At 48.4% G+C, this 69,867-nt stretch overlaps 5 protein-coding genes and 1 long non-coding RNA gene across 6 annotated transcripts; all 6 read left to right on the top strand.

Moving 5' to 3' along the window:
- Nucleotides 1-12,581: 12,581 nt before the first annotated feature.
- On the top strand, nucleotides 12,582-26,028 carry LOC311350992 (granulocyte colony-stimulating factor receptor-like; the record flags this gene model as incomplete). The annotated part of the gene is made up of 18 exons (XM_084471080.1): nucleotides 12,582-12,617; nucleotides 13,151-13,566; nucleotides 13,820-13,992; nucleotides 14,805-14,949; nucleotides 15,792-16,127; nucleotides 16,418-16,550; nucleotides 16,852-17,018; nucleotides 17,197-17,375; nucleotides 18,360-18,486; nucleotides 19,844-19,929; nucleotides 21,509-21,704; nucleotides 21,904-22,143; nucleotides 22,400-22,501; nucleotides 23,103-23,249; nucleotides 23,747-23,887; nucleotides 24,091-24,187; nucleotides 24,793-24,871; nucleotides 25,297-26,028. The coding sequence occupies exons 4-18, from the start codon at nucleotides 14,886-14,888 to the stop codon at nucleotides 26,026-26,028; spliced, it is 2,826 nt and encodes a 941-aa protein (XP_084327206.1). The 5' UTR covers nucleotides 12,582-12,617; nucleotides 13,151-13,566; nucleotides 13,820-13,992; nucleotides 14,805-14,885.
- A 2,784-nt stretch (nucleotides 26,029-28,812) lies between these two features.
- Nucleotides 28,813-29,695, top strand: LOC311351645. The gene is made up of 3 exons (XR_014636753.1): nucleotides 28,813-28,944; nucleotides 29,089-29,154; nucleotides 29,546-29,695. It is a non-coding gene; the product is annotated as an uncharacterized lncRNA (long non-coding RNA).
- A 7,143-nt stretch (nucleotides 29,696-36,838) lies between these two features.
- mrps15 (mitochondrial ribosomal protein S15) lies at nucleotides 36,839-43,312 on the top strand. Its single transcript, XM_084471672.1, has 8 exons — nucleotides 36,839-37,067; nucleotides 38,398-38,451; nucleotides 39,033-39,108; nucleotides 39,974-40,022; nucleotides 40,127-40,211; nucleotides 40,293-40,351; nucleotides 42,400-42,591; nucleotides 43,007-43,312. The coding sequence occupies exons 1-8, from the start codon at nucleotides 36,947-36,949 to the stop codon at nucleotides 43,100-43,102; spliced, it is 732 nt and encodes a 243-aa protein (XP_084327798.1). The 5' UTR covers nucleotides 36,839-36,946; the 3' UTR covers nucleotides 43,103-43,312.
- A 206-nt stretch (nucleotides 43,313-43,518) lies between these two features.
- Nucleotides 43,519-46,427, top strand: LOC311351073 (cornifelin homolog). The gene is made up of 4 exons (XM_084471155.1): nucleotides 43,519-43,672; nucleotides 45,066-45,183; nucleotides 45,393-45,529; nucleotides 46,068-46,427. Exons 2-4 carry the CDS (start codon nucleotides 45,072-45,074, stop codon nucleotides 46,164-46,166), a joined length of 348 nt encoding a protein of 115 aa, XP_084327281.1. The 5' UTR covers nucleotides 43,519-43,672; nucleotides 45,066-45,071; the 3' UTR covers nucleotides 46,167-46,427.
- A 167-nt stretch (nucleotides 46,428-46,594) lies between these two features.
- oscp1b (organic solute carrier partner 1b) lies at nucleotides 46,595-53,682 on the top strand. Its single transcript, XM_084472317.1, has 10 exons — nucleotides 46,595-46,849; nucleotides 48,640-48,794; nucleotides 49,742-49,909; nucleotides 50,338-50,418; nucleotides 50,518-50,621; nucleotides 50,852-50,980; nucleotides 51,552-51,621; nucleotides 52,311-52,450; nucleotides 52,547-52,610; nucleotides 52,821-53,682. Exons 1-10 carry the CDS (start codon nucleotides 46,738-46,740, stop codon nucleotides 52,938-52,940), a joined length of 1,143 nt encoding a protein of 380 aa, XP_084328443.1. The 5' UTR covers nucleotides 46,595-46,737; the 3' UTR covers nucleotides 52,941-53,682.
- Nucleotides 53,683-55,945: 2,263 nt separating this feature from the next.
- On the top strand, nucleotides 55,946-68,669 carry stk40 (serine/threonine kinase 40). The gene is made up of 11 exons (XM_084471462.1): nucleotides 55,946-56,115; nucleotides 57,557-57,686; nucleotides 58,853-58,938; nucleotides 59,795-59,938; nucleotides 60,695-60,919; nucleotides 61,392-61,444; nucleotides 61,747-61,862; nucleotides 64,543-64,687; nucleotides 65,209-65,328; nucleotides 65,781-65,865; nucleotides 66,006-68,669. The coding sequence occupies exons 2-11, from the start codon at nucleotides 57,566-57,568 to the stop codon at nucleotides 66,222-66,224; spliced, it is 1,314 nt and encodes a 437-aa protein (XP_084327588.1). The 5' UTR covers nucleotides 55,946-56,115; nucleotides 57,557-57,565; the 3' UTR covers nucleotides 66,225-68,669.
- Nucleotides 68,670-69,867: the final 1,198 nt, after the last annotated feature.

Genomic DNA, 69,867 nt, shown 5'->3' with positions numbered 1-69,867 from the left:
GGAGGGGGAGACGGTGACAGGGGGAGGGTGGGAGAGTGTACGAGGAAAGCAGGGTCAAAGGGTAAGAGGTGAGGAGGTGAGGTGGGAAAAGAGCAGTAACCAGTAAAGGACCCTAACCCTAACCAGTATGGGACCCTAACCCTAACCCTAACCAGTACAGGATCCTAACCCTAACCAGTACAGGACCCTAACCCTAACCAGTACTGGACTCTAACCCTAACCAGTACTGGACTCTAACCCTAACCAGTACTGGACTCTAACCATAACCAGTACTGGCAGTAACTAACACTGACAGGTTAGGTCTCGTTTTTTGTGATATACTTTTAATTATAAAATAATTTCTTTTTTTTTTAATAACTATAAAATAAATAACTTAAATAACTATTTAATAACTATAACTATAACTATAAGTATTTGATCTGGATAAGTGATTTTTTCAATGAGTTGTTCCTTTTTTCCACACTGGAAAGACCCGACATACACACACACACACACACACACACACACACACACACACACACACACACACACACACACACAAGCACACACACACAAGCACACACACACATACAGCCGTAAAGGAATATAAAGAGTAAAATGTGTCATTTCTGACTGTTTCCCTGCCAAACAAACGTCTCCTCATTTTGTTTTTGCTAACTCTTAAAAATAAGTTTTTATATTTTAATTCGACACGCTGAAAATAAGGAACATTGGTTGAACCAAATGATTTGGATAATTAGTTTCCAGCTCTTCCTTTTTTTTTGCTCTCCTATGCAGACAACGCTAGGACGGGATTAAAGGCAAATAAACAACCTGGTTCAGAGGAATGATTCTGTAAAACCATAATGACATCAATACATATTTTTAACATTTTGACAGGGGAACAAATATCCATTGCAATCACTATCATAGTAAAGATATATATTTTTTTTAATTTGAAGTAAAAGCAGTAATTATTATTTTAGTAAGTAGTAATTATATTAGTAAGCATTAGCCTACTAGCAGGAGTGTTAGAAGCATTAGGATCATTATGAAGAGCCGTCCAGAAGCAGTGCTTTTTGCGTAGCAGCATTACTGGGAGCAGTAGACACTAGGAGGTACTATTGACGCAGGATGAGTCCTCACGGTCTGACAGCTCGCAGGCAGATCATTCAGGCTTCCTCCAGATGCTAGCGCTAGCAGCGTCTTCTCCGTGTTCGTTAGATGTTTACAAAATGACTACACCGACTTGACAATGTATACATCTCTTGCGAGGGTTAGGAAAAGGCCTTGAGTCAAATCAGCACTTTTTGTGATTCCCGTCGTTAGCACTGATTGGTGCATTCAAGACACACATTTGTGAATGGATAAATAGAAACTCTCTGGCCAATGATATGTTGGTCATTATGCTTGGTTTGTGTGTTCAGTTGACTTTATTCTGGTCATTAATATAAAGGATTTGGCCGGTTGCTTAAGGGCCTATGTGAGATGCTGACATTGTCTATGTCCAGATTTATATCAGCCATCATTGTTATTGTCTCTCCTCATCTCATGGTTTAGACTCGCTCCAAAATCAGGCAGCTGACTTTGACGGCCATGATATTCCAGATGAGTTCTGTCCAACCCAGCACACACAAACTGCCTTGGCTAGGTCCTTTTCTCCAATAACGGCAACACTAATGGAGATAGTTATATTCTGTTCTACTAGTGTTTGCACGCCACTGTGCTGCTCACAGTGGCTCGCTACCGCCCCCTGCTGGTCTCAAGCTGTACTGCAAGAGGGGCACAGATTCCCACCTGAGTGGACCAGGCCGACTACAATGGAGACCCCACCAGAACGACTGTAGGCTCCTACTGTACATCATCGGGGGCCCAGGCTCCTGCAGAAGAAGCTCTTTGGTTTTTTGGGTGTCCTTTAATTTATCCAGTAATTGGCAGACCACGGCAGCCCTCCCCCCCTATACATAGAGACAGATATCCTTTATATATATACAGATATATAACACATATCTGTGTATATATTAATTATATCTGTCTCCTCATACATAAAGACAGATATCATCTATATTTATACAGATATAAAACACATATCTGTGTATATATTAATTATATCTGTCTCCTCATACATAAAGACAGATATCATCTATATTTATACAGATATAAAACACATATCTGTATATATAAATTATATCAGTCTCTATGTATGAGGAGACATATATAATTTATATTCATAGAGATTTATAGCTAGCGTTCTCCATACAGTAGATATTACAGCTTATCTTACTGCATTACAATGCTTTAAATTGTTGTTTTATATTGTAACAAATTTTTACCTTATTTTTTTGTGTGTGTGTGCGACGCAGTGCGCAAAAGGGCTATAAAAATAAAACGTTACTTCCTTACATCTGATTGGGTTCCAGAGTGCAGGAAATTCAAATACAAACATTAATTTGTTCCCTTGTCCATATCACTGCTGAATCGGCACAGGAAGGCAAAGAAGTGACTTTTTAACCCCGTATTATTTATGGCCACTCTTGCAGGGCTGGACCCCCCCCCCCCCAACATATTTATTATTCACTGTTGTTTATGTTTTTAATGTTGTATAATTGTTGGGAGCTTGTACTGCAAGAAAAAATTCTGTGCAAACCGACAATAAAGTATTATCTTATCTTATCTTATCTTATTGAACTACCTGCTAAACCAGACGGTAGGTTTAGACTAAACCTCATCCTACTACCTGCTGAACCTTCCTCACTCATCCCTAGACCAGACCATACATCATATACATCATACCACTCATAGCACTGTCTCATCTCCATATACATCATATACATCATACCACCAGTTACCCTCATAGCACTGTCTCATCTCCATATACGTCATATACATCATACCACCAGTTACCCTCATAGCACTGTCTCATCTCCATATACATCATATACATCATACCACCAGTTACCCTCATAGCACTGTCTCATCTCCATATACATCATACCACCAGTTACCCTCATAGCACTGTCTCATCTCCATATACATCATGCCACCAGTTACCCTCGGAAACTAACGTCTTATATGGTTCCACTCGTATGTGTAAACTAGCATCTCCAGTGTTTGTCGGTTTATTCTGGGCCCTAATGTGAGTTAATCAAGGCGAGCAGCATTAATTGTTCCTGCTATGCTACTCACTCATAAGGGAAGTCATTTCCTCTCTGATTGCTAACTGCCTCGGCATCTGATTAGCTTCTTACTTTGCATTCAATCACTTGAAAGGGTTGCTCCGAGTGGCGGGTGTGTTTATCATCCTCCAGGCGAGCTCCTTCAGGTCCTCACCCTCCGCAAGGTGTGTGACTGACAGCTCAAAGCAACGACAAGAACGCTTTATTCTGTAGAACTTGTTAAAGTTGATTCAGTATTCTGTGCCTGGGTGTTAGAACATTGTTCACGTCGTTTCAGGGATTTCAATGAACAGATGATCTTAAGTGTTGTGAGCGAGGTAGAGGATGCTGTCTAGAGGTCAGGGGTCATCAGCGAGGAGGAGGGGTCATATCCACAGTCAGTGAGAATAACCCTCCTATTGATATCTGACCACGGATAAATAATACAGCAGAGAGTTCATGAATGGACTCGACCGGTCCTCGGATCAATACTTCCCCCAGCATGCACCTTGATGTGGGAGTGCAGGCGGGGCGGTTGGGAGTCAGAGCACGCGGACGGCGGCGTGGATCAGGAGGGGAGACGGGGAGCCGAGCTCTCCGGCGCTAACTCCTGTTGAAGCCAATGTCACCGCCGCCGCAGCCACCGCGCATGCTAATGTTTTTATGCTAATGTTTGTATGCTAAACAGCGGTCCTTTGAAGAAACCTCCAGACAAATACCTCCACCGCTGTTTGTTTCACTGTCGCTTGTCCTCTAATGAAACACAGAGTCTGCGCGGTGGGGGGGCGGGGCAGGGGGCAGGGGGCAGGGGGCGGGGGAGGGGGGGGTGGGGGGGGGGAGAGCTGCGGATGAAACTAGCAGCACAACTGGCTTGGAGGCCCAGATCCTCCACCACCGCATTCTGTTCGCTAGCTCTGTGATACGAGCAATTAATCCATCTGAGGCTCACCACGTCTCTCCCAGTGGATCCAGCAAGGGACTGACTGGTCCTGGACCATCTCCACCTCTAGTCTGTGGTTCTGTCAGTGTGTCTGTCCGTAGGAGGCTGGACCATCTCCACCTCTAGTCTGTGGTTCTGTCAGTGTGTCTGTCCGTAGGAGGCTGGACCATCTCCACCTCTAGTCTGTGGTTCTGTCAGTGTGTCTGTCCGTAGGAGGCTGGACCATCTCCACCTCTAGTCTGTGGTTCTGTCAGTGTGTCTGTCCGTAGGAGGCTGGACCATCTCCACCTCTAGTCTGTGGTTCTGTCAGTGTGTCTGTCCGTAGGAGGCTGGACCATCTCCACCTCTAGTCTGTGGTTCTGTCAGTGTGTCTGTCCGTAGGAGGCTGGACCATCTCCACCTCTAGTCTGTGGTTCTGTCAGTGTGTCTGTCCGTAGGAGGCTGGACCATCTCCACCTCTAGTCTGTGGTTCTGTCAGTGTGTCTGTCCGTAGGAGGCTGGACCATCTCCACCTCTAGTCTGTGGTTCTGTCAGTGTGTCTGTCCGTAGGAGGCTGGACCATCTCCACCTCTAGACGTCAGCTGTCCGCCCGGTCCGGCGCTCTGACGTCAGCTGTCGCGGGGCCGCTCTGCCTCGTCTCCGAGAGTCGGTCCTCCAGCGTCGGCACTTCTGTCTGCTCTCTGCACCGAGACGTCAGCCAATTAAAACTCTGTATTGTGGTGTCAGCAGATCTACCTGAGTTGTTGTTTCTAATGAGCGGGGGGGAGGGGGGAGGGCGACGGGGAGGGGAGGGGGGAGGGGGGAGGGCGACGGGGGGGGACCTTGTCTCGTATCGTGAGGAGCTGGAAGTGTTTTCCTGTTTTCCATGTAAAGCCATGTAAAGCCAGCTTCCACTGTCACATATACATAAAGACACACGCATATGCATACACCCATAGACACACACGCATACACACACCCATAGACACACGCATACACACACCCATAGACACACACATATACACACACCCATAGACACACACCCACACACACATACACACACATAGACACAAACCCATACGCACACACATAGACAAAAACCTGCAAACAAACATACAGACAAACACAAACACCGACCCCCTAAACCTCCACAGCACCACGGCAGCCTCCAGCCTCCTGTAGCCTCCTGTAGCCTCCTGTAGCCTCCTGTAGCCTCCAGCCTCCTGTAGCCTCCTGTAGCCTCCTGTATCCTCCAGCCTCCTGTAGCCTCCAGCCTCCTGTAGCCTCCTGTAGCCTCCAGCCTCCTGTAGCCTCCTGTAGCCTCCTGTAGCCTCCTGTAGCCTCCAGCCTCCTGTAGCCTCCTGTAGCCTCCTGTATCCTCCAGCCTCCTGTAGCCTCCAGCCTCCTGTAGCCTCCAGCCTCCTGTAGCCTCCTGTAGCCTCCAGCCTCCTGTAGCCTCCTGTAGCCTCCTGTAGCCTCCTGTAGCCTCCAGCCTCCTGTAGCCTCCTGTAGCCTCCTGTAGCCTCCAGCCTCCTGTAGCCTCCTGTAGCCTCCAGCCTCCTGTAGCCTCCTGTAGCCTCCAGCCTCCTGTAGCCTCCAGCCTCCTGTAGCCTCCTGTAGCCTCCAGCCTCCTGTAGCCTCCTGTAGCCTCCAGCCTCCTGTAGCCTCCTGTAGCCTCCAGCCTCCTGTAGCCTCCTGTAGCCTCCCGCCCCCTGTAGCCTCCAGCCTCCTGTAGCCTCCAGCCTCCTGTAGCCTCCAGCCTCCTGTAGCCTCCTGTAGCCTCCAGCCTCCTGTAGCCTCCAGCCTCCTGTAGCCTCCAGCCTCCTGTAGCCTCCAGTAGCCTCCAGCCTCCTGTAGCCTCCTGTAGCCTCCAGCCTCCTGTAGCCTCCTGTAGCCTCCACACCACCTCCACCACCACCACCCTCTCTCTGCATGTCGCTGCCTCTCATTATTTGGGGTTTAGTCTCTCTCTCTCTCTCTCTCTCTCTCTCTCTCTCTCTCTCTCTCTCTCTCTCTCTCTTGTCTTAGAACTCCCTCCCTTCCTCCCTCCTCTCTGATAATTCTCCCCCCTCCACTCCTCTCTGCTTGTTTCTGTTGTCCACTTGCAGGAAGTCACCCGGTGCGGGACACGAATGGAGATGAACTCATCACTCACATGATCTCATCCAATCACGGAGCGGCAGCTCAGCGTAGCGATGGGGCGGTCGGCGTGGCGACGGGGCGGTCGGCGTGGTGACAGGGGGGTCAGGGGCCCGGGAGGGGTTGGGGGGGGCTTTACCGACGCCCACATTACCTTTCATTTGAATTCCATTACCTTTAAATTCCATTACAGCCGACTGATTAATGAGCGAAGTGCAGGACGGCAGCGAGAGCGAAGCTCAGGTTAACCAGACACAACTGGTCCGGTGGTGGTCATTGAACCAGCCTTTACTGTCCGCTGAAGACCACCAACACAAGGCCAGAGGCTCGGAACATAGACCTGACATCTCCTTCCTCCTCCTCCTCCTCTTCCTCCCTCCCTCCCTTCCTCCTCCTCTTCCTTCCTCCCTTCCTCCCTCCCTCCCTCCCTCCCTTCCACACATCCTCCCTCCCTTCCCATGGATTCAGTTCTTCCTAGACAGCAGTGAAACGTTTCAAGTTGCTTTCTAATTTTGCTGTTTCTATCGTTTTGTCTGGTAAATAAGACAGGACTAATTTGAACCACTAATTCCTAATCAGCAGAGTGTAATCAATTCCTTTGTCTGTCTGGGAGTAATACGGTATTAATTAAGTATTGAAAGAAGTACTCAGAACTTGGCAGCATCTGCTCCCATCTCCCATCAAACCACTGATGCCTGGTTCACACTACCTCCATTCGTCGACGGATGGGCCACGGCGTTTCTGATGTATGGGGGAGTAGTCTTTGTGGACGCAGCCTGCAGCCAATCAAATTGATCCCCGCTTAAAGCCGGCTTTTTCCTGCGTCTTCCTGCTTGTTGTTGTTATTGCAAAATGGATCCCGTAGTCGCAAGGAGAGTGTCCCTGTACGTCAAACAGAATTGACGTACAGGGATTCTAATTGACCGGACTGGTCAAACAGAATTCGGCGATTGCCCACAGCAAGGATAAGCTGCCGGCCGGCTTTTTGACATATCCACGCAGGGTTGTATCACAAAGATGATTTCATTGGACAGAGTCCAATTAGCATCCCAGTAGTGTATTTGCATAAGCGCAATCTGATTGGCTGACAGATCTGTCGCTGCCCGAAAAGTTGAACATTTCTCAACTTTTGACCAAACTGAACTTCAGTGAGCTGTCAAGACCAGCTGACGTGTTCCACAGAAACACTCATCAGCCCTAATGGCCGACCAGCTTGCTGGCTGGCTCTGGTCTCTATGGCAACCAGCTGTCTTTAATTAGTAAATCAAGTCGGTTGTGGCCGACCAGAGAGTGAACAGCAAGGGTTCAAGAAGCACCAGAGTAGCACATAGCTCTGGCTAGTTTGGTTCGCCTACACAGCTGGGATGAATGTTGCACTAGCAGTCTGCCTGAGGTACTTTACACACTGAGTGGTTTAATAGATGCCTTTACCAAAAGTGACAATAATCAGAAAGGAAATCAATCATCAGAAAGAAGTAATTTAGTATTTTTCAGCTGGTGGTCTGTGTTTGATGTCTGCAGTGCAGTGGTGCTGGGGTCTGCAGTGGCTGGTGGTGTCTACTGCGCCCGCACTGCAAGAGGTATGTAGCTTCAGGGAGAAGACACCCCCCCCCCGGCCTAAAGTAACAAACTGCCTGGTCAATACCACTGACCAAACATGACCTGTCCACCTTCTGTCCACATGATCTGAGTGTTTAACGAGCCACGTCAATCCTGATGGACAGCAAACACAGTGAACATCTGCTTTGGATTGTAGCTCTAGTGTGCATCTGTGGTGTGTAGCTGCAGATCTGTGGTGTGTAGCTGTATATCTGTGGTGTGTAGCTGCAGATCTGTGGTGTGTAGCTGCAGATCTGTGGTGTGTAGCTGTATATCTGTGGTGTGTATACAGTATCTGTGGTGTGTATATCTCCGGTGTTTATATCTGTGGTGTGTATATCTGTGGTGTGTACCTGTATGTAAGTAGCTCTGTGCCCTAGCCCATGCTTGGTGATGGTGGTGCTGGTGGAGATGATGGTGATAGTGGAGGTGATGCTGGTGGAGGTGAGCTAACTGCTTTGTGTTGCCCCAGCCCGCGCTGCAGCGCTTGGTTTAGACTTCCCCGGAGTCCACCGGTCTGATCGGCACCACACCGGTCCGTACGGAGTCCACCGGTCTGATCGGGACCACACCGGTCCATACGGAGTCCACCGGTCTGATCGGGACCACACCGGTCCATACGGAGTCCACCCGTCTGATCGGGACCACACCGGTCCGTACGGAGTCCAGGGCCGCTCGACCAGCCCTTATCTCCATGACGACCGCAGGTACCAGCCAGACCTGGAGGCGGGTCGGTTCGATCAGGACATCGAGCCACTGGTGCATCGCCCCCCCCTCCCTCGATCCCCCGGGTCGGAGTTCACCCCCCCAGCGTCGCCGCTGACCTACGACCCCGTCCGGAGGCAGGCCAGACCTTATGAGCAGCTGACCTACGACCCCGTCCGGAGGCAGGCCAGACCTTATGTGCAGGCTGAGTATGCGACCCCTTAACTTAACTTAACTTAACTTAACTTGTCCCGCCCCGCAGCCCCGCCCCCAGAGCCCAGCGGAGCCAGCAGAGGAGGGGGTACTCCCGGGTGAACCCAGAAGGCCGGGCCAGCTCTGTGATTGGTCGAGGCACTAGTAGAGGTAGAGCCAATAGAATGAGAGCCCTGACCAACCCCCTTCCCCGGTCTGGACCTCAACAGACGGTCAAACACAGAGCTGCTCTCAGACACCCGGGAACGCTCTTCTACTCTCCATCATGATCCGGACATCAACCCTACTTGTATGCTAACATCATGCTAGATTTCTTTATGTATCATGTGGCATTCTCAATACTAGGAATGTAGGAAATAAAATGTTTAAAATGGTCAGTTCCTGCTTTTTCTGTTGAAAAAGGTTAAAGAATTATAGGTCCCACCATGTAGATAAGGGCTTTCAAAACCCATTTAACAGCTTGCTAATAATTTCAAGGGAATAGACGGAGCCTAGACCCGCCATCTGTGGTGTTACCAGGGCGCCCTCTGGTGGTGTGAACTGGTGTGTACAGTGTGGGTGTTACCAGGGCGCCCTCTGGTGGTGAACTGGTGTATAGTCTGTTGTGCTCGAAAAGAGAAGGTCAAACTTTGACAAATCAGGTAATGGGTTTAAAATATGTTTTGGGCTGTTTGTACCAATGTGTCAAAAGGATTACTCTTCTAATATATATATTTGTAAATAACCTTTATTTTCATTAATCCTGTCGATGGGTTTCTGCTCGCCACTATATGTATTCATCAGTGGTTCTTGGTGGCCTGTGGTTCTTGGTGGCCTGTGGTTCTTGGTATCCTGTGGTTCTTGGTGTCCTGTGGTTCTTGGTGTTCTGTGGTTCATGGTTCTTGGTATCCTGTGGTTCTTGGTGGTTTTTGGTATCCTGTGGTTTTTGGTATCCTGTGGTTTTTGGTATCCTGTGGTTTTTGGTATCCTGTGGTTCTTGGTGTCCTGTGGTTCTTGGTGTCCTGTGGTTCTTGGTGTCCTGTGGTTCTTGTGGTTCTTGGTGGTTCTTGTGGTTCTTGGTGGTTCTTAGTGTCCTGTGATTCTTGTCGTTCTGTGGTTCTTGCAGCGGTGGCCTTAAACCGAGGGAGTCTGTAATCCCATGTAGAACGAGCTCTGCATCCCCACGTCTCCACACCACATGTCTCCTTTTATTTCTTTACAGGCCGATGTTGAACGTGAACAATGAGGCCTGATGTCTGTGATGAAGATGAATTGGAAAGTGTCTCCTTCGCTTTACGCGTCAATCGGCGTCTCGCCACACAGGGAGAACATCCGCAGATAAGGTTACCGACTGATCAACACATGAATCCAATGACACTCAACCGGAACACATCCCAGGACTGAATCAACCCGCCTATCGGCGGCTTCAGATCTCGACCTATGGTGGTTTGAGTTGTAAAGACAGAGGGAGCTTTTGAATAAACCTCCCTACCCTCTCCTCCAGCACTGAGATGTGTTCAGGGCCACTTTGTGTGAAATGTGATTGACCTGCAAGTTGGATCTTCTCAGAAACAAGTAAAATTTGAGTCAAATCCAGCTAGTCTCAAACAGTCCACTAGAACAGTAGCGGTTCCACATTGAATTACGCCCCGGGCGAGACCCCCTCTGTGCACGCCCCCCCCCCTCCCATCAACAACTCCCCCCCCCCCCCCCTTCCCCACGAAAAAGAAAGTGGGGGGGTGGTGGTGGAGTTGTTGAGGGGGGGGGGGGGGGGGGGCGTAATTACGGGCTGGCGGAGTTGTTGACGGGGGGACGATTACGGGCTGGCGGAGTTGTTGATGGGAGGGGGGGGGCGATTACGGGCTGGCGGAGTTGTTGACGGGGGGATGATTACGGGGTGGTGGAGTTGTTGACGGGGGGGGGGGGGCGATTACTGGAAAACCGCTTTGCAGCGCAGTTGGTTGTTTTTTTTCTCGTGTGCCCATGTAATGCCGCCCCGGGTAGCTGCCCGCTTCGCCCGTGCCTAAAACCGCCACTGCACTAGAACATGTTATTGCATTCCTACCAAATGATGGCTCGTACCAACAGCACCTTGACATGAGCCTACGCACCATAAAAGGCTTTCCAGTTGGCATGCACAGGCCAACTAAACCCATCTCTAATTGTAGAGTAGATTGTAATTGTAGAGTTTCCTTTAATAACTTAACATTGTTCATCTCAGCTGATCGGTTCCACATGTTTAGTCCAGACTCATCTATTAAAACCTCCTGACCTGTTTTAATAAATATATCATATGTACAGCCTTACCTGCCATGTAAACAGTAAATTAACTCCTGTTTAGTGATTGATGTCAAGTGCTTGGATGGACTTTTACTCTGATGTGCATATCTGAACGATGGTAGGTCTACATTGTCTCTCTCTGGTTTAACAGCTTCACCATTCAACAGTTTTTGGGGTTAAGGAGATTAATTTAAAGGTGTAGAAGGTCAATATAAAGGAGATGAAAAGGTTATTCCACTATTCTTTACCTCTGAACTTAGTTTCATCACCTAGTGCTTCAGTCTCTAACTTTTTGGAAGTGTAACACAGTCGTGCTGCAACGCTAATGTGTTTCTATTAGGAGCGAATAACTCCAATAATGGGGAACTCCCTCTCTCTCTCCCTTTCTCCCTCTTCCTGCTCATCTATTCCTCTTCCTCTATCTCTCTGATCTCTCTCTCTCTCAATTCAATTCAATTTAATTCAAAAAAGCTTTATTGGCAGGAGAAATATACATTTGCATTGCCAAAGCAGGTGAACAATAAAATAAAAAGGGTTAGAAAATAAAATAAAGAGGTAAAAAGGTCAGGTATATAGTATAATATATAATATAAGTATAAAACGTTAAATACAAAATATATATACATATCAAATATTATACTATAAAAGTACTATAAAAAAGTTAAATGTGCGATGTTAGAAGAATTCCAATATCTCGTATTAACAGTTCAATTAAAGATACACTCTAAAATGTATTTACAAAATGGAGGATGTGTGCAATAGTGTATTGTGTAAAGAGTGAGTCCAGGGGGATGAGTCTGTTTATGGGGAGTTTGAGATCCTTCTCTCATCACAACAGGTGACGAATCTTGCTGCTGCGATCGCACACTGTTGTATTTCTCCCAACAGGTATGGCAGTTTGTGAGCACCTGGAGTGTCTTTAAAGTCCTTGCGTGCCTTTGTAATCCGTGGGAAGTGTGTGTTCCTGGTGTCTTCGTATGACTTGCAGGAAGTCAGGAAGTGCAGCTCTGTTTCTAGTTGGTTTTGTGTGCAGTGGTTGCACAGTCTGTCTTCTCTTGGGAGCCAGGTCTGTCTGTGGCGTCCCTTCTCGATGGCCAGGCTGTGTTCGCTGAGTCTGTATCTGGTCGAGGATTTCCTCCATTTTGGGTCGGTCACGGTTGTCAGGTACTCTGCCACGGTGTAGTCTCTGTTGAGGGACATAAATCAAGCCCATTTACTCTGGTTTTTGGTGGACTCTTTCCAATGTACCAAATCATTTTCCTTTTGTTTTCTTATAATTTGGTTTTGCCTGATGTGTTGGTTGTTATGTGTTGGACAGAGCCGGCTAAGGGGACACTTTTCTGGGTGTATCTCTCTCTCTCTCTCTCTCTCTCTCTCTCTCTCTCTCTCTCTCTCTCTCTCTCTCTCTCTCTCTCTCTCTCTCTCGTCTTACAACATAGTGTGTTACAACATAATATGTATATATCTACAGTGTGTGTATATATATATAAATAAGTTAGTTAGTTTGTTGCCATCCATCACCGCATCTCCTCCGCCTCCAGTGGGTGGTCTTGGGGTTACCATGACGACGACTCATCTCTTCCTGGACCAGAGGACAGAGACCAGAGAGCAGGAGGGTGTTGTGTAGCGTCGCTCTGATCCTGAGGACGGTTAGTGACGCACGCTCAATACTTTACGGCTTACGGTTACTGTTGTGTGTCTCTTGTGTGTGTGGTTTTACTGTTGTCTGTTTGTTTTTACTGTTGTGTGTCTCTTGTGAGTGTGGTTTTACTGTTGTCTGTTTGATTTCACTGTTGTGTGTCTCTTGTGAGTGTGGTTTTACTGTTGTCTGTTTGTTTTCACTGTTGTGTGTCTCTTGTGAGTGTGGTTTTACTGTTGTCTGTTTGTTTTCACTGTTGTGTGTCTCTTGGGAGTGTGGTTTTACTGTTGTCTGTTTGTTTTCACTGTCTTGTGTGTTCAGTTTTAGTTTTGTGAGTTTGGTTTCACTGGACTCTTGTGTGTTTGATATTACTGATGTGTTTGGTGATACTGTTGTGTGTTTGGTGATACTGTTGTGTGTTTGGTGATACTGTTGTGTGTTTGGTGATACTGTTGTGTGTTTGATATTACTGATGTCTTTGGTGATACTGTTGTGAAACATGTGGTAGGTAGAAAGTGTAACTTTGTAATCACTGTTCAGTAGATCCTTCCAACGTGTTAGAAAGCGTTGGCGTGTCAGAGGTATCTCTGGTTTCCTGTCTGAAGAAACCTTCCCCGTCAGTGGATCCATGAAAAGAGGAACACTAGAGTAAGAACAGAAGAAGAAAAGCTCCTACTAACCGACCCTCAGAAAGAGGATGTGAAAGCAACTGCCTTCCTCCACTTACTGGGAGGGGTTTGGAACAACTGGATGTTAACTGGGATTACGGTCTGGTGTGCTGAGGCTGCAGGAGCAGACCTGGGAGGAGGCCATGTCCTTCTGTTGGGTTTTAGTCAAACGTCTTCTGGGAAACAGACCGATGGAGAAACAGCAATCTGGAGGATATTGCTTAATGTCAAGGTTTTGAAACATCTGAGGAAACATGTGGTGAGAGCTGAACATGACTCTAACAGTAGCAGGTCTGTAGTCGGTATCACCTCGCTACTCAACACACCAGACTAGAGACCAAACCCAACTGTTCACCAAACTTAACATCACAAAGGGCTGCAATAAACAATATTTAGGGGAAATAAGATAAAGGAGGACTCCTTGACACATTACTAAAAACCCTACACTCTGATAAGTGTAGGCTGTGTGTCATTGATCGCCATCACACAGAGGTTTGCGTTACATCATTAATGTTATTGTGTCTTTATCAATGCATCCTGACAGGATGATGAACCCATACAGATAACCGCCTGAGGACAACAGTTACAACACCAGTAAAGAGAGGCAGGTTGGAGACCACAAGAAGTTACACAAGCCAGGAAATGTCATCACTCCAGAGTTAGGAGGCTGTGAGCCTTCAGACACGATCCCTGGTCACAGGAACAAGCTGAGGACTGGTGAGTGGATTAACATCTAACACACAAACACACGCAGCCTTAAACACATACAGTACACAACCTTACGCACACACACCCAAACACGCTTAATTACACACACACACACACACGACACATACAACTTTACACATACTACAGCCTCATCTCTGCCCAGAATTGCTGCTTAATTAGCATAATAACAACATGCTTTGTTAGCATAATGACAACATGCTATGTTAGCATAATGACAATATGCTATGTTAGCATAATGACAACATGCTATGTTAGCATAATGACAATATGCTATGTTAGCATAATGACAACATGTTATGTTAGCATAATGAAAACATGCTATGTTAGCATCATGACAACATGCTATGTTAGCAGGTTGACAACATGCTATGTTAGCATAATTACAACATGCTATGTTAGCTTAATGACAACATGCTATGTTAGCAGGTTGACAACATGCTATGTTAGCATAATGACAACATGCTATGTTAGCATAATGACAACATGCTATGTTAGCATAATGACAACATATTATGTTAGCATAACGACAACATGCTATGTTAGCATAATGACAACATACTATGTTAGCATAATGACAACATGCTATGTTAGCAGGTTGACAACATGCTATGTTAGCATCGTGACAACATGCTATGTTAGCATAATGACAACATGCTATGTTAGCATAATGACAACATGCTATGTTAGCATCGTGACAACATGCTATGTTAGCATAGTGACAACATGCTATGTTAGCAGAGTGACAGCATTCTCTCAGTCTTCTCTGGTGATTACTCCCATGATGTCCTGATCTCCTCCAGACCTTCCCCCCACCTCCCAGCTGAGACAGGGATGTGATTGGTCGGCTGTAAGGTTCACCTGTCTGCTACAGGTGTGGCGTCATGGCGCCGGCATGGCTCACACTGGTGTCTGCGCTGCTGGCGTCTGCCACCGCAGCTGATTGGGGTGAGTGGACCAGTCACATGGTCCCTGCTGTGATGACATCACATCCTGTCTGTCATCAATCCTCCCTCTGCTCCTCCTCCTCCTCCTCCTCCTGAAGGAGCTCTGACTCACTCCTCCTTCTCCTCCTCCTCCCTCTCCTCCTGCTGAAGGAGCTCTGACTCACTCCTCCTCCCTCTCCTTCTCCTCCTCCTCCCTGACTGACTGAGGTCTGACTGACTGACTCCTCCTCCTCCTCCTCCTCCTGCTGTAGGAAGTGTGACTGACTCCAGGCGTGCGGGAAGTAGTTTTCGCCCGGGGGTGCTGGTTTTTGGCCGGGGGGGGGGGGGGGGGGCAAACAGAGTTGTTGACGGGGGGGGGGTTACGGTCCACGTAAGGTTTGTCGACTTACGGCGCATTCCATACGTTGACTTTGTATGGAGTCCCGCCGCCGCGTCGCTCCTGGTGTGAACGCGGCTCTCCTCTCTTTGTCCCGTTCCCCAAACGTGACACACAAAACGTCGTGGCGCCCTAGAGATATTTATAAGCTATCGTTTATTTTTTTTAAAAGCTCCAAGCGCCGCTACTTCCCGCGCCACTGACTGACTCCTCCTCCTCCCTCTCCTCCTCCTCCTCCTGAAGGAGGTCTGACTGACTCCTCCTCCTCCCTCTCCTCCTCCTCCTCCTGAAGGAGGTCTGACTGACTCCTCCTCCTCCCTCTCCTCCTCCTCCTCCTGAAGGAGGTCTGACTGACTCCTCCTCCTCCCTCTCCTCCTCCTCCTCCTCCTGAAGGAGGTCTGACTGACTCCTCCTCCTCCTGAAGGAGGTCTGACTGACTCCTCCCCCCTCTCCTCCTCCTCCTGAAGGAGGTCTGAGCCGCTGTGTGGAGGTGCGGGCGTCCAGCCGGCTGGTGCTGCTGGGGTCAGAGGTCAGGGCCTCCTGCGTGGTGCGACCGGACTGCCCCCTGCTGGGGGGAGGTGTCGCCAACGCGGAGCTACGCCTCGACCGGCACCTCCTCGCCCGCGGGCCCGTAACCTATGGCAACGGGTCCGTCGCCGACGGCAACATCAGGAACGTGACGGCGGCGGTGAAGCTGAACCAGAGCTCAGCGATGCTGACCTGCTGCCTCCACGAGGAGCCCTGTCTGTCTGCCTGCCTGTCTGTCTGTCGCCTGGTGGGCGGGCTGGAGGTCCGTGCAGGATGTGAGTGTCTGCCTGTCTGTCTGTCTGCCTGTCTATAAGTCTGTCTGTCTGTCCTGTACCTGTGCGTTGTGTACTTGCGTGTTGTGTACCGTTGTGTACCTGTGTGTTGTGTACCTGTGTGTTGTGTAACTGTGTTGTGTACCGTTGTGTACCTGTGTGTTGTGTAACTGTGTGTTGTGTACCGTTGTGTACCTGTGCGTTGTGTATCTGTGTGTTGTGTACCGTTGTGTACCTGTGCGTTGTGTATCTGTGTGTTGTGTAACTGTGTTGTGTACCTGTGTGTGTCCCAGACCCCCCCCTCCCTCCAGGGGGCCTTGGCTGCCAGACCAACCTCACCATTCCGAGCACCATGACCTGCAGCTGGGAGCCAGACCCCCCGGAGCCCCTGCTGAGGACCAGCTACACCCTGCACACACGCCTAGGGTACACACACACACACACGTCTAGGACACACACACACACACACACACATCTAGGACACACACACACACACACACAAAGCTAGGGTACACACACACACACACACACACACATCTAGGATACACACACACACACACACACACACACAGCTGGGATATACACACACAAACACACACAAACAGAGACACACACACACACACACGTGTTTGAGGTACACACACACAAGTCATAATAGACGGTGGTACTAGTTATGCTGTGTGTGTGTGTGTGTGTGTGTGTGTGTGTGTGTGTGTGTGTGTGTCAGTGAGTCTGTGGAGACCAGCAGCTACATGGCCCCACGGGGGGTCTGCAGGGTGGTGCTCCCCAGGAGGGCCTTCATCCTGTACCAGGACATGACCCTGTGGGTGACCGCCTCCAACGCTTTGGGGGACGCCACCTCTGACCCCATCACAGTGGAGCCCCTGAGGTCAGGTGAGGTCACGACTTACAGTCGTCTTCATCATCATTACGGCCGGCAAGAAGTAGAAGAGTGTCATCTGACCTCTAACCCTTCATCTGACTTCTAACCCTTCATCTGACCTCTAGCCCTTCATCTGACCTCTAACCCTTCCTTTGACCTCTAGCCTTTGACCTCTGGGTTGTGTTGCAGTGAGGTTCGAGACCCCGCGGTTGGTCCGTGTGGAGGCACTACGTCACTACGGCTGTCTGCGGCTTGACTGGAGCCTCTCAGCAGGGCAGAAGTTCATGTCCCACAGCAAGATGACCCTGGAGGCCCGGCTCCATGCCTCCCAGACCCCCGCCCAGACCCCCACCTGGAGCCTCGCTACCGTGAGTCTGGTAGTCCTGGTCTAGCCCTAACCCAGTAGTCCTGGTCTAACCCTAACCCTAACCATAACCCAGTAGTCCTGGTCTAACCCTAACCCTAACCATAACCCAGTAGTCCTGGTCTAACCCTAACCCTAACCATAACCCAGTAGTCCTGGACTAACCCTAGCCTAACCCCCTAGTCTAACCCAGAAGTCCTGGACTAACCCTAACCGTAACCCAGTAGTCCTGGTCTAATAGGTGTCTAATATAGCAGCAGCAGTTTAGCTGCCCCCAAAACATATGTCTACTTTAAAGGCCTAGCCTATATTTTGGTCCATATTTGATTATGGCGCGTTTCCACCGGAGTGTGCTGGTCGGTTCAGTCTGCAAAGGTGCGGCACGGGTCGCGTTTCCACCGCCAAAAGTGGGCGTGACCCGGACTGAGCCGTATTCAGCCGTACTCGTCTCACAGTACTACTCCATTGAGGTACTGAGACGCCTGAAAGGGTCCCGGCAAGTTTGAGCTACACACACCGTCCGTTGATTGGTCGACAGAATCGTCCCTTCCGTGGGACGATAACAAGGGGGATAACAAACAAACACAGTACCCGCAAGGTATTTCTGGACAACGACGAAAGCTTCGTTTTTTCAAGAAAATGTCGCACAAAAGTTTGCCGTCCTTCTCGGACGTCCTACATTGTTGCTTGCTCTTAGTTCATTGTGCACGTTCTTCTTTTTCCTTGGATTTATTAGCAGGCTACACTGTGTCGGGCTGCTATGAGATCACGATGCTTACGTAGCTGCCGTGGCTATCACCGTTCGGCTTAAATCCCGCCAACCATAAGAAGATTTTTTTAAGCAGTTGCTTCGTTCGCTTATGCCTCGGGCCGGCACTGGTCATGTTCATGTTGTGTTGCGTACATCAATGTGTGCACATGTTGTGTTGCGTACATTGCTGTGTGTACATGCTACATGCTAAATGCTACATGTGGTGTTGTCCTCCAGGTCCGGTCCAAACTGGTCTGTGATCTGCTCCACGGGACCCAGTACCAGGTCCAGGTCCGGACCTGCTACCTGGACAGTCCCTGGAGTGGCTGGAGCCCCACCCAGACCGGGTCCACCCGCGAGAAAGGTACCGCAGAACCGCCGAGAACCCCAGTTCTCTGGAGAGAGAAACCACAGAACCGGGTTCTCTTGATAAAGGAACCACAGAAATGGGTTCTCTGGAGAGAGGAACCACAGAACCGGGTTCTCTGGAGAGAGGCCCTGGTCCGCTCTACAGCCCATGGACGTGCCCTGGCCACGCCCACCTGCTCCTGTGCGCCTGGCTGCGGCTGATGAGGATAAGAATCACGAATCATCATGATTCACAAGGAGAGCTGGTGTTTGAAGCCCTCTGGTCTTAGAGAGCTGGTGTATGAGGCCCTCTGGCCTTAGAGAGCTGGTGTTTGAAGCCCTCTCCTTAGAGAGCTGGTGTTTGAGGCCCTCTGGCCTTAGAGAGCTGGTGTTTAAGGCCCTCTGGCCTTAGAGAGCTGGTGTTTGAAGCCCTCTCCTTAGAGAGCTGGTGTTTGAGGCCCTCTGGCCTTAGAGAGCTGGTGTTTGAGGCCCTGTCCTTATGCCCCTTTTCCACCAACAGTACCAGCTCAACTCGCCTCGACTCGCCTCGACTTGGCCTGCCTTTTTTTGCATTTCCATTGCCAAAAAAAGTACCTGGTACCGGGTACTTTTTTTAGTAGCACCTCCGTTGACGTTCCAAGCGAGCGGAGTAGGTACTTTTGTATGACGTAAACAGGCTGCTAGCAACTGATTGGCCAGTGGCTGCAAATGGGAATAATCACTCAAAGTTAAGTTGTGTCCGGCGTGGCTGGAGTCCACGGACCCGCTCCCGAGGCGGACACGGATCAGCGTTTCGCTGTTTCGTTTTTGTGTCGTTCCTTTCCCAGGGCTCGAGTTTCGCCTCGATCAACATTACCATATGACAACAATAGACGCACAGTCATTGCGCTTTTTATTTTATTTCCCATCATAACCTTTCCCGGGAATCAGGAAATAGTCATCAGATTCAGATTACCCGGGAATCCCATCTCCCGGGATTAAAACCTAATGACGACCTGCCCATGTTGGAGAGGTTCTTTTCTATGACCCACCCACGTTGAAGAGGTACTTTAGGTACTTTTTAGATGGTCAACGTGTCGTGGCGAGTTGACCTGGTAATGTCGGTGGAAAAGCGGCATTAGAGAGCTGGTGTTTGAGGCCCTCTCCTTAGATAGCTGGTGTTTGAGGCCCTCTCCTTAGATAGCTGGTGTTTGAGGCCCTCTCAACTAGGTGTTGCTGCACTATTTCAGTACAGTTGTGGATCCAGTGTATTCTAGTGAACTCTAATGCTCTGAGTGCATTGGGACCGTGTGGTACGTGTTGGTGAATACACGTTATACCGATGTTGTCTACACGTATGTCAATGCCTCAGATTCAATGTTCCTTTCTTTCAGCTCCGGTTGGTCGTCTTGACTACTGGATGAAAGAGGATGAGAAAGACAAACACCCAGCTTACCATAATGTCCGCCTATTCTGGAAGGTAAAGACATCACATCACACAAGGTCTAAGGATGAGGAGTTTAGGTTTAGGCATTAGGTTAAAGATGCTTCCATTAAGATCAGAGATTAAGTCTAGGTGTTAGAAAAGATTAAGTTATTATGTTAGAGATGTTTAGTTCAGGTATTAGACTAGAGATGGCTTAGTTTAGGTATTAGGTTGGAGATAGTTAGTGTTAAGTTATGGTACCAGTATCAATACCAGTACCACTGATTAAATGTGGTATACTGTGGTATCTAATAGCTGTAGCTCTGTCTGGGTTATAAAGCATCTTTCCATCATCTAAGTTCAAATTATTCATTTTGTTAGTCTAGTGGATATGTATGGAAAGCATAATGCATTCACTTAAGAAAAGAAATGATGCACTTGTTTTTCTGAATTAACAAGTTTATTATCTTAGAAATCTGAGAAAGTTTTTCATAAAAAAAGCCAAATCTGCTCTTGTTTTTCTGAAATAATTGAGATATCTCAAAATACAGAAGCTGTCATTCACTTGAGTGCTGGAGCCCTTTTATAGCCAACATGCTGGTTGATCCCAGTCTGGGTGTGAGCCGTGGGGACACGCTCCATCAGTAGTATTGATGGTATTGATATCAGTTTGACCTAGTCACCTCAGGTTCAGTGAACCCTACTCCAGGGGACATCGCACCATTTTTAAGTTTCTTATTACATGTATTATTACATATTACATGTAAACGTTTCTCAGAACTCTGAGATTATTAGGTCTTTAATTTTAAAAAAACAAGAGCAGAATTAATTTCTCAAGTAAATTTGTTACAACATATGTGTCGGGGTCAATGAAAAAGTAACTAGCCAGCACGCTGGTCGGGTCATGGACACAGAGAGGCCTGTTCCCATGCTAGGGTGAGTGGGTGGGTGTGGTTAAGGTTAGTGGGTGTGGTCTAGGTCTTGGTGTGACCCCTCCCCTCTAGGGTAAGTGGGTGTGGTCTAGGTCTTGCTGGGACTCCTCCCCTCTATGGTAAGTGGGTGTGGTTAAGGTTAGTGGGTGTGGTCTAGGTCTTGGTGTGACCCCTCCCCTCTATGGTAAGTGGGTGTGGTTACGGTTAGTGGGTGTGGTTACGGCTAGTGTGTGGTTAAGGTCAGTGGGTGTGGTTAAGGTCAGTGGGTGTGGTTACGGTTGGTGTGTGGTTAAGGTCAGTGGGTGTGGTTACGGTTGGTGGGTGTGGTTAAGGTCTGGGTGTAACCCCTCCCCTCTAGGGTTAGTGGGTGTGGTTAAGGTCAGTGGGTGTGGTTACGGTTGGTGGGTGTGGTTAAGGTCTGGGTGTAACCCCTCCCCTCTAGGGTTAGTGGGTGTGGTTATGGTTAGTGGGTGTGGTTACGGTTGGTGGGTGTGGTCTAGGTCTTGCTGTGACCCCTCCCCTCTAGGGTTAGTGGGTGTGGTTATGGTTAGTGGGTGTGGTTACGGTTGGTGGGTGTGGTTAAGGTCTGGGTGTAACCCCTCCCCTCTAGGGTTAGTGGGTGTGGTTATGGTTAGTGGGTGTGGTTACGGTTGGTGGGTGTGGTCTAGGTCTTGCTGTGACTCCTCTCCTCTCCCCCCCAGCCCTCCAGGGGGTTCCGCCCCAACGGGAGGGTGTCCTACGCGGTCTCCATGGTGGCGGGGGGCAGGCAGCTGTGCTCCACGGCGGGCTCCAGCTGTGCGCTGCGTCTCACTAGGCGGGTGAAGAGGGTGTTCCTCTGGGCGATGAACTCCGCCGGAAGGTCCGCCCCCACCCAGGTGCCCCTCTTCCCCCTCCAAGGTGGGTGTGTGTGTGTGTGTGTGTGTGTGTGTGTGTGTGTGTGTGTGTGTGTGTGTGTGTGTGTGTGTGTGTGTGTGTGTGTGTGTGTGTGAATGCTTGTCATAATCACTGAGAGTCTCCTCACAGCTCGTCTGGTAGCATAACGATGCTAATGTCTATGCTAGCTAGCTCGTCACAGTAGTGGTTCGTCTGTCCGCAGCTCACTGGGCTGTCTCCAACCTCACCGTCGTCTCCCACGGCGACCACGCCCTGCTGGTCCAGTGGAAGACCGGACCCGGACGCAGCGGACCCACCAGACCCACCGGACCCACCGGACCGGGACACAGCGGACCGGGAGTCTCCGACTTTCTGGTGGAATGGCGGCCATTGTTAAAAACAAACTCCTCCTCCTTGTTCTTTGAACTGGCCAATAGGAACCAGTCTAGTCTTCTGCTCACAGGTGGGTTCAGTGGGGGGCTAACAGGTAGCATGCTGCTCACAGGTGGGTTCAGTGGGGGGCTAACAGGTAGCATGCTGCTCACAGGTGGGTTTAGTCCGGAGCTAACAGGTAGCAGGCTGCTCACAGGTGGGTTCAGTGGGGGGCTAACAGGTAGCAGGCTGCTCACAGGTGGGTTCAGTGGGGGGCTAACAGGTAGCAGGCTGCTCACACTTGGTACATCATGTAGCTAACGTGTAGCGTGCGGTTGTGTCCTCAGGGCCCTTTGAGCCCTACCAGCCCTACCAGGTGTCCGTGTATCCGAGGTTCACCGGCGCCATCGGCCAGCCAAACGGGGCCACGGCCTACTGCAAACAGAAGGGTGAGTCCCAGAGGGAGGGGGAGGGAGGGAGGGAGGGGGAGAGAGAGGGAGGGAGGGAAGGAGAGAGAGGGAGGGAGGGAGAGGGAGCGGGAGGATGGGAGGGAGGGAGGGAGAGAGATATAGGGAGGGAGAGAAAGGGAGGTAGGGAGCGAGAGAGATATAGCAAGGGAGAAGGGGAGGGGGAGGGAGAAAAGGGAGGTAGGGAGGGAGGGAAGGAGAGAGAGGGAGGGAGGGAGGGAGGGAGAGGGAGCGGGAGGATGGGAGGGAGGGAGGGAGAGAGATATAGGGAGGGAGAGAAAGGGAGGTAGGGAGGGAGAGAGATATAGGAAGGGAGGAGGGGAGGGGGAGTGAGAGAAAGGGAGGTAGGGAGGGAGGATGGGAGGAAGGGAGCGAGAGATAGGAAGGGAAGGAGGGAGGATGGGAAGGAGGAAGAGGCAGGATGGGAGACAATGACATTTTAATTTTACAGCAATGGAGCCTCTCAATGTTTCCATTATTCCAGTTATTAGCTCCTGACAGAAACACATTAGAGTTGCTCCTGGTTCTGTGGAGCCAGCAGCCTGCAGGTCAGAGCTGAGGTTCTGAGGTTCTTCTGTTCCAGCTCCGTCCTCTTCCCCGGATCTGAAGGTGAGGTCGATGTGGCAGCCGTATGTGGAACTCACCTGGGAGGAGCTCCCCCTGCAGGAGAGGAACGGAATCATCCGCAGCTACACGCTCTCCTACTGGGAGGACCCCAAGCACATCACAGGTACCTGAAACCTCACAAACAGTACTCTGGTGAAGTGGCTTTGACGCCCTCTACTGGAAACCCAACGAATGAGTCCATTTGGCAGAACCATACCAGCAGGGGATGCAGCCTTCAACAAACCAAACTCTAGTGACATCACAGTGGGCGTGTCCACCACATCACCAGACCTGCTCCTTAATGACATTAAACATGACATTAAACACCTTGGAGTAAAATAGGGGCAGTATTAAATGTAAAATCAATACTATTCTATGTTACTAATGGTGGTGAATGCTAGTGCTATGCTAGACCTTGTTTAATTAAAAACAACTCCCAAAACATACATAAAATTAAAAAAAATAATAATTAATTCCATGAGCGGACAGCCTTCTAGCTCAACAATGCAGTCTTCAACAGCCCGAGGAGTTTGGCCACTAGCTGAAGTAAAGCTCACAGTTACAAAGTGTCCGATCTGACCGATGCTGAGGTGTTGCTAACCAGACGTGTTTGTTGTGAAGTGGTGACGGTGGACCCAGGTCACCCCAGGGTGCTGCTGAAAGGCCTCCGCAGGGTGACCTCCTACAGCTTCGTGCTCAGCGTCTCCACCGACGGGGGGAATCGGAGCGGCTCCGTGATCATCTTCAGGACTTTGTCCACAGGTCCGTCGCCTCACCCGGCCTTTCAACAAAGAAGCCATGGATTATTCCGTTACATCACTTGATTCTATCTTTAACCAGCGATATGTTAATGATATTCATTATGTAGTCATTATGTTCCGTTGTTTCCCTAGAGACCCGATATGTTGGGTTCAGTGTTTTACGATGAAGAAGCCGTACGTTAAGTGTTGTGACTGGTGTTCCAGATGCCAGTGATGTGGGGGTGCTGCTGGCGCTGTCCTTCTTAGGTTTGTCCTTGGTCACCTTCATCGCCTTCACAGCCTGGCTGAGGTATCAAAAACGGTGAGGATCCACCTAGCGGCCAGGGGTCTCGCCGGTAGAGGTGCAGAAGGTGTCTGAGGTAGAACAGAGAAGGTGTCTGAGGTAGAACAGAGAAGGTGTCTGAGGTAGAACAGAGAAGGTGTCTGAGGTAGAACCGAGAAGGTGTCTGAGGTAGAACAGAGAAGGTGTCTGAGGTAGAACAGAGAAGGTGTCTGAGGTAGAACAGAGAAGGTCTGAGGTAGAACAGAGAAGGTGTCTGGGGTAGAACCGAGAAGGTGTCTGAGGTAGAACCGAGAAGGTGTCTGAGGTAGAACAGAGAAGGTCTGAGGTAGAACAGAGAAGGTCTGAGGTAGAACAGAGAAGTTGTCTGAGGTAGAACAGAGAAGGTGTCTGAGGTAGAACAGAGAAGGTGTCTGAGGTAGAACAGAGAAGGTGTCTGAGGTAGAACAGAGAAGGTGTCTGAGGTAGAACAGAGAAGGTGTCTGTGGTAGAACCGAGAAGGTGTCTGAGGTAGAACTGAGAAGGTGTCTGAGGTAGAACTGAGAAGGTCTGAGGTAGAACAGAGAAGGTATCTGAGGTAGAACAGAGAAGGTCTGGTGGGTTCTGACCCGCCATGTGCTCTGCAGACTGATGATCGTGTTGTGTCCAACGATTCCTGACCCGGCCGACAGCAGCATCAGGAGCTGGTCCTTCGACACGCTACAGGTAAACACTAACACCAGTACAGGTAAACACTAACACCAGTACAGGTAAACACTAACACCAGTACAGGTAAACACTAACACCAATACAGGTAAACACTAACACCAATACAGGTAAACACTAACACCAATACAGGTAAACACTAACACCAGTACAGGTAAACACTAACACCAGTACAGGTAAACACTAACACCAGTACAGGTAAACACTAACACCAGTACAGGTAAACACTAACACCAGTACAGGTGTGTGTGTGTTGCCTGAGCAATGTTTTGTATCTGCAACATTCATATCCTTATGTACATTTATTATGAATTGCAGACATAAATAAAGAAGTTAAAGTGTGTGTGTGTGTGTGTGTGTGTGTGTGTGTGTGTGTGTGTGTGTGTGTGTGTGTGTGTGTGTGTGTGTGTGTGTGTGTGCGACAGGAGCTGTCGTGGGGGTGGGAGGACGAGCAGCCCCCCACGGTGAGCCTGTCGCGCCTCAGCCTGACGGCGCTGTCGGAGAAGGCGGCCTGGTGGGCCGAGGACACCAGCGACCTGGGCAGCTCCGTCTGCAGCTCGCCGCTGAGCCCCTGCGGCTCCGTCTCCTACGCCTCCGTCCTCTGCGGCGCGCCGTACACCGGGCAGCAGGCCGACGGGCCGCGCGCCAACGGGCGTGCCGCGTACCTGCGCTCAGAGTCCAGCCAGCCGCTGCTGGAGGAGGAGGAGGAGGAGCAGCGTTACCAGAACCTGGTGAACCCTGGGGAGCTGGGGGCCCCTGGGGAGCTGGGGGCCCCCGGGGAGCTGGGGGCCCCCGGGGAGCTCAAGGCCTCCGGGGAGCTGGAGGCCCCTTGGGCGCTGGAGGCCTCTTGGGAGCTGGGGGTTCCTGGGAAGCTCAGGGCCCCCGGAGAGCTCAGGGCCCCCGGAGAGCTCAGGGCTCCTGGGGAGCTGGGGGCCCCTGGGGAGCTGGGGGCCCCTGGGGAGCTCAGGGCTCCTGGAGAGCTCAGGGCCCCCGGAGAGCTCAGGGCCCCCGGAGAGCTCAGGGCTCCTGGGGAGCTGGGGGCCCCTGGTGATGTCATCGCCCGCCAGCCTTTCTTCTTTGGGGAGGGGGCGGGGTCAGCCGAGTGGGAGGAGTTTCCCATGCTGCGAGAGATGGTGCTGGGGGACTGCCAAGACTGAGGTGCAGTGTTTCCGCCAGCACTGTGTGGTCAAGGTGGCCGCCTTGACAACACTAGGGCCCCACCTTGACTACCAATGTATTGAACAAAAAAAAAAAGCATAAACAAAGTACAAAACTCTCGTAGGGAAAGAAAACTTTCTTCCATCAGGTACAAAAAATATAGATAAATAATGCATTGGTAATACTGTTTACAACAATAGTCGTGCCAATAAAGCTTTTTGAATGGAATTGAAACGCCGGCATCTGGTGGTTGTATATCCAGCCATGCAGGAGAGCATGCGCGAATGCTTCTTGTCAGCTGTGCCACAAATAAGAAGATACATTAGTTAGTGTGGATTAGTTAGTACGGATTGGCGTCTTTGAGCAAAATACCCCCAAAATTTTTGCCTCCTCGCTCTGGGCAGCGACCACCTTGACTAAGACATTTCCTGGGGGAAACACTGAGGTGTGATGGTTACTGTGGTGATATGGTTATATACATAAGGGATAATGTATAGAACGCCGGTCATTATCGACAAATAAGCCCCGACAGGGCGAACTGGACACCGACGTGAAGCGGAGGGGTCTTGCTTCGCCCTGTCGGGGCTTATTTTAGATAATGACCGGCGACGTTCTATACATTGTCCCGCTTATTACACGGCTACTTGCCAAAACTAAAAAATAACTTCACACAGTGTTTTTTTGTCTTTTTACAATTTATTTGTTACCAGCATTCGTAGTGTTGATCAGCAGAGAAATAGTCCACGAAAGACGTTGACGTCGCTTAGCAACCGAATACGCTGGGAATGATAAGTTACCAGACTACTTGCAGAGTGATACGAAAGACGTGACGCAGAGGCAAAAAAATCCACTTTCCTTGACAGCAGTCATTATATGCTTAGCAACGGTCATTATCAAAAAATAATAGACAGCCGGAAGTCGGGAAGGCCCATGCAAGTGAACGGAGCGTTCCACAGCATTGAGAAGAGCCGTGTAATAAATAAGTATATATATATATATTAGGGGCAAGTTAACGCGTTAATTAAGCGTCAACGCAATCTTATTTTAACGAGATTAATACAAATTGACGCATTAACATTTGGTTTTACCCACAGAATGTCAACATTCATATCAGTGAATGTTATCACTTTACATTCAATTACACTTACAGTAAGTGACAGCCTGTACCCAAATCTCTGTGTCAACCCACACTGAGTGAGTCAATAAAACTCCCTCAAGATCGCTTGGTCTAGTTTTTGCGGAGGGGGTCTCGCCCGGTGTGTAATTCAATGTAGAACCACCCCTGTCCTTGAGGTCCAGAACACGTGGTTCATCTCTGAGAACAGGTGTCAGAGATCAAAGCGCCAACGTGATTTGTCGATACGGCCCAGCAGGACTACACCCGCTAACCGGCTCAGGACTACAACCGGAAACCGACTCAGGACTACAACCGGAAACCGACTCAGGACTACAACCGGAAACCGACTCAGGACTACAACCGGAAAACCGACAGAGAAAAGCTTTGGATCCTAACTTCTTGTTCTTTTTCCTACGGATTGTATCCCTAACCCTCTTTATAGAGATCAGTGGTCCTCTTGTACCGGGGATTTTAAGCCTTGAAAATCATATCAGATTAAATAAAAATCATCATTCATTTTGATTGTTTCTTTCATTAATACACAGGATCAGATGTTATAATCCCTTGTGCCAAAATCCAAGGAAAACACATTCAGAAGCCCCTGTCCAAACCAACCTTACAAGCACCAGTGGCGGTTCTAGGGGGGGGCCAGGGGGGGCCAGTGCCCCCGTAACTCTGAGTCCGGCCCCCCCTGTGGCCCCCTCGAACGAGCCAACCCCACCCCCCGTCAACAATCGCACCCGCAACCGCGCTCGTCCCCCCCCATCAACAATTTGGTTTGTGCCCCTCTAACAGAAAAGCCGGCCCCATCTCGGCCCCCCCATTAAAACCGGGCTAGAATCGCCACTGACAAGCACGCTGGCTACCAAACTACCAACCAACGGTGAAAAACACGAGACAACTAGCCCAACTAACAGCAGTAAATACAGCAGTAAGCAGTAAGAAGAATATCATTGGGGTTATCAAGTGGGCCCCCTCTTCCACAGGTGTTTCGTTAAGTTAGGCCCACTTACTATAGAGATAAGTTAAAAAAAAAAAAAAAGTACAATGTACCTATCCTATCCTATGCCGTTATAGCATTTCTATTTTGTGAATAAACAAACGCAACTATAAAGACTTTCATAGTTGCATAATTTGCCCAAATGTTGTAATTTGCATATTTAAGTTAAGTAAGTTGTGTTCTATTTTTTATGTTCTATAATAGTAATTGTATCAATACAGTTATAGTTAATTAGTTATGTTACACATTAGGCTTTTTTTTTTTTTTTCATCAAAAGGAAATACACCAACATACGGTGTAATTTCATACTTCAATCAGCATACAATTCCTGGTAGTAACAGTATTCCTCTACTCCATATGGTTTTAAACCACACTCACACATCCACATAATATATACCATTTATTCCCACTCATCCACATATCGTTCACCTTTTAAACACACAAACCCAAACACACACCCACAGTTTGTAACCCAAACCCACCCACCCACTCCCACCCCCGCTCAACACACACACACACACACACACACACACACACACACACACACACACACACACACACACACACACACACACACACACACACACACACACACACACACACACACACACACACACACACACACACACACACACACACACACACACACACACATCTATGGCGGCGCACACCTGCATGTAATTTCGCTGATTATTCGCTGATTATTTCGCGGGTCTCGGTGCGGATCGCGCTGCGTCTCCATTGAGCCTCACTGTGCTGCTGCTGCTCGCGCTCCGTCAGCTGTTGGCTCCACCACAGGTTAGATTGAAAAAGACGCTGAGCCGTCTCCATTACACGGTTAATATTGACGTTATTTTAGTAGTTTAACCGAAACATGGTTAGAAACGTCCGGTTGAAGTTATAAAAGTAACTAATGATCCGTCTGGTCGTTTTGTTTTCCAGGTTGACCGTCGGGTTAATTAACGAACACTTTTTGAAGTAAAACGGCCCGCTACATCCGGACCTGCTGTGAGTAGGACACTTATTTATAATTTATCTTAATTGTTTTTTAATCTAGGCCTACTTGATAAGTTGAATAATAGTAGTTCTGGATGTATGTCGTCGTAAGCTGTTTTTAATTGAGTTAATTGATATTTTTCGCCGGGTGACGCGGCTGCAGATATTTATCAATGACTCCATGACGGAGTTGGCGGCGGAAGACGTAGGGGGGCGGGGCCATGACGTCACACAATGACTCCGCACTCGGTTACCGTCGTAGTTAGATGGGAAAAATAACTTATTTTAATAACTTATTTGGATTTATTGGATTAATCACTAATTAAAACACACACACACACACACACACACACACACACACACACACACGCCGTAAAACTAATCTCGTTGCTCTCCTTCACAGCTCAAGAAGAAGAAACAGATTCTGTGAGTATCACGATCGAACCACGAAGAAGAAGAAACTGCGAACTGTAAGTCACAACATTTTCTTTTAATGCTGTGGGCTGACAGCGTTTAGTTTGAACCGGTTCTCAGACCCCGCCCCACGTAGGCCCTGCCCCGCCCCACGTAGGCCCTGCCCCGCCCCACGTAGGCCCTGCCCCGCCCCGCCCCCTCTCTGGCCCCGCCCTGGTCTCTTTCTGGCCCCGCCCCGGTCTCTCTCTGGCCCCACCCCGGTCTCTCTCTGGCCTCTCTCTGGTCTCTCTCTGGCCTCTCTCTGGTCTCTCTCTCTCTCTCTCTCTCCCCTCCCCCCCCCCCGTTCTCATGCCTCTCATTCGTCCCTAGAAGATACTTTATCTGTCCACTTTCCTACTACATTCCTCATCATTGCATCACATCCCATGTGTGTTGTCCTACTGATAAGGGTGTGTGACTGACTGACCAGAGATGCATGCGAGGGTTCTGCGCTGTTTGAGGCCTTCAGTTGTGTAGATGTTCCCCCTCAGGGGAACCTAGTGTTTAAGAGGCCGACGTCACGTCAGTTACATGAACTGGAACGTCCTTCAGGATGGAGACAGGGACTCCTCAAGGAGACACACCAGGGGGCGAGATGTGAGGGCTGTCCCTCTCAGCAACTAGAACCCAACCTGGTTCCTGCACCTGAGAACCACGGAGCACGTTCCAACGTTTCCCTCTGTATGCTTTGAAGCCCTAGCCCCCCCACCACTGGTCTCTCCATCAAACCCTCCACTGGTCTCTCCTCTCTCAAAGACCTACAAACCCAGCGCTGGTCTCTCCGTCAAACCCACCACTGGTCTCTCCGCTCTGAAGTACCTACAAACCCACCACTGGTCTCTTCTTAAAGACCTACAAACCCATCACTGGTTTCTCTTCTCTCAAAGACCGTCAGACCCACCACTGGTCTCTCCGTCAAACCCACCACTGGTCTCTTCTTAAAGACCTACAAACCCACCACTGGTTTCTCTTCTCTCAAAGACCTACAAACCCACCACTGGTCTCTCCGTCAAACCCACCACTGGTTTCTCCTCTCAAAGACCTACAAACCCACCATTGGTTTCTCCTCTCAAAGACCTACAAACCCTCCACTGGTCTCTCCGTCAATCCCGCCACTGGTCTCGTCTCAACGACCTGGTCTCTCCTCTCTCAAGGACCTAAAAACCCACCACTGGTCTCTCAAAGACCTACAAAACCTCCACTGGTCTCTCCGTCAAACCCTCCACTGGTCTCTCAAAGACCTACAAACCCAGCGCTGGTCTCTCCGTCAAACCCTCCACTGGTCTCGTCTCTCAAAGACCTACAAACCCAGCACTGGTCTCTCCGTTAAACCCAGCACTGGTCTCTCCGTCAAACCCTCCACTGGTCTCTCAAAGACCTACAAACCCAGCGCTGGTCTCTCCGTCAAACCCTCCACTGGTCTCGTCTCTCAAAGACCTACAAAGCCACCGCTGGTCTCTGTCAAAACCTCCACTGGTCTCTCCTCTCTCAAAGACCTACAAACCAACCACTGGTCTCTCCTCTCTCAAAGACCTACAAACCAACCACTGGTCTCTCCTCTCTCAAAGACCTACAAACCCTCCACTGGTCTCTCCTCTCGTTTGGCTTTGTATTCCTTTGAGTATTGTCATTGTTTGTAAATACACAATCTAATAACTGAAAATAAAGAGGTGTGATCTTTAACCTGGTACTGGTCAATCTTTGCATGGCATGGGGCACTACTGCATGTGAGGGGCAATATTTAACCTGGCATGGGGCACTAAGTGTGAGCGGGGCAATTGTTGACTTTGCACGGGGCACCACATGTGTGAGGGGAAATTTTTCTACTTCTACTTGGCTTGTATTACCTGAACAGTTTAATTTTCAGCTATAGGAGGATGCTACTCTTCCTGAAACACCCTTGAGTGTCATTTGGTCGGATGTTTCTGATGACTCAAGTCTGTGGCCTAAATCAAAGAGGATAACAAAGTGGGTGTTCAATACAGCAAGAGCCCGGAGCGATCTAGCATCTGGATCTCAATTCGACCTTCTACACACTGGACAGGATGACTTGAGTGTCATGCAGCTTGGACTGTAGTGTGACTGAATCATGCAAACAATGGGAAGCGACAATGGCTACTTGGTACAATGGATGGACTAACGGCATTCCGAATGGACAGAATCGGATGAGAAACCAACCAACCAACTAACTGAAGATGGAAGATGGAAGATGAAACATTCTGCAACGTGGCTTCCCTACCTAACGTCAACATGATGGACTGCTGGCAAGCCCTCTGGATCTCCTTTACTCCTGCCCTGAGATCCAAGTATTTCTCGGGCTGAATCGGAAACCATCTTGGAAACATCCCAACTAGCGTCCCTGTCGAGCTGCAGTTGTGCTCTTCTTCAGAAGAGGTGAAGAAAGCCTCACTGGGGCTTCAAGGTCTATGAAGAGGAACGTTGAAATGTGCGCCATGATTCTCTCCTGTAAGAGCTGTTGTATTCTAGTCGCCGAGAGGGGGAGCCTCACAGCCTACCCTTTGGCGTTTCTCCTTGGGGAGTCCCTGTCACGGTCTTGACGGACGTTCCAGGTCATGTAACTGATGTCACGACAGCCTTTTGAAAACTTGGTTTCTCCTGAGGGGGAACCTCTACAGAACTGTAGGCGTCAGATGGCACAGTATCCCAGCATGCATCTCTGGTCACTCAGATCACACCCTGATCAGTAAGGCAACACTCATGCGATGTGCATGCGATGTTTTAGAGAGTAGTAAGGAAGTAGACAAAAGGCATGAGAACAGTTTGTTATTTTGTACTGTTGTCAGCCTTGTTTATGGGTGGGAATTATTTGCTAAATGGGGGGATATGAAATGTATAGTCAATTATTTGTACATGAACCAACAGCAACAAACTACTAGATCTGCTCAAGGTAAGTCTGTTGGCTGTATTTTGCAACAAGACGACCAAAGCACCCCAAGATCTCCATCGTCGTTCCAGCTCAAGGTAAGGGGCTCCTGCGGGGGGGTTGGTAGTTAGATTCGAGACCGCGATGTGCACGGGTCTATAAAGATGCTGTCTGACTTCACAGGATCTCCTGGACCAGGGTGGACCAGAGGCTGAGGACCAGCAGGTGACCAGATCCCACTGGACCAGGTATGGGTCACCAGGGTGGATTATTATTATTATTATTATTATTATTATTATTATTATTATGTGGATGTGTCTAGTGCTTTTCTCGCACTTAATTATAATGTAGGGTAACTAGATCCCCTAGACCAGGCATGGGGTACCAGGCTGGACCAGAGGGTATCCAGATCCCCCTGGACCAGGAATGGGGCACCAGGCTGGACCAGAGGGTATCCAGATCCCCCTAGACCAGGAATGGGGCACCAGGCTGGACCAGAGGGTATCCAGATCCCCCTGGACCAGGAATGGGGCACCAGGCTGGACCAGAGGGTATGCAGATCCCCCTGGACCAGGAATGGGGCACCAGGCTGGACCAGAGGGTATCCAGATCCCCCTGGACCAGGAATGGGGCACCAGGCTGGACCAGAGGGTATCCAGATTCCCCTGGACCAGGAATGGGGAACCAGGCTGGACCAGAGGGTATCCAGATCCCCCTGGACCAGGAATGGGGCACCAGGCTGGACCGGAGGGTAACCATAACCAAACACTTGACACCTGGAGGTTATTTTTAATTATTTCAAACGATCATAGAGGGTCTTCATTAGTTTTTCCTTCAGATTTTTCATTCTGTGAATTTTAGCCAAAGCTGTGATTTGAAGTAATTAAGGTCACATCAGCTGCTACTACTACTATAGTTTATCCAGAGTACATCAAGGTGGACACTGAAACGTAACAGCTGGTCATACTTGGTAACGTAACATCACCCTTTTAATGTGTGTTTGTATTGTGAACAGATTAAGCTGACGACCCACCAGGAGCGAGACGAGGACTACGATGGGACTGCTCAAGTCTTTGGAAGGTTAATACCAACAGGTTTTTTTTTTTTACATCGTTTCACCACCAAAGCTATGCTGTTAAATTCACAGAATGTTTTACTATATTCCTGAATTACAAATTCCCGAGTGTGTGCATGTTTCATGTTGAAGTTTAAAATTTGATTCAGAATTATTTAAACAAGGTGTCCAAAGAATAATAAACTACTACCACTGTGTTTCTAGTGTAGAATTCTCAAAACAAAAGTATTTTTTTCAACACAAATTATATAAACTAAAAAAATTATGGAGGAGGATCCACCTATCTGGAGGGAGACCCGGAATCTGGTTAGCCGCCTAGCTGGACATCGTTAGCCTCCTAGCATAATGGATATAGTTAGCTTCATAGCATAATGGATATCGTTAGCTTCATAGCATAATGGGTATTGTTAGCCTCATAGCATAATCAACATCGCTAGCCTCATAGAGTTATCTATATCATTAGCCTCATAGTATAATTGATATTGTAGCATAATTGACATCGGTAGCCCCATAGTGTAATCAACATGGTAGCCTCATAGCGTAATCGACATGGGTAGCCTCATAGTGTAATCGACATTGGTAGCCTCATTGACATTGTTGGCCTATGGCTAGCAACATAGATTATGCTACGAGGCTAACGATTTGTGTTTTTCCTCTTGCAACATTTCAGTGACCCACTGACGGTGCCTCGTCGGAGCTGGTCGGTGGAGACTCCAGATGCAACTTCTACCTCGCAGGACGTGACTTAAGTCACGGGTTGTCAAGGGTTCCTTGTTTCTCAAGGGTTCCTTGTTTCTCAAGGGTTCCTTCGCAGGTTCCTCATGGTTCAGTGTTAGGGACAGAGTTAGGGTCAGATGGTCTCACGATGAACCATTGGTTTTTTTTTTAATCACATCCCAGAATTGTTTCACTGTGCACAGATGTTGAAATGTATACTGATGTTTTATGATATAAAATCATTTAAAATGACCTGGTTGTGTGGCTTGTTGTATGGTAATTTTTATTATTCACATGCATGTTACCCTAATGAGGTAAGGTTACCTCTCCCCTCCCCTATATCCTAACCTCCCCCCTCCCATATCCTCTCCCAACCTCCCTCCCCTATACCCTAACCTCCCCCTCTATACCCTGACCTCTGTCCTCCCCCCCCCCCCCATACACCCTTACCTCCCCCTCCCCTCCTTTACTCATACCTCCCCCCCCCCCCCCTCCTCTAACCCTAACCTCTCCCCTCCCCTATACCCTAACCGCCTGCCTCCCTTACCCTCACCCCAAACCTTACCCTAATCCTCACCCTTATCCCTAACCCTAAACCTAACCTTAACCATAGCAGCGAATATCAAGCCAGTAAAAGCATGTATGATGATATTGGCTAACTAGACAATCAGATGGACAGTGGCTATACAGTATAGCTAGTCTAGCTTTCCAACCCAATTTTGTGTAGCCCACCTTCGTGAAATGTGTGATAAACAGGAAAAGGTCCTGCCACACTTACCTGACAACTGGAATGGGGTATTTTTTGGGATTACTGTTGAACTACTATGTGTTCACCCGGCTATGAACTGAGACTTGATAAATCATATTATCAATATATAACATTTCTTGCCTTCTCTCTCTATAGTGTAACACTATATAGTACCATTGATACACTTAATACTAACCATCATGAAACGTATAGCAATACTAACCCACTCTATATATCTCTCTCTTCCCCCTTACCTCACTTGTGAGGTAAACCATTACCAGTCATTAGCCATCCTTGTATTTGGCCCTCATTGCACCTGAAGTCCCATCCCTATGACTGCCCTACCATCGCCTGTTGCTGTCCCCTTGACCGGATTCCTGGCCTGCGCTGCCTAGCGATCCAATACTGCCCTATGACAATTCCTAATCCCTATGACAATTCATCCCTACACTAGACTATTTTAACTTTCTGACACTAAATGGGATTCATGCATTATCATACTGGTAAGGTAACCATCCCACCTCTTTGTAACATACACCCCAGGTGGCTCTAAACACCATGTTCTATTCTCTACACCTAACTAACCTATTCATTTATCATGTATACAAACCTCACTGCCCTGTAACTGACCCTAGGCAGATGGGTCAGGCCCTCGAGTCGTGGATCTGCTCGAGGTTTCTTCCTATATGTATCTCCAATTCTAGGGAGTTTTTCCTCGCCCCTGTTACTCATGGGTTCTCTGAATGTTCAATACTCTGTAAAGCGCCGTGAGACGTGTAATGTTTTGGCACTCTATAAATACAATTGAATTGAATGTTAACTTGTGTATAATTCCCAATTTTTATTGATATATTTGCACTTTTAATCTTGCTGAATTCTACAAGGCAAATATTAAGTTAAAACTTAGTTCCCCGGCCCCATTCGTCTTTGTAAGGAAATGTTCTATTTTGTCTAATTTTAGGCAAAGTATAAGACAATACTTTCTTAACAGTATAATTGGAACCATGAATAAGTCGTTCAAGTAACAATATTGAAATACTAACATTGTTGGGTAAGACAGAATTTGGTTTTATTCTGAATCCAGTGAAACAGATTGGTGGTTTTAGCTGATATAAAAACTTTCAGGTGTTTATTTATGTTTAAGTATTTGGCAGACGCTTTTATCCAAAGCGACATACATAAAAAATACATATAAAACAATCACTCTAAACATAATTTAAGGGAAGAATGTAATACAAAATATCAATACAAAGTGTCAAGACAGAATAAACTCTGCTGCTGCAGCAACAGAGATACAGTCTATAAGTCCCTAAGATAGCTAATGTATTCATACATTGTTTATGTAGGATATACATATATGTATATATAACCTAATCATATTGTTTCTTCTACTTAAAAATAGCTGACCATTTTTTTTCCCCTTCTCGGGGATTATATTCCCAGTTTTGATCTCGGACGTCTGGTCACTTATAGCATATAAGAATATTCTATTACTGTTAAGCCAACTATGAATAATAAAACACGCCAAACATGTGTCCTTTATCATAGCTACACGTATGACAAAAAACCGCGTGAAAATCAGTGGTATTCAGTGAGGTGAGATTAATTAAATGCGCTGACAGTTCATTGCTCCTGCCAAATGAATCACACTGAGTGGAGCGGATCACCACTCCAAGATGGCGGCCCCGCGTCTCGTCAGCGCCAGTAGGCAGTAGCGGTCGATGTCTATGGATATGACGACTAAATAATAGATCGATGAATCTGTGTGTTGTGACTGATCCTGGAGCCTCCCTGCTCGGTGTTCTGTTGGTCAGGCCTACCCTAAGATGGCGGCCCCCATGTAGCGGACGAGTGTTCCTGTCAGTGCATAGCTTTATCACCGATATATCTATCACTCTGTCTCTGTCTCCGGTCCATCATCACTACGATGGCTCTGAGGACGTTATTCAGATGTTCGTCTTTAGTTGTGAGGGAGATCGGCGCGTTGAGCAAGAGGACAAAGAACTGGACGTCCGCTGTGACGGGAGGAACGTCAGGAGGAACCCACGGTGAGACCACCAAGAGGAGGCTATATACAGTATATACATCACCTATAATACGTCATACATCATCTAGACATCATACATAATCTATACATCATCTAGACATCATACATAATCTATACATCACACATCTATACATCATACATCAACTATACATCATCTATACATCATACATCATCTATACAACATCATACATACATCTTCTTTACATAATACATACATCTTCTTTACATAATACATACATCTTCTATACATCATCCATACATTTAATTTTCGCAAAAAGTGAATGCTGCGTTCCAGGGACACTTTTTAGCCCGTAAGTTATGAGCTGGAACTGGGAGTACATCGATCTGAGTTTAGCAGTGAGTGGCGGGTTTGACTGCCGTTCCAGGGCACTTCCACGGGTAGAAGGTTGTGAAAACACGGGTTACGGGTTGCCTGGAACGCACCATAAGGCAGGGAAAGGACTCAGATCTGGTGTAGCTATGATTCTGTCGCTGATTAACTGATCACTACATTAAGGTAAGATAATATATCTAAAGGTTAGAAACATGAGATAATCTCTGCATTAAGGTAAGATAATATATCTAATGGTGTAGAAACAAGATATCTAGTGGTGCAGAAACATGAGATAGTCCCTACAAAAAACACTTCTAGCTATAAAGTTGACTCCATGTATTGTATGTGATGTATGTATTGATGGGCAAAAATAACTATAAAAAAACGAAAGAAAAAAATAACGGACACATTACATTACGAATATGGTCAACTCTGGGTCCAAACCTAACGAACACAACACACCACACATTCAAGAGGGTCAAGATGACCCTCGAGCCCACCTATCAATCTGCGGAGAACACTCTGCCTCAGCTGGATGGCGAGGACACACATATCACACGGAAAGACAACACAACCTGGAGGCTCAAGGACAAGAGAACCCTCGATAACCCACACAAAGTCTACCACACACACCTGGCTAGGAAAGAACTATAAGTTTCACATGCACCGGATCACGGGTGCTCTTCTGAAGCAGAACTTCCACGGAGGCGAAGCTCCGGACGACCTCAGCACTGTTAGGGGACGTAGAATATTCAATCTCTCACGCTTTATGAATCAGTATTACCTTTGCCACTTTACTCAATAAATCCGAGGCCCTCGTGCTGACAGACTTTATTACCTCTCCGTCTCAGTTTATCTGGTCAAGTAACTAGACAGACTGTTTTTCCCAACAGTATCTGTATCTGTTGTACAGCCTTGTGATTCTATCTATCTATCTATCTCGCTCTATCTCGCTCTATCTCGCTCTATCTCTCTCTAACGCTCTCTCTCTCCTTAGGAGGGCTGATCGTCCCGGTGAGGCACTACCCCCGGGTCCTGAGGAAGAAAGCAGGTAGGAGGAGCAGAGGCTGCGTTTCAAACACACTCCACCTGTCTTTCTCCTTTTAGCTCATACTTCACCTCCTCTCCCATGTGACCCCTCCTATAACACCTATCCTAGTCTCCTATGTCACCTAACCCTGGCCTATATGCCCTAACCTAGTTTCCTATGTCACCTAACCCTCGCCTATATGCCCTAACCTAGTCTCCTATGTCACCTAACCTCTCCTATATGCCCTAACCTCCTCTCCTCCTCACTAAGCTCATGACCATGTGACTTCTGCTACACAGCGAGTTTAGCGCGTCTTCATGAAACTTAAGATTCCCATTGGCTGTCAGCATTGTCACTCACAGAAATGTAAAAATAGCTCCGGCTAGACCCGGTTGAATCCGGATTATTCTCATGATGCTCCCTGGTTCTCTAATTGGTTTGTTTCACCACTGGTCTGTTCCTCTACCTGACCAGTAGCCGGTGCTCGTCCTAGTTAATCAGCAGCGTGTCCCAGACGGACCCTGACCGTGACCTCTGACCCTAGTATCTGATCCTGACCCTACCTTACTTTGTTGTTCCTCACGTGACCTCTGACCTCCCAGTCCCAGAAAGCCAGCTGAGTGACCTCCACCCCGGCCTGCTGAGGATGGACTACGCCTCCGTCCCTGCTGCTCAGACGTAGGAACCTCCCACCTCCTTCTCAACCACCATCACCCTACTGGTGCTATACCACCCTACTGGTACTACATCCTACTGGTACAGCACCACCCTACTGGTACACCACCCTACTGGTACAGCACCACCCTACTGGTGCACCACCCTACTGGTACACCACCCTACTGGTGCTGCACCACCCTACTGGGAGCCTGGTGAGACCAGAGCACCTCACCAGGCTCCCAGTAGGGAGGTGGGTGGTGCAGCACCAGTAGGGTGGTGTACCAGTAGGGTGGTGTACCAGTAGGGTGGTGCTGTACCAGTAGGGTGGTGCAGCACCAGTAGGATGTAGTACCAGTAGGGTGGTGCAGCACCAGTAGGATGTAGTACCAGTAGGGTGGTGCAGCACCAGTAGGATGTAGTACCAGTAGGGTGGTGCAGCACCAGTAGGGTGGTGTACCAGTAGGGTGGTGCAGCACCAGTAGGGTGGTGCAGTACCAGTAGGGTTCATAGATCAGCTCTGATCTCCTCTGATCTCCAGGTTCAGGTTTCAGTCCTCTGGGGCGATCCCTTTTCCCAGAAGAAAAGACTTCCATTGTTTTGTTTTACTTCCAACCCTGATTGGTTGAGTCTTCTGACCAATGGGAGGTCATGGCCACATTGGCCTCAGCAGGCCGCAGCACTGGTCCTGAGAACCAAAACATCCTCTTCACATATCACAGGAACATGTTTCTAATAGTTAGAGAATCATTTCAATAGAGAGTGTTCTGTTTAGTAAACAGAAAAGTATGTGTCTTATAAAGAGAACCATCCTTAATATTGTTTTTGTATAATTCATATGAAGAAGTCTAAATTATTGTTTTAATTGTGTTTTTCTGTTTGGTAACAGAGCGGATGATCTTGTTAAAAGACTACTATCATTGGAGTTGGCCTGCCATGTGAGTGCATATTTAATAATCATTTAATAACATGTTTAACTGCTTTCTAGTGCACTGATCTCTCTCTCTCTCTCTCTGTCTCTGTGTCTATGTCTATCTCTCAGAGCGACAAGCTGCGGTTGAAGAAGGAGCAGTTGGTGCAGAAAGTCAGACGGGATGAGAACGACCGGAGCTCTGTCGAGGTCAAAGGTCAGCAGGCTCCTGCTTTCTAACCGAAGAATAAAGAGTCAGTGTGTGGGATCCATTTTGATGTTTCCCCCTCTCTTCCAGTGGCCGTCTTGACAGCAAGGATCCGTAACTATAAGGAGCACCTTCAGAAACACCACAAGGTCGGTGATGAGTTCAACCTCTTAAGATAAGGTCAACCTCTTAAAGGTCCCATGACATGCTATTTTATGGATGCTTTAATATAGGTGTTAGTGGGCCCTAATACAGTACTTGAAGACGTTCAAGAAATTCAGCCTTGGTGCAGAGTTACAGCCACTACAAGTCAGTCCCACAATGAGCTCTCCACAAACGTGTCGTTTTTAGAGGCGGGTCAAGGTGGAGGGTGGGGGTGTGGCCCTGAGCAGCTTGCGGCCATGGTACCATGCGCTAGTGTTTACAGTGGAACACTGAACACTCCGGGTGCTGAGTCCTGGAGCTCTATATCTAAATAATATCATAATATATTTAGATATCTATATAATAAATATTATCATGGTCAAAAGCTGTTTGCGCCTCTGGATGATATTATGAATCTCAAACGACTGCATCGGGTTCTCAGACGCCTCTGGTTCTTCCACTTCCACGTCAATATTAAGTACAGACTGAACCGCGAAGAGAAAGGGATTGTTGCCCGCGATTGTTGCCCGGGGTTGTCTGCGTCTGGTTGGTTGAGTAGGAATTGGGAACCGCGACATGGAGGAGAAAAGGCTCCCATTTGGAAAAGGATTGTTGCCCAGGATTGTCCGTCGGAGCCCGGCTGAACGCTGGCCGCCCCCGGGGCTGCCCGCCCAGCCCCGCTGCCCGCTGCCCGCTACAGCGGGGCTCCGACGGACAATCCTGGGCAACAATCCTTTTCCAAATGGGAGCCTTATGCAAGCTTGCGTTATTGTGTTGCGTGTTATGCGCCATAACACCAACAGCAGAACGGTTATCCAAATAACAAAGAACACTTGTGTTACAGTGTGTATTCACACACATGTGCCGCTCGCACGGTCTTAGCTCATTGTCTCATTGGCGGGCCAAATTCTCTGGGCGGGCCAAGCAGAGAAAGGGGAGGTAACATGGCCCCATATGACGTCATTTGGGGCCGGAAGCCAAATCGAAGCATTTCAGCTATCCTTTTTTCAAAGACGGAGCAAGATAGCTACTTCTCGGTTTACACCTAACGCAATTTTTAGCTACTGGGGGACCATAGGGAGGCTTGGGGAACTCAACTTAATGTTAGAAAACCATGTGAACCACGAAGATGGCGCAATTTGATTGGTTCGCTATCTCGGGATATTGGGTAATATCCCATGATTGAGATCTCAAACTACTCTCAAACTACTTGGGATATTGTTTGAGCGTGTGTGACGGTCGTCTCGTCACACTAATAAAAACAAATAAACCGCTAATAAAAACAAATAAATCCCAGCAAAAAGTGTAATCTTGTTTATTTTTGGAGTGTTCACGTGTAGTATATACTAAAACAATTATTCACTTCAGGCTCCCCACTATTCACTTCGCCTTTGGTGAATAATTGTTAAATATTACTACTACAGAACCACTGATGTAATTCTATAGACAAGTACTATTACACAACATACTACTACTATGACTACTGTAGTACTGCTATTTCCTCATCTGCTGGCTTTGATGCAACCCTTATGTACGTATGTTCTACAGGATATCCTGTACACCCGCAAGGTTGATCTCACACAGACACACACTCACACTCACACACCCACTCAGCACTCCCACACTGGTTCTTTGTCACATGTAGTCTGGTATTTGGTCATCTGCTTTTTTGTGTATGAAGTATGGTACTGATAAGTTTTATATGATTAGAAATATTGGTCTGATATTCCATCGGCCGGGTTGTGATTTACATGACCTCCCAACCTCTCTTTTCTCTCCTCTCAACTCTCCTCTTTCCTAACCTTACAGCTTCCTCCTCCTCTCCTCTTTCCCTCCTCCCTGCTTCCCTTCTCCTGTTTACTCACCACCCCTCTCCTCACTCCTCTCCTCTCCACCCCCTCCTGCTCCTCTCTCTTTCTCCTCTCTCCTGCTCCTCTCTCTCCTCTCCTCTAGAAGAAGGCCAATCAGAGACACATGCTGATAGGCTCCTCCCTCTCCTCTAGGATAAGGCCAATAAGAGACACATGCTGATAGGCTCCTCCCTCTCCTCTAGGATAAGGCCAATAAGAGACACATGTTGCTGGCGATGGACCAGAGGAAGAAGCATCTCAAAAGGCTTCGTCTGGTGAACCACGAGGCGTTCCAGAGGGTCTGCTCCCTGCTGGACATCTCCTACAGCTTCCCCCCGGAGTACTACCGGCCCGCCACCCGCCGCTGGCTGGCCAAGAAGGCCCTCTGTATTAAGGTACGCCCCTCCAGGCCCCGCCCCTCCACACCCATGGCCCCACCCCCGGCCCTGCCCCTCCACACCGCCGGCCGGGGCCCCGGCCCCAGGCCCTGCCCCTCCACCACTGGCCGCGCCCTTCAACGCCCCCGGCCCTGTGTGTGTGGGCTGTTTCTGAGGAGGCTGTGTGTGTGTGTGTGTGTGTGTGTGTGTGTGTGTGTGTGTGTGTGTGTGTGTGTGTGTGTGTGTGTGTGTGTGTGTGTGTGTGTGTGTGTGTGTGTGTGTGTGTGTGTGTGTGTGTGTGTGTGTGGGCTGTTTCTGAGGAGGCTGTGTGTGTGGACTGTTTCTGAGGAGGCTATGGTGTGTGTGTGTGGACTGTTTCTGAGGAGGCTCTGTGTGTGGACTGTTTCTGAGCAGGCTCTGCTTCTGTTCTCAGGTCTACCAGGAGGTGCAGAAACACAAAGCTGACCTGAGATTGAAACTGAAGAAGGACATACAGACCACCACCTCCTCCTCTTCCTCGTCACAGTAGAAGATCATCTCAATCCTTCATCCTTTCCCCCACCCCCTATCCTCCTCCTTCTCCTCCTCAGTAGAAGACTTTGTCCACTAAACCCTTGACTCCTTCCTCCTCCTTTCCTTTGCAAACGTCTGGTTCCACATCTCTGCGCGTTGTTCCAAGAAGAAGAGCTTCCTGTTTGAGACTGAATAAAGTGTATGAATAAAATGCATTTAAAAGGAAGTCAAGTGTTGAGTTCTGATTATTCATGAGATCAGGAGGAATATCGGAGCCTCTCGTTCTAATCTGTTGTATCTAGGTGAAGTCGCTCTAGATTAAACAAAGTTAGCAGAGAAGAGGTGTTGAAACATCTTTACGTAACACTGTTTTTTCCCCTAAACCATCTGATGACGCTGTGTTCCCCTTAAACACGCCGTCTCAGTTCTCAGGTCACCAGTGAACGTTCACAGCTCTGGAGAGCAGCTTGTGATTCTGGTGTGCATCAGCTTCCTGTGGTTATCGCGCTGATCTCGGTCTCTCTTCTCGTGTCAACACCTCTGAACATTTCATATTTCCAGCGTCTTCAGACTCCAACTTTCTGAGGTATGCTTTGGTTTTCCGCTCACCGTGTTCATTAATGCCATATTAATAGTAGTTCTGGTTGTTCAACTTTAATCATCCTTAATGATCACTAGTTTTAGTTGGGACAGATTGATGTGACGTCTATTTAAAAAAGTATTTCACATATTAATGTTTAAGGTACTTACCGGGGGTTACAGTACCTTCCAATGAGCTATGGCTAACAATTTAATAATCATAGTAATAATAGTAATATTTAAATTTGTAAAGCAACACTGGAGAAACACGTTAACAAGCAATGAAGAAGTCTCTGAAATAAAGATTGGGAGGGCAGCTTTAGTTACCGAGGTAGGTGGTTGGTTAGGTAGTTAGGTAGGTGGTTAGGTAGGTGGTTGGTTAGGTAGTTAGGTAGGTGGTTGGTTAGGTAGGTGGTTGGTTAGGTAGTTAGGTAGGTGGTTGGTTAGGTGATTAGTTAAATCCTACTATTACTATAGTCTGGTCAGTAGTTAACACTAGGATGTGAGTAGCTGACCTTGTGGTTATCTTTTGGTAACACGTTGTAGGCTATAGTTCAAATCCGTCGTCCGTTCTTGCACACAACCGTCTAGACTGAGCAATCCTTATTTTAAGGATTAACCACTAGATCAATATTATTACATGTTTTGTTAATATTTCCATTTATTACTTATTTGAGGTTTGGTACATCATAACAAGGATTGGTGAATCATAACTCTTTACTTAAGGATTGGTAAATCATAACTAATTACTGAAGGTTTGTTAAATCATCATAGAGATCTGGCGGATTAGTTCATCACAAGTAGTTTGATGAATCATCAATTCAAAAGTGGTTACTGGTTGGTACGTCATAACTAGTTTTAGTATGCTACACGCAAACCTATTAAGATGGGGCAATTTGATTGGTTCGCTATCTCAGGATATTGGGCAACATCCCGAGATTGAGATCTCAAACTCTGGATATTGTTTTCATCGTGTGACGGTCGTCTCGTCACGCTAATAAAAACAAATAACTTTCACCTCAGGCTCTGTGAGGTGAATAATTGTTAAATATCCTTTTCGTATCTTTAAGCTGTGGTGTGTGTGATTCAGCTGTAAACCAGGTGGGATCCAGATGTGTGTGTGTGTGTGTGTGTGTGTGTGTGTGTGTGTGTGTGTGTGTGTGTGTGTGTGTGTGTGTGTGTGTGTGTGTGTGTGTGTGATCCAGATGTGTGTGTGTGTGGTGATCCAGGTGTGTGTGTGTGTGTGTGTGTGTGTGATCCAGATGTGTGTGTGTGTGTGTGTGTGTGGTGATCCAGGTGTGTGTGTGTGTGATCCGTGTGTGTGATCCAGATGTGTGTGTGTGTGTGTGTGTGTGGTGATCCAGGTGTGTGTGTGTGATCCAGATGTGTGTGTGATCCAGGTGAACATGTCCAACCCGGTGGTGAGCCAGCAGCCGGGGGCGAGCTCCTACGGGACCAACGTCCAGACTGGGGCCTGGAGCTCCGGCCTCTGCTCCTGTTTCAACGACATGTCCATCTGTAAGCGCACACACACACACACACACACACACACACACACACACACACACACACACACACACACACACACACACACACACACACACACACACACACACACACACACTTATGAACAGAAACACACAGACAGACACACACACACACACACACTCCTGTAGGAGATGTGTGAGGAGTAAGAACCATGTAGAAGGTGTCCGTGTTCCCCCCAGGCTGCCTGGGCTGCCTGTGCCCGTTGGTCCTGGGCTGCTACACCGCCCACCGCTACGGCGAGGGCTGCTGCCTGGGCCTCGTCCCGGGAGGGATGACCGCTATGAGGACACACATGAGACTCACCTATGGGATCCAGGTAACCACAATCCACCAGAGAACACACAACCCATAGAGACATCCACATAGTGTGAGATAAGACCGACACGTTTTGATGTTATAGTTTTGTTTATAATGAGCTATAATTTATAATTTTATTAATAATTTATAACTCATACTGTTTATACTGTCTATTTTGTTGCCATTTTTGTTGTTTGTTCTGTTTGTCTTGTCTTCTCCTTACTTTAGCATTTTCTTTAGCATTTTCCCTTAGCGTCTACTTTTGTTGTATTAGTACTTTGTGTCTTTATTGTATTTTATTTACTTTTATCCTGTGTTTTTCTACTGCTGCTGGGCTATTGCAACGAACGAATTTCTCCTACGGGGATTAATAAAGTTGTATCGTATCGATAGATCGATAGTATCTATCGATACGATACGAGATATGCGGAATTCCGTTTAAATTCCGCATATCTCAGTCATACCTATGATCCGTTATCAGCCCCATTGGCAGCTTAAATCTGTTCTTAAATTCACTTCTATAAGTGAATTGACTAATTGGCTGTGTGACTCTCCAGGGGAGCATCCTGAATGACGCGCTGATGACGTCGTGCTGCGGATGGCTCGAGGTGTGCAGGATGGCGCGAGAGATGCGCAGCAGGAACGGAGACGTTTAGACTGACCTATAAAGTTATTGCCATAAATATCTCTCTCTCGTCTGCTTTATCCTGTGTGTTCGTCCATTTCATTGCATTAATTCTATATTAACATTGTTAATTAAACGTTGTTCACTGTTGATCATGTAGTGAAAATGTGTGCAATATTTTTTTTTCAAGAACATACGGAGGAAACACATGATTAAACCGAACTGTTTTAGAACAAGTGCACTGTTTACGTTATTGATCAGAAATCAATAAACCAATAAACAGTTTACTGTTAAACCGTGATACCCCCACGCCTCTATATACTGACCTCTGATTGGCTGTTGGCCCGTCCTCGTATATACATAGATCTTATTGGCTGTTGGCGCCCTCCGTCTACCTTGTGTATTTATATACATGGATCTGATTGGCTGTTGGATCCGTGACCTGGCAACCAGAAAACGCTGACCGACGACTGAGCCGTTCGACCGTTACTCACCGAGTATTGAGGTTAGGTTAGTAGGGTCCGTGTTTCGGTAGTTAACCAGGTTAAGGTTAGGTTAGTTCGTGTGTCGGTAGGTAACCAGGTTAAGGTTAGGTTAGTCAGATGTCGTCGCGGACCCTCCCGCTGCTCTTCCTCGGGCTCGGCGGGGAGATGCTCTACATCCTGGACCAGCGGCTCCGCGCGCAGAGCATCCCGCCCGACAAGGCCCGCAAAGGTACCGGCACCACGTGATCTCTTCAGTACCCGGTACCCGGTCATCACGTGACCACTGCTCTTCAGTACCCGCTCATCACGTGATCACTGTTCCTCAGTACCCGGTCCTCATGTGACGCAGTTCATGTGTTCACTGTTCCTCAGTGCCCGGTCCTCATGTGATGTAGTTCATGTGTTCACCTGTCTTGAAGATGTATAATATTCACCTGCAGGATGATCGTCCATTAAAGGCTTGTTGTCGTAATTCGTTCAGAGCACCAATATACAAGCTGCTGTTGCATTATTAATCAGTTATTGTAACCTTGGATTTGATTCACAATGAATGAACCATAAACGACGGAGCCATCCCAGTTCATGTGTTAACCATCCCCTGGTTACCAGGACAACCTGACGTCAGTTTGTCTCCTTTGACTATAAAGTCTCGTCTCAAGCTGACTGGATAGAGAAGGACAGAAGGAGAGGTAGTATGGCACCTTTGGCTTCTATGGCTCCCTAGTCTCAGCTGCTGCTTTGGGCCTAGAACCAGTTCAGCTGGCATGCATAAGGATGGACGGACGGGTAGATGGGGGGGGGGGGAGGACGGGAAGGAGGGACGGGGGGGAGGACGGGAGGGAGGAAGGAGGGACGGGAGGGAGGAAGGAGGGGGGGGGGGAGAGGACGGAGGGATGGGCTTAGGAACCACTGTTGTATGTATGTTAAACTCTCTCTCTAAATTATGTTGCACACTGAGCCTCTCAGGGACCGATTTCTGCTACCGATTGCTTGATCTTGAAGAGGGACCCGGTACGGCTGGTCGGCTGCTCTAGCTGGGGACCCGGTACGGCTACTCTAGCTGGGGACCCGGTACGGCTGGTCAGCTGCTCTAGCTGGGGACCCGGTACGGCTGGTCAGCTGCTCTAGCTGGGGACCCGGTACGGCTGGTCAGCTGCTCTAGCTGGACTGAATTGGGTGCCCAGCCCTACCAATCATTAAATCAAAAGATGTGTTATGCTAGCATCATATGTCTGCTCATTGGCCCCTGCTGCCTCCCTGTCCCTGGACAGAGGGATCCTCTTCTCTGGTCCCAATATTTACAATAGTGTTTCCATTGCTGTTTAAAGGGGTTTGTACCATTAAAAAAAAAAAAAAAGTTGGATTTTAGGGTTAGGCCTACGACCCCATGGTGGGTGAGGTGTAACGGGCCCTGGAGGCCCCCATGGTGGGTGAAGTGTAACGGGCCCTGGAGGCCCCCATGGTGGGTGAAGTGTAACGGGCCCTGGAGGCCCCCATGGTGGGTGAAGTGTAACGGGCCCTGGAGGCCCCCATGGTGGGTGAAGTGTAACGGGCCCTGGAGGCCCCCATGGTGGGTGAGGTGTAACGGGCCCTGGAGGCCCCCATGGTGGGTGAGGTGTAACGGGCCCTGGAGGCCCCCATGGTGGGTGAGGTGTAACGGGCCCTGGAGGCCCCCATGGTGGGTGAAGTGTAACGGGCCCTGGAGGCCCCCATGGTGGGTGAGGTGTAACGGCCCTGGAGGCCCCCATGGTGGGTGAGGTGTAACGGGCCCTGGAGGCCCCCATGGTGGGTGAAGTGTAACGGGCCCTGGGGGCCAGAGGGGCCACGGGCTCCTTAGTGGGCGTGGTGTCACGGGCCGGGGGGGCCCAGGGCTGCTGCTTCCTAGGGCCACGAGACAGAGGCTTGGGGGGCCGGCCTTAGAACGCACGCCTGCTGCTTACTAGCCACTGCGGTAGCAAGGGCTTCTGGGTAACCCCTGGCTCACTGTCTGTCTGTGTTGAACTCCGTCTCCTTGTGCAGTGATGAACGACATCATCACCACCATGTTCAACAAGAAGTTCCTGGAAGAGCTGTTCAAGCCCCAGGAGCTGTACTCCAAGAAGGCCCTGCGCACGGTGTTCGACCGGCTGGCCCACGCCTCCATCATGAGGCTCAACCAGGCCAGCATGGACAAGGTACCTAGCCTAGCTCTAAACATGTCACCTAGCATACAGGTAGCATGGACAAGGTACCTAGCCTAGCTCTAAACATGTCACCTAGCATACAGGTAGCATGGACAAGGTACCTAGCCTAGCTCTAAACATGTCACCTAGCATACAGGTAGCATGGACAAGGTACCTAGCCTAGCTCTAAACATGTCACCTAGCATACAGGTAGCATGGACAAGGTACCTAGCCTAGCTCTAAACATGTCACCTAGCATACAGGTAGCATGGACAAGGTACCTAGCCTAGCTCTAAACATGTCACCTAGCATACAGGTAGCATGGACAAGGTATCTAGCCTAGCTCTAAACATGTCACCTAGCATACAGGTAGCATGGACAAGGTACCTAGCCTAGCTCTAAACATGTCACCTAGCATACAGGTAGCATGGACAAGGTACCTAGCCTAGCTCTAAACATGTCACCTAGCATACAGGTAGCATGGACAAGGTATCTAGCCTAGCTCTAAACATGTCACCTAGCATACAGGTAGCATGGTAGCATGGACAAGGTACCTAGCCTAGCTCTAAACATGTCACCTAGCATACAGGTAGCATGGACAAGGTACCTAGCCTAGCTCTAAACATGTCACCTAGCATACAGGTAGCATGGACAAGGTACCTAGCCTAGCTCTAAACATGTCACCTAGCATACAGGTAGCATGGACAAGGTACCTAGCCTAGCTTTAACCATATGACCTAGCATACAGGTAGCATGGACAAGGTACCTAGCCTAGCTCTAAACATAGCACCTAGCATACATGTAGCATGGACAAGGTACCTAGCCTAGCTCTAAACATAGCATTTAGCATACAGGTAGCATCTACAAGGTACAAGCCTTTCTCCCCCCTCTCCCCCACCCTCCCCCAGCTCTACGACCTGATGACCACTAACTCCCCCTCTCTCCCCCCTCTCCCCCAGCTGTACGACCTGATGACCATGGCCTTTAAGTACCAGGTGTTGCTGTGCCCGCGGCCCAAAGACCTGCTGCTGGTCTCCTTTAACCACATGGACGCCATCAAGGACCTGGTGAAGGAGGCCCCGCCCATCCTGAGCCAGGTGGACGACACCTACCGCCAGCTCATAGAGGTACTTAACCTTATCTTAACTTAACCCTACCGACCTACCGCCAGCTCATAGAGGTACTTAACCCTACCTTAACTTAACCCTACCGACCTACCGCCAGCTCATAGAGGTACTTAACCTTACCTTAACTTAACCCTACCGACCTGCCGCCAGCTCATAGAGGTACTTAACCTTACCTTAACTTAACCCTACCGACCTACCGCCAGCTCATAGAGGTACTTAACCTTAACTTAACCCTACCGACCTACCGCCAGCTCATAGAGGTACTTAACCCTACCTTAACTTAACCCTACCGACCTACCGCCAGCTCATAGAGGTACTTAACCTTATCTTAACCCTACCAACCACTCCTAGAGGTACTTAACCTTATCTTAACCCTACCAACCACTCCTAGAGGTACTGAACCAGCGTCCCTGTCTCATTCTGTCCAGATCTACACTCCTCTGTCCAGCGGAGAGTTCCAGCTTATCAGACAAACTCTGCTCATCTTCTTCCAAGACATGCACATCAGGGTAATATATAGAATATATAGATACAGTATATTATTTATTGATTTATTGACTATATATGTATGTTTACATAGTATATCTCTGTCTCATGCTCCCCTTTAGGTGTCCATCTTCCTCAAGGACAAGGTCCAGAACTCCAACGGTCGCTTCGTCCTCCCGACCAGCGGGCCGGTACCGTATGGAACGCAGGTCCCTAGTCTGATCAGGTACACACACACACACACACACACACACACACACACACACACACACACACACACACACACACACACACACACACACACACACACACACACACACACACACACACACACACACACACACACACACACACACACACACACACACACACACACAGCTGCTTTGTGAATGGTTCAGGATGTTGAGCTGCTTTGTGATTGGTCCCGGACGTTGAGCTGCTTTGTGATTGGTCCAGGATGTTCCACTGTAACGGGGAGGAGTCGAGACGGTTCCAGTTCCCCAGCGGAGGAACCTACACTAGCGCTCTGCGACAGGGCTCCCTGGAGATGTTTGGAGACCGCGTCATCAAGCTGGGCACCAACATGTAGGACCTCCTGCTGCACCTCCTCCACCCCCACACGGGCACCATGACACCCCCTCACCCCCTTAAGGGCTGACTATGGTTCCACGGCGACGCAACGCAATGACCCCGCAGACGCTTCGACGCAGTCGTGAACCTGTTTTGGTTCTGCGTCGGTCAATCAGCCCTTCACACCCTCTTACCCCTCAAGATGGGCACCGACATGTAGGACCTCCTCCCACACCCCAAACCATGACACACACACACAAGGGGACTCAGACTGTGTGTGTGTGTGTGTGTGTGTGTGTGTGTGTGTGTGTGTGTGTGTGTGTGTGTGTGTGTGTGTGTGTGTGTGTGTGTGTGTGTGTGTGTGTGAGAGAGGTATTGGTCATTCCAAATAAATGAATTAACTGTGTGTGTGTGTTAGGTATTGGTCATTCCAAATAAATTAATTGTGTGTGTGTGTGTGTGTGTGTGTGTGTGTGTGTGTGTGTGTGTGTGTGTGTGTGTGTGTGTGTGTGTGTGTGTGTGTGTGTGTGTGTGTGTGTGTGTGTGTGTGTGTGTGTGTGTGTGTGTGTGTGTGTGTGTGTGTTAGGTACAGTGTGAGTCGTCCGGTGGAGACCCACATGTCCGGAACCTCTAAGAACTCTGCTCAGAACACCAAGGTCAGTGACGCTGAGCTAGATGCTAACCCTGCTATAGCACTCGCACAGAGCTAGCAACAAGCTGGATGCTAGCTCTATAGAGCTTAGCCCTACCATCAACAGATTAGCCTAGCGCTGTGCTATGTTACAGGATAACAGACTAGCCTAGTGCTGTGCTATGTTCCAGGATAACAGACTAGCCTAGCGCTGTGCTATGTTCCAGGTGAAAGACTAGCGCTGTGCTATGTTCCAGGATAACAGACTAGCCTAGCGCTGTGCTATGTTCCAGGTGAAAGACTAGCGTAGCGCTGTGCTATGTTCCAGGATAACAGACTAGCCTAGCGCTGTGCTATGTTCCAGGTGAAAGACTAGCGTAGCGCTGTGCTATGTTCCAGGTGAAAGACTAGCCTAGCGCTGTGCTATGTTCCAGGTGAAAGACTAGCCTAGCGCTGTGCTATGTTCCAGGTGAAAGACTAGCCTAGTGCTGTGCTATGTTCCAGGTGAAAGACTAGCCTAGCGCTGTGCTATGTTCCAGGTGAAAGACTAGCCTAGCGCTGTGCTATGTTCCAGATGAAAGACTAGCCTAGCGCTGTGCTATGTTCCAGGTGAAAGACTAGCCTAGCGCTGTGCTATGTTCCAGGTGAAAAACTAGCCTAGCGCTGTGCTATGTTCCAGGTGAAAGACTAGCGTAGCGCTGTGCTATGTTCCAGGTGAACACGACCCCCAACCCGCTAGCTAAAGAGGAGCTCAACATGCTAGCTCGGCTCATGGGAGGGCTGGAGGTCCAGAAACCAGGAAATGCTGACAGCGGCTTCAGGGTCAACCTCTTCGCCACAGACGAGGAAGAGGAGTAAGACTGAGATGTTTTGTTATTCTTGGTCTCTGATTGGCTCTTGTCAATTATTATTAAAGATTGATGTGATTCATAACATGAACGTCTTCCCAGGGAGGCTCTGATGTCCCGACCAGACGAGCTTTCATACGGAGTGCTGAACATACAAGCAACCAAGGTACCCCCTCACCCTCACCCTAACCCCCACACCCCCTAACCCTACAGGTAGACTATAGACTGGAGGTGACCCCCTAACCCTACAGGTAGACTATAGACTGGAGGTGACCCCCTAACCCTACAGGTAGACTATAGACTGGAGGTGACCCCCTAACCCTACAGGTAGACTATAAGCTGGAGGTGACCCCCTCCCCCCTCCTCCCTGTTGCAGGACCAGCAGAGTGACGCAGCTCTCTCCAGGATCATGGGGGAGTTCTCTGAGCAGGGCAGCCCCGCCCCCAACGCCTGCAGCAAGGGGGACGACCTGCTGGCCATGATGGACATGATGTGACCCCGGGTGGACGCTTGAGGACGGGGTCGGGACTGGGCTTCTGTAGGGTAGAGGGTCCCAGAGGGAGGCCCTAGGGGGTCCCAGAGGGAGGCTGTAGAGGGTCCCAGAGAGAGGGTCCCAGAGGGAGGCTGTAGAGGGTCCCAGAGGGAGGCCCTAGAGGGTCCCAGAGGGAGGCCCTAGGGGGTCCCAGAGGGAGGGTCTTCACTGAGGCCACCAGTGGGGTCCAGGGTCGACTCACGGCTGTCTTTAGAGCGCGTCTGCTGTCATTGGGTCTTGAGGACGGTGAAGATGTGATATCCTTTTCAAAGGTGAACGATACATCCCATAATAAGTTTGAGTGTGGATGTTATCACTGGAAGGTTATCCTGGCCAGTGGAACCCAAGGGGGGTTGCTATAGTGATGCAAATGATTGATCCTCCCATCAGAAGAATTAAATACATTAAGATCATTATCCTCAGTAAAGGGGGTCAACCCCAGGGTAACCTACCTCCCGTACCCTGATATGTTTTACATACGCCTCTCGTGGTCCCAGGTATCTAACAGTAACATTGGGTGCTGAATTCTTTTTTTTTTGTCAATGACAGACAAAACTATTTGTCCACTTTTTAACATAATGGTTACTTCTTCATTGGTCAGAAGCTCATTGTTGATGTGTAATAAAATATATTTCACTAGGGGGCGCCCTTCCTAGTAGTGTATGTGGTCTTAATAAAGGCAAAGCTAATATTTTTACAAGAAGGTCGACAAATTGTATCATACAAACCACTCGCAAGTAATAACGTCATTATTCTGGTGAGTAATGAACTTACTGCAATAAATAGATCCTCACATTGTGTCATGGTTCATATTCATTTCTAGAGCTACTTTATTGCTAATGAACTCGGAAGTGGTCCACCAGGTGTCTCCTCACTGTCATTTTTTGTCTCATACCTGCAAACTAGTCACCTTTCAGTGAAATTCGCTGTTTTCAACTCAAAATAGGTCATTTACGTGAATCGTGTAGATCCAAATAGTTTTTTTTAAGGGGGGGGGGGGGGGGGAACGACGACTGACTGACCGACCGACCGACCAATCAACCATAGACTGTATCATAACCAGAGATGTATAAAGTAGAGACCCAGACTTAAGTAAAAGTACAAGTACTGTATCAAAAAAGTGACTTGAGTAGAAGTAGAAATGTTCTTTAAACACCCCACTTAAGTGGAAGTACTAAAGTATTCAAAATGTTTTGTACTTAAGTATTGCAAGTAGTTTATTTTAAAATGTACTACTCAAGTACTGAAAGTAAAAGTACTGTGTTATGTTTATTTTAAAGAAAGCTGTCAAAAGTTTGAATATCTTATTGTTTATATTATCTCAAATATTTAAACTGAAAGACAATTCCTTTGGCTGTAGCAGCAGTACAAGGACAGGAATACATACAAAGCTGTCTTAAAGCTGTCAAAGGCCACATACAAGTGTTTATGTAAAAACAAACAACTAAAACATCTCAAAGGCCAGAGGGGTATTCCAAGAAAACGGCCAAATGACAAACATGGGTAAGTTAAAGGACAATTCTGGTATTTTGAACATTGAGCCCCCTTTCTGGTTTGTCTAGGTTGAAATAGAGTGGTTGACACTGACATTTTGACTATTGAAGGTAAGGTATTGACTATTGAAGGTATTGCCAAGGTGCACAATCCGATCACTTATTTTTTATCACTTACTATTAGCATGAACACACCACAGTCCACGCTGCCTGCTTGTTCTGGAACATTCTGATAAAAAAAAGCCAGAAGTTATTGACAACTAAATGATATTTAAATATATTTAATACAATTACATTTCTTGATACTACATCAATGCATAGTACATTTCACAAGGCATATCAAGTAAGTCCAACATTTCCATCACCTTGTTTGAAACAAATGCCCAGGATCCTGACACTCTCTGTGTTGCAATGGTGCTATAAAATACAAAAGGATAGCATGCTGAAATACACTATTAAGGACCTCACACGATTGTGATGTGACGTGAGCTTTGTGGGCAACATTTTAAACCGTTTAAGCTTGCTGTTCCATGCTTCATTTTGAATAGCACCTTGTCTATCAGCACAGACAATCAATTGCCTATTAATTGGCTTCCATTATTGGTTTAAGTAACAGTGGAGCAGGTGTGCATAGTATGACTCCAGGCTGTGCTACCTTGATCGCCACAAATGTAATGAACACATCATCAGAAGCCTTTTTTGAACACAGCAGAAGCAACATTGAACGGTTGCTAATTCTCTACTAGGAATATTGAACGGTTCCTAAACATTATGAATAATAATAATATAACACCACAACTTAACGGAAAATTAATTTACGGGAACAATTAACGGTTCCTCAATATAAGACTGAAAACTGAACATGGATAAATAATGCCAGTCTCCATAGCCACTAAGCTTGGAGCAGGAATCAAGAAGACGAATCCTCTTAAGTTTAGACTTCAGGACCTGTAAAATATACCGTAATAAACCTACAGTTTAGCTTCATAACAACAACAATTATCTGCAATAAAACGTATTTCACTCCTCAGTACATGTGAACGAGGCTTTAACATTCAACACTCCAAGACATGATGGACTGGCCATGATGATTGGCCGTGTCCCAATTCCTTCAACCGCAACCGGAACAGGTATGCTAAAATAGTATTGTGGGCGGGGCTGGACCTTTCTAGGCAGGGCTGGTCGCCCAGCCACGCCTTCCCGCAGGCCTCAGCCGTTAGCTTCTCGTTAGTTTTAACGTAGTATCGCGAGTGTTTGTAACTGTGTTTTTTAATGCTTCTGTCTTAGTCCGGTCGCTCGTTGAAATGTCATTTAGACTAACCTGACCTTAAAATAAAAATAAATCAATAATCAATCATTGACATCGACTGGAGGGAGGGGGACCAACACTAAGCTAGACCCCATTGGCTGAAACCGAACAACGTCTGGAACAAACCCAGCTGTCAATCATCCGCCGTGCGTCACTTCCGGTGTCAGGCTGGTCGATCGGCTCTCCGCTAACACGGGACACAATAACACGGGTTAAACATAATAACACGGGTTAAACACAACACCGGTGGAACCCCAACCAAACAGAACCATATACCAACTCAAGACATGTCCAGGTTGTGAACGACGGACACTTCAGCGGTGGTTCGCTTCTCGAGGTAAGAAACAACGAGCTAGCTGCTAGCTTAGCCGTTAGCATTCAGCTTCACCTCCTCCCGGCGCCTGATTCCTCCACCATGTCTCTGGGCCTTCATACATGTTTCTGATTCCTCCATGTCTCTTGGCCTTCATACATGTTTCTGATTCCTCCATGTCTCTGGGCCTTGGTGCTTATTACACGTGTGTGTGTGTTGATGGTAGTCTGTTAGTGGGGTTTATTTCTTATCCAGTAGTGTATAATGGTTCATGTTTATTGTGTGTGGGTGATTACTCTTTGTGTGACCGGGCACAGACAATAAGTTATTTATCCACACTTCAGTGTATGAACACACACTACCAGAAGCATTGCTACACACACATACGCAGTAGGAAGTCCCATGTCCGCACAAAGAGGCCTCAATAAGGGCTGGTTCCCAGTGAACCTCAAACCACTGAACTACAGACTGTAGTTCCCTACCCAGCCCGTGTCTGGTTCCCAGTACACTGTGTGGCTCACCACTCAGCCCTGGTCTGGTTCCCAGTACACTGTGTGGTTCACCACCCAGCTGTGGTCTGGTTCCCAGTACACTGTGTGGTTCACCACCCAGCTGTGGTCTGGTTCCCAGTACACGGAGTTGTTCCCAGTACACTGTGTGACTCACCACCCAGCTTTGGTCTGGGTCCCAGTACACTGTGTGGTTCCCAGTAGGCCTGGGCAATAAAACAATAATTTACCGTATTGTGATAGACTTTTTATCATTATAAAACATGTTCAATATATATCTATAAGAGACTGGACCTCCAAATCTAGCAGCTGGGTTTGTTACACAAACACGGTTCTATACTTATTTACAATATTTGAGTGTTTTTCATTGTTGTATCGACATTGGAATATTTATCAATGATGAACAGTGGAAGGTCACATTGTGTTAAACAGAAGTGTTTAAATCCAGCATGGTAATTCCTAGTATTTTTAGGTCATTCAAATTATCAATAGTTATTGATATCCATCACTATGATCAAGTTATATTGTGATATGTCTTTCAGCTATATCGCCCAGGCCTAGTTCCCAGTACACCGTGTGCTTCCCAGTACATGAAGATAGAATTTAACCACTTCCACCAATCATACTATTGTGTCATTTACTAATCTCCTATTCAAGGCGAGGTGCTGTGAGTTTGTTCAGGTGAATGTTAGGGGGCGACTGGATGCTTACAGGTAAACTCTGGACGTTGGCTTCCTGCGTGGACTCCTCCGCATCCCCCGCTGTGTCGAGCCGCTGAACCGCTTTGCCGCTCTAGGGTTAGCTAACCAGGAGGAACCTGGGTTACTTGGGTTAGTCATGGCAGACATTGGAAAGTGTTCTGACTGCTCTGTACACGTTGTCCTGTCTGTGCCCTGTGATTGGCCAGCAGCTCCTGTCACATCATGCTTTGGCTTAATTTGATTGGTCCCCTGCAGAGCTCCAGGATGTCGAAGCGGCGGTCGTCATCGGAGCGGGGGGGCGGCGAGACGTCAGCCAGGGCGGGAAAACTCCTGTGTTCTGGGATCGCCGGTGGCAATGCCAAGAAGGCAGGGCCCTTCGTGCTAGGTAAGAACTCCACAACAAAGAAGACCTCCCTTTATCTAGAGAGAGACACGCATCACCCAGTCAATAAGGTCTATATCTAGAGAGAGACACACTCATCATCCAGTCAATAAGGTCTATATCTAGAGAGAGACACACTCATCATCCAGTCAATAAGGTCTATATCTAGAGAGAGACACACTCATCATCCAGTCAATAAGGTCTATATCTAGAGAGAGACACACTCATCATCCAGTCAATAAGGTCTATATCTAGAGAGAGACACACTCATCATCCAGTCAATAAGGTCTATATCTAGAGAGAGACACACTCATCATCCAGTCAATAAGGTCTATATCTAGAGGGAGACACACTCATCATCCAGTCAATAAGGTCTATATCTAGAGGGAGACACACTCATCATCCAGTCAATAAGGTCTATATCTAGAGAGAGACACACTCATCATCCAGTCAATAAGGTCTATATCTAGAGAGAGACACACTCATCATCCAGTCAATAAGGTCTATATCTAGAGAGACACACTCATCATCCAGTCAATAAGGTCTATATCTAGAGAGAGACACACTCATCATCCAGTCAATAAGGTCTATATCTAGAGAGAGACACACTCATCATCCAGTCAATAAGGTCTATATCTAGAGAGAGACACACTCATCATCCAGTCAATAAGGTCTATATCTAGAGAGAGACACACTCATCATCCAGTCAATAAGGTCTATATCTAGAGAGACACACACTCATCATCCAGTCAATAAGGTCTATATCTAGAGGGAGACACACTCATCATCCAGTCAATAAGGTCTATATCTAGAGGGAGACACACTCATCACCCAGTCAATAAGGTCTATATCTAGAGAGAGACACACTCATCATCCAGTCAATAAGGTCTATATCTAGAGAGACACACTCATCATCCAGTCAATAAGGTCTATATCTAGAGGGAGACACACTCATCATCCAGTCAATAAGGTCTTTATCTAGAGAGAGACACACTCATCATCCAGTCAATAAGGTCTATATCTAGAGAGACACACTCATCATCCAGTCAATAAGGTCTATATCTAGAGAGAGACACACTCATCATCCAGTCAATAAGGTCTATATCTAGAGAGGGGGGAGTGGGGCAGACCGGCACTAGGTGCGTTGGTTGACCTGCTGTCTCCTTCAGGTCCTCGTCTGGGGAACTCCCCAGTGCCCAGCATTGTGCAGTGCCTCGCCCGCAAGGACGGAACGGACGACTTCTACCAGCTGAAGGTAAGGCCTCCTGGTGGTCAGGACCTCCAGCTCCACCGCTGTGGAGCGGGCAGCAGATACAGAGAGGGCTCAGCTACTACTACAGCTCAGAACAGGAAGGAACAGAACCAGGATCCTGTCTCCTAAAGGCTCTGTGGCTCTGGAGACGAGGAACTGTTTCTGATTATGAAGGATCATGCTTTTAATGTGTTGTATTCCTGCATCTCCTGGCTCAGTGATGGCCTCCACTCATTCCCTCTATCGCCTTCAATAAACACGGCTCAACATGACACAGGCGTCCAAGAGGGATGGTATCGATCGGAGCCAAAGCCATAGCCGTCTGGAAGATAGAGTAAAAGCTAGAGATACTAGAGAGGTGTGGCAGGGATTATAGAGGATCTCTGGGTACAAGAAGAAACGGGCAGCTCAAGATGTAGACCCCCAGCTCCCAGATAAGCTTAATGAATTTTACTGCTGGTTTGATGCCCCTGACCACAGCGCTGAGCACAGTCCCTGCACTCAGAACAGACCCTGTAACCCCACCATTTGTGGTTAAGGGGCATGAAGTAGGAGTAGTCAAAAGCCCTGGAGGGCTTTGACTACTGTGTCTTTCTCTCCATCTCAACATTTATTTTCGCAAATTCTATTTTGTTTGTATTCCGCTTTCCTAAATACTCGGACTGAGTCACCTCCACTTCAATTCAACTGAATCCGGATCATGTCATCATGACATCAGATCATCTCATGGAATGATACTTTAAGATGCCAGGTCGACACAAGTGTGACTCAAATTGAGGGAGAGATTATGGGTATCAGGATTACTTTTAGATGTTGTGTCTGGTCATGACTTCTGACCTGTTGCCCCCTGGCCCCATAGATCCTGACTCTGGAGGAGCGCAGCGACCCGGCCGGGGAGAACCAGGAGGAGAGGCAGGGCAAGATGCTGCTCCACACCGAGTACTCCCTGCTGTCGCTGCTGCACGGCCAGGACGGGGTGGTTCACCATCACGGGCTCTTCCAGGTACCCTCTCACCCTCTGACCGGAGATCACTCTCACCCTCTGACTGGAGAGTGGGCTCCCCTCGCTCTCACTCTCTGACTGCAGATCACTCTCACCCTCTGACTGGAGAGTGGGCTCACCCTCGCTCTCACTCTCTGACTGGAGAGCGGGTTCACTCTCCCCGTCTCACTCTCTGATGGAGAGGGGGCTGACTCTCCCTGTCTCACTCTCCCCGTCTGTTTTATTGTTTATGTCTTAGTATTCCAATACTTTTCATTATTTTCATTACATACACCCTTTTAGTTTAAACTAGTGATCTCTTACCTCATAGGATAACACTGCTGCTAATTCCTTTCTTTGGAGTCTGAGGGAGTTTGAAGAGGTATTGAGTAAATCATAACTGTCTCAGTGACTAATCAGCTATGCACCATGCCGGTACTCTAACCCTATTGGCTGAGTGTCAGAGGTGAGCTCTGCACCGTGCCAAGCCTCTCAGTGGCCCCTCAGCATGGAGCCTCTCAGTGGCCCCTCATCCCTTCTGCTCTTCTTCCCAAAGTAGTGCCGTTGACCCATGTACTTTGGTGGGTTGCTTTATAGCTGAGGTATCAGGTTATTATGGTCTGTGACTCCAGTGGACTGGTTTATAGCTGAGGTATCAGGTTATTATGGTCTGTGACTCTCTTAAGAACGCTGCGGGCCTCCTCAGGAACCCCCACATGCTCCCAGAAGGCCTTAGGATTCTCCAGGCTCAGAGTCGAACTGCTTGTCTTGTCTCAGGACCGGGCGTACGAGGTCCTGGAGGAGTCTGAGGCCACCAGGGGGCGTAAGCTGAAGAAGAGGATCTGCCTGGTGCTGGACTGTCTCTGTGCCCACGACTTCAGCGACAAGACGGCCGACCTCATCAACCTGCAGCATTACGTCATCAAGGAGAAGAGGCTGAGCGAGCGCGAAGCCATCGTCATCTTCTATGACGTGGTGCGCGTGGTGGAGGCCCTGCACAAGGTGAGACAACTGAACTAAACTTATCTGACGTCAGACTCCACCGCTACACAAGCATGCCAGTGTACTGGGCGAATCCCTTTTGGTCACATAGCGGTTAAAATGGCAAAATAGTAGTTTGATAGCGTGCTAGGGCATTAGCATCATGCTAGCCTGTTGGCCCTGTGCTAGGTAATTAGCATCATGCTAGCCTGTTGGCCCTGTGCTAGGGCCTTAGCATCATGCTAGCCTGTTGGCCCTGTGCTAGGGCCTTAGCATCATGCTAGCCTGTTGGCCCTGTGTTAGGGCCTTAGCATCATGCTGTTAATGAGGTGTTCCAGAGTGGTGCCCTATGTTGTTCCAAGTGACTCACAGGGCATGAAGATAACACTGCTAGTATGACCAACCATGTCTGTCTGTCTCTCTCTCTGTCTGTCTGTCCTCTGTGTCTCTGTCTGTCTGTCCTCTGTGTCTCTGTCTGTCTGTCTCTCTCCAGAAGAACATTGTCCACCGAGACCTGAAGCTGGGCAACATGGTGCTGAATAAACGGTGAGATTGGAGGTCCAGCTGGTCCATATTAAAGAAGAGCCAACTAACTAGCTGGTCCATATTAAAGGATAGCCAACTAACTAATATGGCTGTGATCCTATTGGTCCAGTGTTTTATTACTATTGGGCCGGTACAGTTGCTGTTACCGTTAAACCGTGTTAAAAAAGGGGGCGGTCACTGTTACGCTCTATTGGTCCAGTAGGTGTTATCCTATTGGTCCAGTACAGTAGGTGTGATCCTATTGGTCCGGTACAGTAGCTGTGATCCCATTGGTCCAATTGTGTGTGTGTGTGTGTTTGCAGAACCCACCGGATCACCATCACTAACTTCTGTCTGGGGAAACACCTGGTTAGCGAGGACGACTTGCTCAAGGACCAGAGAGGAAGTCCCGCCTACATCAGCCCCGACGTTCTCAGTGGTGAGGCACACTGTCACTCACACACCAGATCTATGTTATCTGACTAACACTAACCTAACCCCTGTATGGAACAACTAGGGTAACTAAGACACTAACCTAACCCCTGTATGGAACAACTAGGGTAACAAAGACACTAACCTAACCCCTGTATGGAACAACTAGGGTAACTAAGACCCTGTCCCAATTCTTCCCCTTCCCCTAGATATATTGTTCCCCAGTATGTGTGAGGCTCTGTTCCCAGTATGAGGCTCTGTTCCCAGTATGAGGCTCTGTTCCCAGTATGAGGCTCTGTTCCCAGTGTGAGGCTCTGTTCCCAGTATGTGTGAGGCTCTGTTCCCAGTATGTGTGAGGCTCTGTTCCCAGTATGTGTGAGGCTCTGTCCCCAGTATGTGTGAGGCTCTGTCCCCAGTATGTGTGAGGCTCTGTCCCCAGTATGTGTGAGGCTCTGTCCCCAGTATGTGTGAGGCTCTGTTCCCAGTATGTGTGAGGCTCTGTTCCCAGTATGTATGAGGCTCTGTTCCCAGTATGTATGAGGCTCTGTTCCCAGTATGTGTGAGGCTCTGTTCCCAGTGGGAGGCTCTGTTCCCAGTATGTGTGAAGCTCTGTTCCCAGTATGTGTGAGGCTCTGTTCCCAGTATGTGGGAGGCTCTGTTCCCAGTATGAGGCTCTGTTCCCAGTATGAGGCTCTGTTCCCAGTATGAGGCTCTGTTCCCAGTGTGAGGCTCTGTTCCCAGTATGTGTGAGGCTCTGGGCCCGCTGGGCGCGGTGGAGACGCTTCAACAAATTCACAGAACAAAGATCTTTTCCCAAAGATATGAAGACTGGCGCGTGTGGAACAGCAAGTGTGAACCCAGTGAACCTGACTCATTGTGTGACTCATAGATGGAAACTTCTAAAGGAGCCATAACGACCCACCGGCCACGCCCCCCTGGCCTTCCTACACTAGCTGACTCACCGCCTAACCACAGCCGTATGACTAGCTCCGGGCTAGCCACGCTAACTCTCTGCTGCTTCAACACAGTCTTAAGACTAGCTCACGGCTAGCCACGCTAACTCTAGGCTGCTTCAACATAGCCCTGTGACTAGCTCACGGCTAGCCACGCTAACTCTAGGCTGCTTCAACATAGCCCTGTGACTAGCTCAGGGCTAGCCACGCTATCTCTCTGCTGCTTCAACATAGCCCTGTGACTAGCTCAGGTCTAACTCTTTAATGCGTCACCACAGCCTTAGTTTAGTCTCATGGTGGTGTTGAGTCTCTTACCCTAACCCTGGTGGTGTTGAGTCTCTAACCCTGCTGGTGTTGAGTCTCATGGTGGTGTTGAGTCTCTTACCCTAACCCTGGTGGTGTTGAGTCTCTAACCCTGCTGGTGTTGAGTCTCATGGTGGTGTTGAGTCTCTTACCCTAACCCTGGTGGTGTTGTCTCATGGTGGTGTTGTCTCTAACCCTAACCCTGCTGGTGGTGGTGAGTCTCATGGTGGTGTTGAGTCTCATGGTGGTGTTGAGTCTCATGGTGGTGTTGAGTCTCTTACCCTAACCCAGGTGGTGTTGAGTCTCATGGTGGTGTTGAGTCTCATGGTTGTGTTGAGTCTCATGGTGGTGTTGAGTCTCATGGTGGTGTTGAGTCTCTAACCCTGGTGGTGGTGTTGAGTCTCATGGTGGTGTTGAGTCTCATGGTGGTGTTGAGTCTCTAACCCTGGTGGTGGTGTTGAGTCTCATGGTGGTGTTGAGTCTCATGGTGGTGTTGAGTCTCTAACCCTGGTGGTGGTGTTGAGTCTCATGGTGGTGGTCAGTCTCATGGTGGTGTTGAGTCTCATGGTGGTGTTGAGTCTCTAACCCTGGTGGTGGTGTTGAGTCTCATGGTGGTGGTGTTGTCTCATGGTGGTGGTCAGTCTCATGGTGGTGTTGAGTCTCATGGTGGTGTTGAGTCTCATGGTGGTGTTGAGTCTCTAACCCTGCCGGTGTTGAGTCTCATGGTGGTGTTGAGTCTCATGGTGGTGTTGTCTCATGGTGGTGTTGAGTCTCTAACCCTGCTGGTGGTGTTGAGTCTCATGGTGGTGTTGAGTCTCATGGTGGTGTTGAGTCTCATGGTGGTGTTGTCTCATGGTGGTGTTGAGTCTCTAACCCTGGTGGTGGTGTTGAGTCTCATGGTGGTGTTGAGTCTCATGGTGGTGTTGAGTCTCTAACCCTGGTGGTGGTGTTGAGTCTCATGGTGGTGGTGTTGTCTCATGGTGGTGGTCAGTCTCATGGTGGTGTTGAGTCTCATGGTGGTGTTGAGTCTCTAACCCTGCCGGTGGTGAGTCTCATGGTGGTGTTGTCTCATGGTGGTGTTGAGTCTCATGGTGGTGTTGAGTCTCATGGTGGTGTTGTCTCATGGTGGTGTTGTCTCATGGTGGTGTTGAGTCTCATGGTGGTGTTGAGTCTCATGGTGGTGTTGTCTCATGGTGGTGTTGAATCTCATGGTGGTGTTGAGTCTCATAGTGGTGTTGTCTCATGGTGGTGTTGAGTCTCATGGTGGTGTTGTCTCATGGTGGTGTTGAGTCTCTAACCCTGCCGGTGGTGAGTCTCATGGTGGTGTTGTCTCATGGTGGTGGTGAGTCTCTAACCCTGCTGGTGGTGTTGAGTCTCATGGTGGTGTTGTCTCATGGTGGTGGTGAGTCTCATGGTGGTGTTCTCTCCTAGGGCGTCCGTACCGGGGTAAGCCCAGCGACATGTGGGCCCTGGGGGTGGTCCTCTTCACCATGCTGTACGGACAGTTCCCGTTCTACGACTCCATCCCTCAGGAGCTCTTCAGGAAGATCAAGGCTGCAGAGTACTCTATCCCCGAGTGAGTACTAGTACTATACCTACTGCTGCAGAGTACTCTATCCCCGAGTGAGTACTAGTACTATATCTACTGCTGCAGAGTACTCTATCCCCGACTGAGTACTAGTACTATACCTACTGCTGCAGAGTACTCTATCCCCGAGTGAGTACTAGTACTATATCTACTGCTGCAGAGTACTCTATCCCCGACTGAGTACTAGTACTATATCTACTGCTGCAGAGTACTCTGTCCCCGAGTGAGTACTAGTACTATATCTACTGCTCGAGTATTACACTTTGAAACAGTATACACACACACACACTCACGCGTCTCTCATAGTGCTCATAAAATGCCACATTTGTATGAACATTTGAACAAGCATGAACATTTTACACTTTAGATAGAGTAGGAGAGTAGCAGCTTGTTAAAGGGCCTGGAGGTCCCATGACAGCACCACAGCCCAGTGGGCTGAAACTAATCCATCAAGCATCACCACACTGTCTATGCCCTGACTGTGCTCCTCTCCCCACTGTCTATCCCAGGGACGGGCGTGTCTCTGAGAACACGGTGGGTCTGATCCGGAAGCTACTGGTTCTGGACCCCCAGCAGAGGCTGAGTGCTGCGGAGGTTCTGGAGGCACTCAGCTCCATCATAGCCTCCTGGTCAGTACTCGCTAACCCTCAGCTCCATCATAGCCTCCTGCTCAGTACTCACTAACCCTCCTGGTCTCGGTGGTTTGGTCTTTTACTCCCAGCTGAAGGTAGCCTGGAAATCCAGACCCACATCTAGAAAGCTGTAGGGTCTGGCAACGAGTACTGAAAACGGCCCAACTCGAGGGGCGGAACCAAGCGTGCATTTGAAAATATCACTGCACGCACTTGGATAACACTACGACCAATCAGAGGAATACAAGGGGTGACGTATCCAGACCAGCGGAGCTAACCAATAGATAAGACTTGGCGTATACGATCGGTAAAACAGCAACGCTTTTGGCCCTGCCTATATCAGATACACCGATGTCATTGGTTAGCTCCTCTGGTCTGGATACGTCACCCCTTGTATGGATGATGGTGATGATGTTATCAGGTGGTGATGTTTCTTCATGTGTTTCCAGGCAGTCTGTGTCGTCCCTGGGCGCCCCTCTCCAGGTGGTCCCGGACATCGATGACCAGGTCAGCCCCCCTGAACACCTGCAGGAGGTAAGATAACGCCACCTACCGCTACTTAACTTAAGTCTGCTACGCTGTGGACAACCTCAGCTTAAGTTAAGGCCACGGTCCACATCACTGTTTAACGTGTCCCAGTGTCCACACCACTGACTCCACATCGCCCCCTGCAGGCCAAGGTCTCTGAGGAGGCGTCGCAGTACGAGTTTGAGAACTACATGCGGCAGCAGCTGCTGCTGGCAGAGGAGAAGCACTCTCTGCACGAGGCCAAGAGCTTCCTGGCCCAGAGGCACTACGGCAGCACCCCTCCCGTCCGGCGGCTGGGGCTGGACGCCCAGCCGGTCAGCCCCCTGGACGCCGCCCTGCTCGCCCAGCGCTTCCTACGGAAGTAGCCCCCACCACCACCCACCTCCCCGACCACACCTCCACCCTGCCACCGGGCGGCACCGCCACGGGACTGGAGCCGACCGGTGGGCGTGGCTAAACAACCTTGTGAAAAGACTGACGACCACCGAAAGACTCGTCGTTCCAGGATGTGATGTAGCAGCGAGTGGCCTCACCCTTTACTCCCTACCCCCAGCTGTCCAATCATATTGCCTCAAGTCGGATTACATGATCACAGACGTCCCTCCTTACCTCTAGTACTCTGTCTGTCAGTCCTCCCTGACCCCTCCCTGTTAACTAAGGCTTTGAATCAATCTACCTCTCTGTGAACGCCAGCCTCACTGTTCTCCTGCAGAGGCTGGGTTGCCCTGGCAACCAGAATAAGCTCCTCCTTACCCCCCCCCCCCCCCCCCCCCCCCATCCGTATTATGAATAAGTAGCATTCTAACTGCCCTTTTGAAGACCTTAACTACGCCACACATTAGCTTCCCTGGGTCCCCATCGCCTCACGCCAGCGGTTACCATGGAAACATGTTTGCGCATCCAGGCAGCTCGCCCTGGGCGGGGCAGAGCGGTTCTGTCCTCCAGCCAAAGCTCCGCCTCCACGCCACTGAGGAAGACGCACAGACGGTTTTTACTTCTTTCTTTTTTTTTTAAGTATATAAATATAAACATCGCCAAAAATCATGTCTTAAAAGAACACGACACACGAGCCAAGGAAGGGATCGTGGCGCTTTAGTCTGAGGTCGTCATTCAGAACGCACCGCTTCAGGCGTTGTGGGCGGGGCCACGGCGGTGTGACTGCTACGTCAGCTGAGGTGATGGAGTCCATTCGGCTACGTCAGCTGAGGTGATGGAGCCCTTCGGCTACGTCAGGCCTCCCACTGTGAACCACCACAGGTCCTCCCATCACAGATCACAGCATTTGTCTTAGATTAGTTTTTCCCCGTTTTCTTTTGGGAGTCACCTTGTTTCCCGTCATCAGAGCCGGGAGTGGCAGCAAATCAAGCTGCAGTCATCGGACGAGCTTCACATGTTGGCTGGCAGGTGTTTATCGTGTTCTCTGCGTTACTGAAGCGTTTGTACCCAGTGTCCCTGCCTGTTGTGGCTCACAGTGCGACTGCGTGTTGTGGCTCACAGTGCGACTGCGTGTTGTGGCTCACAGTGCGACTGCGTGTTGTGGCTCACAGTGCGACTGCGTGTTGTGGCTCACAGTGCGACTGCGTGTTGTGCGTCACAGTGCGACTGCGTGTTGTGCGTCACAGTGCGACTGTGTCTCCTCTATGATCTCTAAACCGATGGCATGCAAAGTTTCCCAAATGTCATTTCTTGCTCTACTTTCCTCCTTGAAGTTTAATTATTTATTACTTCTTGTAGAATCCCTTTCTCCTGTAGATTTGGATCCTACCATCTTTTCTGCTTTTGCCCAGTAGTGATTTGAGTAAGTCTTTAAAAAGACATTTTTCTATTTTGCAGTCTTTTCAATTTCTGCTTACAGCTGTTATAATTTAATTTTTTTCCCTACCAAAATGTTTTTTCTTGCCATGTTGCCACACTGTGGTTGAATTTTAAGCTACACTAATAATGAGACTGACTTTAAATAGTTATATTTTTTACAGAAAAACAAGCGAATAATATCCACTTATTATCATTATTATTATTATTAGTGGGGGTGAATGGTTGTGCTGTCATCTCTCCTGGCCAGTATGTAAATAATAAGGTCACCTCTCACTGTCAGCAGTACTGCTGTTTCCTAAAGTCTGGACCAAACAGGCCTGTCAGTCACACATGAACATCCACTAAATGCTCATGTTATGAAAGCCTTTTTTTGTCCCCTGTCAATGTGAATTTTGTGGGTATAGAGCAGTATTGTAGTTGCGTAGAAACAAAAGTTTGTGAGCATTGTAGCTCCTGAATGCTAACTGAGTTATGGTGGAATGTCAGTCACCGGTCGACTACTAAAGCTCTGAAGACTCGAGAGTTCCCTGCTGGGAAGGATTCAACTGTTGCCCAGTAAGTGTTTGACATTGTATCACAACCCCACATTTATTATTTCTTTTTCTACACATTTGTTGGTAGACCGCAACTTGCTGTGGATCTGAGGCATGGCATTAGTGTGAGTTTCAAGGTCTTTGTAAAAAAACAACTAAGTGACTGTTGCATGTAATCTGGAAAGGCTACGGCAAACGGTGTGAATTTAGAAAGGATTCAAACCTTTTGTGACCTTGGGAACGAAGGTCTTCCCTCCATGGAGGCGTGGTGATTGTGAAGTCTGAACACGCATCACCCCCCCCCCCCCCTAGTTTCTAAGTTCGCTGTTTTGGTCGAACTCTGGCATGGAGAAACACAATAAACTGGGTAACTGTACAGATGGAAGAAAACACGATTGTATAAAAGACATATTTTTGTACTTAGATCATCAAATCTCTCATGCATGTCAGCAATAAACTTTGATATGAAAATATGTATTGTTTTTATTGGCTGTGTAAGATGTGTATGGATATGTAAGACATCTATTCTATCCATCCTCATTCAGAACATATATATATATATATATATATCCTCAATTCCTCATTCAAAAAAGGGATGGAGAGAGGTGCCAAAATGTATACACACGTCCCTATTCGTCTCAGGATCGACATATCCGTGATTCTGACTTTGTGGTAAAAAGGTTAGCCCAAAGTGTGGTCCAAAAGGCAGCTTTAAAGATAAGGGGGTCGTGGTGCCCCCTAGTCTATGATTGGGATTGGGATGCCCACACACACTTCTGTTTAAAAGACTGGGACAGCGCAAGGATAGATATCAATGATCTGACGATACACCAAAGTATTAAAATATATAAATTATTTGACAATATACCAAAGTATTAAGTGATACAACGCTGCACGAATTTGCGTTTCACCAGCGCGTCAGTCTTTATAATCTGTAGGTCGTGAGGTCAAGCCTCGCACTGTTTTACAAACCACAGAGAATCACGCTTTGTGAAAGAGGTTTGTGTTTCCCTGAATCACCAAATCCGATACCAGCGTCCTGTTAATAAAAGATGGATTCATCATTTTGCCGGTACGACAAACTTTTAATTATGATTCATTTCAGGAATCCTAATTAATTGATTTGCTTGGGGCCAGCAGAGGGCGCTGTTGGCTTTCTCACAGGAAGCAGAATTGTACGCAGAATTACACACACACACACACACACACACACACACACACACACACACACACACACACACACACACACACACACACACACACACACACACACACACACACACACACACACACTTTCCTACTTGGAAGCAGTTTGTTATTTTGTTACTGAGTAAATAGCGACATCTGCTGACCGAAAAGAAGCCACAATTAGCCTGTTCAAGATGCAGCGTTCCAAGATGTCTACATCGACACAAGAATGTGATAAAATTCATGAAGAAGATACAACAATTTAAATAAATCAAGCTATGTGCCCCAGATGGTGTTTCCTTGCTGTATAACAACTTTCTGAGTAGCTCTATCTTCATATATTTTGTCTACAGGCCTTTATGTAGGCTACGTTGTGGCTGTCAGATGTGCCATGGCAGTCTTCAGGTCACAATCTCAAGGAGAAAAGGAAAGAAGAGAACTGATTGACAACATAATTCTATGTGAGAGAGAG

Source organism: Micromesistius poutassou (assembly GCF_964030765.1).
Source record: "Micromesistius poutassou genome assembly, chromosome: 8".
Classification (NCBI taxonomy): domain Eukaryota; kingdom Metazoa; phylum Chordata; class Actinopteri; order Gadiformes; family Gadidae; genus Micromesistius; species Micromesistius poutassou.
The sequence above is the reverse complement of the archived record's forward strand: the minus strand, read 5'-3'. Positions and strand labels throughout refer to the sequence as shown.

Bases quoted from the DNA above. Each gene is read 5' to 3' on its own strand.
- mrps15 (XM_084471672.1), top strand. From the start codon at position 36,947: ATGGCTCTGAGGACGTTATTCAGATGTTCGTCTTTAGTTGTGAGGGAG. The intron at 37,068-38,397 runs GTGAGACCACCA...CTCTCTCCTTAG, and splicing joins AACGTCAGGAGGAACCCACG to GAGGGCTGATCGTCCCGGTG. The intron at 42,592-43,006 runs GTACGCCCCTCC...TTCTGTTCTCAG, and splicing joins AGAAGGCCCTCTGTATTAAG to GTCTACCAGGAGGTGCAGAA.
- LOC311351073 (XM_084471155.1), top strand. From the start codon at position 45,072: ATGTCCAACCCGGTGGTGAGCCAGCAGCCGGGGGCGAGCTCCTACGGG. The intron at 45,184-45,392 runs GTAAGCGCACAC...TGTTCCCCCCAG, and splicing joins TTTCAACGACATGTCCATCT to GCTGCCTGGGCTGCCTGTGC. The intron at 45,530-46,067 runs GTAACCACAATC...GTGACTCTCCAG, and splicing joins GACTCACCTATGGGATCCAG to GGGAGCATCCTGAATGACGC.
- oscp1b (XM_084472317.1), top strand. From the start codon at position 46,738: ATGTCGTCGCGGACCCTCCCGCTGCTCTTCCTCGGGCTCGGCGGGGAG. The intron at 48,795-49,741 runs GTACCTAGCCTA...CCTCTCCCCCAG, and splicing joins ACCAGGCCAGCATGGACAAG to CTGTACGACCTGATGACCAT. The intron at 49,910-50,337 runs GTACTTAACCTT...CATTCTGTCCAG, and splicing joins CCTACCGCCAGCTCATAGAG to ATCTACACTCCTCTGTCCAG.
- stk40 (XM_084471462.1), top strand. From the start codon at position 57,566: ATGTCGAAGCGGCGGTCGTCATCGGAGCGGGGGGGCGGCGAGACGTCA. The intron at 59,939-60,694 runs GTACCCTCTCAC...GTCTTGTCTCAG, and splicing joins ACCATCACGGGCTCTTCCAG to GACCGGGCGTACGAGGTCCT. The intron at 65,866-66,005 runs GTAAGATAACGC...CGCCCCCTGCAG, and splicing joins CCCCTGAACACCTGCAGGAG to GCCAAGGTCTCTGAGGAGGC.